This window comes from Saccostrea echinata, unplaced genomic scaffold (genome assembly GCF_033153115.1).
Source record: "Saccostrea echinata isolate AGI-Se365-2 ecotype Australia unplaced genomic scaffold, CSIRO_AGI_Sech_v1 ptg000029l, whole genome shotgun sequence".
Lineage (NCBI taxonomy): Eukaryota > Metazoa > Mollusca > Bivalvia > Ostreida > Ostreidae > Saccostrea > Saccostrea echinata.
The window spans coordinates 12,925,115-12,997,203 of record NW_026889778.1 but is presented as its reverse complement, the minus strand read 5'-3'; the positions used below and the strand labels follow the sequence as shown (position 1 = coordinate 12,997,203).

At 33.4% G+C, this 72,089-nt stretch overlaps 2 protein-coding genes and 1 pseudogene across 2 annotated transcripts in view; all 3 read left to right on the top strand.

Moving 5' to 3' along the window:
* The first annotated feature begins 19,981 nt into the window (after positions 1–19,981).
* On the top strand, positions 19,982–52,490 carry LOC133194993 (fibrinogen beta chain-like; annotated as a pseudogene).
* Positions 52,491–63,679: 11,189 nt separating this feature from the next.
* Positions 63,680–67,022, top strand: LOC133194518 (ficolin-1-like). Its single transcript, XM_061330459.1, has 4 exons — positions 63,680–63,733; positions 63,902–63,998; positions 64,391–64,552; positions 66,730–67,022. The coding sequence occupies exons 1-4, from the start codon at positions 63,707–63,709 to the stop codon at positions 66,984–66,986; spliced, it is 543 nt and encodes a 180-aa protein (XP_061186443.1). The 5' UTR covers positions 63,680–63,706; the 3' UTR covers positions 66,987–67,022.
* A 4,213-nt stretch (positions 67,023–71,235) lies between these two features.
* Positions 71,236–72,089, top strand: part of LOC133194992 (tenascin-R-like) — a 6,233-nt gene continuing 5,379 nt past the window's right edge. The window contains exon 1 of the mRNA XM_061330881.1: positions 71,236–71,544. Within this exon, the coding sequence (XP_061186865.1) occupies positions 71,236–71,544 (309 nt within the window). The remainder of the gene's footprint in view (positions 71,545–72,089) is intronic.

The window sequence follows — 72,089 nt, the reverse complement described above, 5'->3', positions numbered from 1 at the left end:
ACTTACCGCTTAAGTCAAAAACAAAAGGAAGCGGGTTTTATCAGGTTTCGATTCATGAAAATTCCAGACAGTATACGGCCTTCAGAACTCACATGGACTTGTTTCAATTCAAGCGTTTACCGATTGGTCTGGCCAATTCATCGGGTACTTTTCAGAGGGTTATGGAGGCTGCATTACGGGGTTTGTCTTGGAAATCATGTCGTGTACATCTAGATGCCATAATTGTGCTTTCAAAAACAATTGATGAGTATTTGGTGCATCTTGAAGAAGTATTTGAAAGGTTAGAGGCAACTGACCTACGACATAAGGCAGAAAAGTCCAATTTTGCACCCAATGAATTACGATACCTCGGTCATATTGTTAGCGAGTTCGATTTCAGTCCAACCCAGACAAGGTCAAGGCTGTACAAGAGTTTCCAACTCCTCGCAATCTGAGGAAACTGAGAGCCTTTTTAGGTCTGTCAGGTTACATTAGGAAATTTATTCCTATTTATAGTAAAATTGCTTCACTACTGTACGAACTTATGAAGAGAGATGTTAGTTTTCACATGAATGAAAAAGTAATGTCTGCATTTCAAACATTGAAACGAAAACTTATAGAGCCTCCAATATTAGGCTTCCCTGACCTCGATCAACCATTCCTCATATATACTGACTGTGACACTGATTATGTGAGCGCTGTCTTATCACAGGTGCAAGGCACGGTTGAAAAGGTCATTGCGTACACTGGACGCACATTGTTTCGATCAGAGTGCAATTAGGGAATTACAGAGCGCGAATGTATGGCTTTAGTAACTGAAGGGAAAAATTTTGATTGCTATTTACGCCATTCAAAATTTGAAGCAATTGTTGACCACTCCACTTTAAAATGGCTATTTAACCTCAAACAGCATGGTAGACTGGCAAGATGGATTGCCTTGTTACGATCCTACACCATGGAAGTTACAAATAGGTCAGGTAAACTACAAAGTAATGCAGACGCTCTCAGCAGAGGAGCTTACAGTGTTAGAGAAAATGATGTCGAAAAAAGTACGGAATATACACAAGCGGTCAAGGTGTTGGTCCTCAAAGACAATGACAAGAAAGGTAAACAAGCTACATGTAAGACCTGTGAAAAACTCAACCAAACATTGACTTCTTCTATCTCATTAAAAGAAATATCTAAGCATCAGAAATCTGACCCCAAAATACAGCCAGATATGAACACATTTGTCGTGGCAAATTACCTAAAGGTAAAGAACGGGAAATTCTTCCTAAGCAAAATCAGTACTTTGTTTACAAAGATGTACTTTACCACTTTTATACACAGAAAAAGGTCGATGCCTCAGGTGACCTCCCTGTCAAGTTGGTAATTCCACGTTCCTTTGTTCCTCTTTTTTTTTAAGGAAACACATGACTCACATCTGTCTGGGAGACACATGGGAATTGCACGAACAATAGCGAGAACCAAGGTCAACAATTTCTAGAAGGCATGTACAGAGATATTGTAAATTGGGTCAATTCATGTGAAATATGCTCTCAGCGATAGCGGCCTCAGACTTTAGTGTGAACGCATTTAAAACCTACAGTACCGACCAGACACAACCTAACAGAAAGCGAACCCCTAGTGCACCCCGGGTTCGCTCACTGGGTTCGCTTCGGGTTCGCTTGGGGATATTATATATATATATCCCCAAGCGTGACCATATATATATATATATATATATATATATATATATATATATATATATATATATATATATATATATATATATATATATAGGTGTACATGTTTATTAACCTATTACATGTACTACATGTAATTTTCGAAATACAGTACCGACCAGACACAACCTAACACCAGATCAAACCCAAAGCGCACCCCGGGTTCACTTCCTGGGTTCGCTCGGGGTCCGCTGCGGGTCCGCTTTCAGAAAATTTGGGACCGCTCTGGGTGCGCTTCGGGTTCGCTCTGCGTTCGCTGGGGTCAGCTCTGGGTCCGCTAGAGCGAACCCGGCGTTTGCTTTCCGGGTTCGCTTTACGCACTCATGCGTGAAGCGGACCCCGCTTTATTCAGCATTCAGGTGGCAGCAAATTACATGAACATGAACTCTTCATGCAATGCACCAAAGAACTATGATATTTCCAAATTCCAAAATAAAAAAAAGAAGAAAGAATAATAATTGGATTTCTCATTGATAACGTGCCCAGACGAGGTATATGTAACTTAAGGGGCATGGAGGATTTATGAAAGATTCGAATGTAGGGGGGGGGGGGGGGAGTATATACTCAGGTAAACCGTGACCATGGAGACAGTATACATCCAGCTAGCAAGTGTCAATAAAAAAACCCACCGCAATTGCTCTTAGCACCCGCTATATTTTCGAAACAGGTGGATGATTACCGACACGTGCTGACCCTAGCTTCACTTTGAAACTATAATTATTAAAGTGTTAAATTCAAATAATTATGACAATTACAAAAGTTCAAATACTGGTACCGATGTAATGAAAAAATATCTGAACGTTTTCGTATTAAGGTATCTTTGCAAGACAGTTCAATTTACTAATGTTGGAATTATGTGTGCATTTCATGCACAAGTACAAAACGTACACGTCTAGTATTTTTTTTTTTATATCTATATAAAGTATTTCGAAAATTACATGCAGTACATGTAATAGGTTCATAAACATGTACACCTGTATTCATATATATATATATATATATATATATATATATATATATATATATATATATATATATATATATATCGACGCGAAGGAAAGTGATAAGCATTTTTGCGGTTTTTTTTTTTTTTTATTTTTTTTATTTTTTGGACTGACTGACTTGCAAGTAGTTACAAAAATTCAAAAACATACAATGTAAGGTCTACATGTAGGAAAATTAGAATCGATAAAATAATCTTTCCCTATATACGTGTATTTTAATCAAGCTATTTATTAAATTTTGGTAAAAGATTGATTTTAAAAAAAATATCATAGTATTTTTAAAAAATGAGATTTTTTTCTTCAGTTTACGTATTGATATAATGCACATTTATACTGTACAATGTACATTTAATTTTTTTTCATGATCAATTTTTAAGATTGATAATTTCGATGTTGATCTGGATAAATTAAAACGTACATGTAAATTGAAATAATAGATAAAAAATAATAGAATTAAAGCACGTACATGTTCTTATACTATATCTTGAGATAATAAAATTCTATAATTTATCGAAGACTAGTTTTTTGTTATTCTTTTTTTTTTTTTTTTACTTACAATTGTTATAACCATTATTATCTTCTTTTTTTCTATGAAGAATTATGTTTTGATTGCAAATTTTCATGTTGACTGGTCGACGCTCTGATGGTCAACGCATTTTATCACTTATCCTGGTTGACAGACCTGTTCGGCATGTTGATTGGTCGACGCGTTGATGAGTTAATCGTTAATCTTGATTGACAGCTCTGTTACGCATCACCGAACGCGCATTCGCTTTCTGGGACCGCTACTGAATTTGGGGTTCGCTTTCAGCGTTCGCTCTGCGTCCGCTCTGGGTTCGCTTTGAGTCCGCTACGGGTGCGCTCCGGGATCGCTCGGGGTCAGCCCTAGCGGATCCCAAGCGAACCCGTAGCGAACCCAGAGAGCGAACCCGGGGTGCGCTTTCTGTTAGGTTGTGTCTAGTCGGTACTGTACTTTATATAGATATAAAAAAATACTAGGCGTGTACGTTTTGTACCTGTGCATGAAAAGTACACGTAATTCTAACGTTAGTAAATTGAACTTGCAAAGGTACCTTAATACGAAAATATACATATATTTTTTCATTACATAGGTAACTGTATTTGAACTTTTTAAATTGTCATAATTATTTAATTTTAAAACTTTAATAATTAAAGTTTCAACGTGAAGCGAGGGTCATCATGTGTCGGTAATCATCCACCTGTTTCGAAGATATTGCGGGTGCTAAGAGCAATTGCGTTTTTTTTTTTAAATTGACACTTGCTACATGTAGCTGGATGTATACTGACTCCATGGTCACGGTATACGTTACATGTACCTCGTCTAGGCATGTTATCAATGAGAAATCCAATTATTCTTTTTTTTTTTTTTTTTTTTTTTTTTTTTTGAATTTGGAAACGTCATAGTTCTTTGGTACTTTGCATGAGCAGTACATGTTCATGTAATTTGCTGCCACCTGAATGCTGAAAATCAGTAAAATAGCTTTAAGAGAGAGAAAGAGCACTGTATATTATTTGAAATTAGAATCGCTACAACCGGCCCACAGAAAACAATTCGAGTACGGAGAGGGGTGGGGGTGGATGGCTCATAGAAATTAAAAAAAAAAAAAAAAATAAATAAAAATCGTTCGTTATTATCTTAATTTCATCTACTTAATCATGCGAGTTTACAGTTACTGAATTCTTATTTTGTTTGTTTTTTCTTGTTTTTTTTTTTATTTTTAAACATTAAGAATTTTGTTTGTTAACATGCCGCTCCAGTACTTAAATATAATATATTCTTATCAGTGGACCAGTTATTATTTTTTTTTTCCCCGTTAAACTCACCTTATAAAACAATGATTTATAGCATGGAATTAAATTATAAATGATCTGTAAAACGAAACTCGTTACACTGTATGATAATTTTTAGTGATTATCACGACCTATACATGTACATGTAATGGACGACACCCTAGCTTAAATGTAAATTACTAAATATGAAAACTTAGCATTTTACGTGTACAGTATGCCTCAGCTATTTCATAGATAAGATCATAATTCAGTTGTTTGTATATCAAACATTTAAATTACGATTTAGCAATTGCAATTACAATTGGAAGTTTCAACTGATTTTAAAACTATTCATGCATGAATAATGTACACAAATGAATTTGTAAGCTTTTTTGTTAAGATATTCTTATCAATTTCACTCCATCCGATACATCGAAAATAAATTCAACACCTTTTCTTCTTTTTCTTTCGAGATATACTTGTTAGTTAAGAAAAATAGAAGTGATTATTCTACGTCGAATGTATGGTGAAATTCTTGAAAATTTATCAACGTTCTCCATATTGTCACTTACATGTCATGTTTCGATCGCCATAAAAAACAGCAATGATCGATTTCACTTCTGTATTTGGAAAATACAAGGGGCGGAGCTTACTGGCGGCAAGATTAAAGCGGGGTCCGCTTCACGCATGAGTGCGTAAAGCGAACCCGGAAAGCGAACGCCGGGTTCGCTCTAGCGGACCCGCAGGTGACCCCGAGCGAACCCAGGAAGCGAACCCGGGGTGCGTTTTGGGTTTGATCTGGTGTTAGGTTGTGTCCGGTCGGTACTGTATGCCAATCAGTGAGCCATTTGTGCAAATTATTACAGATATTTTGGGACCTCTGTCTGTTTGCAAGGGAAGTCATAACAAATATGTTCTTGTGTTTATTGACAATTTCACGAAGTTTGTAGAATTAATACAGATTTCAGATAGGTGGCTCGCGAGTTTGTCAATAAAATTATTTAAGTACATACCTCTAATTATTTTAAGAATCGTTAGGAGAAGAAAGTAGTGCAGGAAAAATTACAAGTTCCTTAATTTTCAGACCTGAATTAAAAAACTGTGATAATGTATTAAACTGAGCCTCCTACTTGTTGATAAGGAGTATGTTCCCTTGCAAAAAAGCTTAGCAGATGTAATTTATCAAGAAGATCAGCAGAATTATTTTATGTATTATAACACCTGTGAGAAGTCTTGAATTCCCCTACTTTCACTTTCATTTTCAGAGGTTAACGCAGACAGACGCATTTTACAGGAAAACGAATCTGATATGCCACCTCGAGATTTTAACCAAGGAAAGACAACTTGATGTGCTTTGATTTGAGGGGTCACTCAATGCTGAACGAAATTAGGGGCATTGCTATGTGAAGAAACGTTAACATTGCCGCCTATGGGAAAACAATTACTGGGCTGTACCCATTTGCATGGTGTACCAAGATTTCTACATTCATATCGGGGTAATCAATATTTATCAAATATTGCAAAAGAAACTTGCAAAATCCTCGGTGTATAAAAGACAGACCCCTTCTCTTCATCCACAATGTAAAGGACAACCAGAAAGAAAAATATCTGTTATTTCAAAATCTTTGTCCCTATACTTAGGAGATGAGATACACAATGAATGGGACTAATAAATATCGCTTGTACAGCAGGTGTACAACACATCTCCATGTTTAGACTCCACCGAGTTGAACCCCTTCTTCCTAGCATACGGAAGACACCTTAAATCCTTTCTTGAATTAGATCTTGATATGCCGACAGACGTAAAATATTGAATAAATAAATATTAAATATGGAATACATTTGTCCATTATATGGGAAACCCAAGAAGGCAAAAGGACTTGCCAAAGAAAAACTTAATGAAAGAAAAAAAAAACCCAAATTGTCAAAACATCTAAGAAAAAATCTAATCATCCACAATTCAGTCTAGGGGATACAGTTTACTTGTACAGTACAGTATTAACCCAAGGAAAATGCGCCAAATTCGAAAGATCATTGGTTGGTCCCTACCTTATATCCGAGAAAATTTCTCAGATTCATGTAAAATTGCGTAGGCTTTCAGATGGAAAGGCAATGAAGAACCGAATTCACATTAAGAGGTTAATGATTTGATTTGCGATGTGATGAACTAAACGAATCCCCTCCTGACAATATTGATGCCACTGAACCTGCCATTTTAGGGGATGATGAAATCCAAGATCAGAATGATCAAATTGACACTGTGAATCAAAATAAAAAAAGATGAAGACCAGATTTATGAATCTGAGAAAATTATTAAGATTGATTGATTGTATGTTGTTTTACGTCCCATTCGAGAATTTTTCACTCATATAGAGACGTCACCATATACCGGTGAAGGGCTTCAAATTTTGACCTTTACTCGGCACTCAGGCCATTGAGCAGTGAGGGATCTTTATCGTGCCAACGCCTGCCGCGACACGGGGCCTCGGTTTTTAAGGTCTCATCCGAAAGACCCGCAACTTTCACTTCAAAGTGCCGAGCGCATGGCGAAGGAACAGTTGCTACCCATTTTATCGACTTGGGTCTGTCGCGGCCGAGATTCGAACTCACGACCTCCCGATCACGGAGCGAGCGCTCTACCGACTGAGCTACCGTGAACGGTGAGAAAATTATTAAGAAAAGAAAAGTGAATGGAAAAGAACAATATAGAGTGAAATGGCTGTCGTTTGATAGAAATTACAATTCATTGGTAGATTTTGAGGATTTAACGCCAAATTGTGAAAACTTTGTCAAGAAAACAAAAATTCCTTTGTTTGAAAGGCGGCGTTAATTCATTATAGCATAGTAGCATAGCGTATTCCTAGTTGTAGTCTGTATTTTTCAAATATGCATATTCTTCATCTTTTACTTTTGAAGAAGACAATTTTTTTCAAATTGCATATTTAAAACCACGAGAAATTTTCATATTTTCTTGTTTTCAAGTTAACACAAAATCAGTTTTATGAGTTTGCACATAAATGTGGAATGAATAATGTTTGTTTTCACACTTTATATTTTTTTTGTAGTATCCATATGTCTTAACTATTTTTGAAAACTGATATACCGAGTAGATTTGTCAGTTAATTGTAAAATAACGGGTCTTTATTCATGTTCTTCTGTTTAAAAAATACATGTTCATTCCCAGTTTTATAACCAATTACAATTTCGAAGTCGGACTACAGTACCAACCAGACCCAACCTGACACCCAAGCAGTCCCAGAAAGTAGTCCCCGGGACTGCTGTGGGACTGCTCTGGGACCGCTGTGGGACTGCTCTGGGACTGCTGTGGGACTGCTCTGGGACCGCTGTGGGACTGCTGTGGGACTGCTCTAGAAAGCAGACCCAGCAGTCCCAGCAGTCCCTGGGACTGCTTTGTTCACCTATGCGTGAAAATGATTCTGAGTGACAAGAAAGCCCCGCCCCTTGTGTATTCTGAATTTGCAGGTTTCATATTGTACAGTAGTTTTGTTAACTTTCAGCAGAGAAGTTTTTAAAGGAAAATAAATCAACAAGAATTTTCTAAAAAATTAACAAATACTGTTAGCTACTGAAAGATATGTGTATACATGTACGTCAACCGCCGATTTCGCACCATTGCAGTGTAAAATCAATTAGAAAAGTCAATTAATTGTTGGTAATAATAAAAAGTTGTTTTGCCAGTTTAAAAAACAGAAGTCAGAAAAAGATTTTTTTTAATCCGTATTTTTAACGTAAATGCAGGTGTTTGAAACTAAATGATTTATATAATTTATAAAAGCTGTTAAATTATATACTTAAAGTTTACATTATTCTATGTCCTAAAGGAGGACACAATCAGCATTATTTATTTATTTATTTATTTATTTTTTTTTTTAAATTCAAAGCTATATACACATGTATATGCTGCACTGAAAAGTAACTATTTTTAGACTGTAAAAGTAGCTATCACGGAAAAAAAATCAATGCCGTTTCTTTTACCGCTTCAAATTAAAACCTAATAATTAATTCAAATAAGAAGTCTTTTCCTATGAAATAATCTCCCGTCATATAAACAACGTGAGCAATTATTTGTTGATTTTTCTCCCGGATCCCGGATTTATTTTTAACATAAAAAAGTTTTAATAAATACAATGTATATAAAATTATTTTTAAAATAAATATGGTTTAAAATATCGAAATCTGTGTTTTATTTCTTACATTTGAGGAAAAACAAGATGCACGTAACTACTGCAAAGTCTGGCCGATTAAAAGCCGTACACAGTGTATAAAATGTGTAAACACCGGCTAAGTTTTCAATCGCCTTTGGGCATGAATAGCAGACAGTTCCACGCGTGTTATTTGGGTATCAGTGTTACACATCACTGACCATACTGATCAACAATGACATTTATTTCGTTCTTCAAATTGCAAAACTCTTGTTTTAATAAACATGGTATAAATGTATTTCAGGACTATTTAATTTCTTAAATATCTGAGATATAGCCACTTGCCTGAATTACATGTACATGCACATTGATGTACGGGCTCAGGAAATATTTTAGTGAAATTGTTTTACGTTGCGTATAGATTCTTACAATAATTATATCGACAAGTCAATGAAAATGATAGCCAGAATATATTTGTAAGCAAAATTTGATAAAGAATTAACTGTCATCAAATTCATGTTACACATGTATTTTTTCTGAAGTTTCAACATCAATGAAAAACATAATACGGAGTGATATGGGAATCGGCCTTGATCTATAGTTGTAGGATCTACATGTATTTCAAAGTCATTGAATTCTAGTCTGAAAATAAGCCATTCATTTTATTAAGCACATAATTAATTTTCTGGAAAAAATATATGCAGTAACCATTGTAAATAAATAAAATTTGATAAACAATGTTTTAATTTGGTTTCAAATAAATATATATTACAGATGTAATTACAGTTTGAGTGTGAAAGTCTCTCTTTTTTTAATATAATTATTTTTTTTCTTATATATACTGCAGTTAATTATTCAAAAATAATTGTCACATAAGAATTGTAAATATGCTCTACATATAACATATCTAACACTTTTTTCTCCTAAAAAAAGAAGTACATCATTAAATTTCAACTGCCTACTGACATTGTTTGTGGTTACACTGTGCAATCTCAGTTATGATTAAGCTCCGCCCATTAAATTATAAACCCCGCCTACTGGGACAGCTGGGACTGCTTTCTGGGACCGCCGTGGGACTGCTCTGGGACTGCTTTAGCAGTCCCAGAAAGTAGTCCCCGGGACTGCTCTGGGACTGCTATCTGTCAGGTTGGGTCTTGTTGGTACTGTACATATTTCAATGTTTTCACATATTTCCTAATTACATGTTTTACTTATACTGCAGCTAAAAAATAGGGAAATGACATCGTTTTATATTTATTTTAATTACACAAATCTGTAATGCTGGTCGTTATTATGAATGGTATATGTGAATTCATTTCATTGTTACTGTATTATGGTACCCTTAGGTTTAATAATGTATAAAACGATGCCGTTCTTTTTTTATTTTTAACAGTTGTTTCTTTTACCATTGTATCAATTTACACAGTACAGGAAAATGTAGCGGAAACATTTTTACTTGAGTCTAGGGTAATGTCAAGGATAAAATTTATGCATTGTACTTTTACTTTGATGTTTCAGCATCTGTGTTATACACTAGACAAAATTGATAACGCACCACTTGTTATTCTTTTTAGTGAATTTGAACATTTGTCTAATTGGTACTAGTACATCTAATATGCTATGTTTTCCAATACAGTGGAATTGACAAATGTCTTGGTGTCATGGCAAGACCCTTAAATGATCTTACCCGAAAACCAATCTCCCGACGTGCACTGCGCACCGTTTTTGCCCAGATATGAAGTTGACAAGAAACATATTTCCCGATCATGACAAGGAGCACACGGCGGGTGTGACCGGTCGGCAGGGGATGCTCACTCCTCCATGGCACCTGATCCCACCTCTGATGTTTAGAGGGCCGCTCTGCTCCTATTTTGTATTGTTTAATGGACTTTTGAGCTTGAATACTAGTCGTTGTCTCCATATATTTCATTGACGCAAGCGTTTAAAATCGGTCGCAAACCAGTTGTTCCTTTTAAAAGGCAACAAACTGAAATGCGTGATCTGTTATTAATATATCTAATAGTAATCTGTTAATTTATCCCGGTAAAAAAAACAGTGCATGCGACATTGCAGCCCGGATTTTACTTTTCAACGATAACTTAGTTTTGAACACAAATATTTGGGACTCCTCTCTCTCTCTTTCTCTCCCTCTCTCTTAAGCAAATCCAAAGGAAGGCGTTGAAACCCCCACAACCCCCTCTAGATCCGCCACTGCAGTTTCTTTGTTTTGGTGTTACTTGTGGCGGGAAAATGCTTGGCACATTGTAAAACACGCTTTAACATCGTCTGCTGGAGCAAAAATCTCGTAATATTCGATTCGGTCTTTTAAGAAATTAAAATTTTATCATATTTTTTAAAAATTCCCATAGGAAATTTATATATATGCATGTTCGACATTTTAAAACAAACACAACAAATCCTGTTTAAATATAGAAAATAATATTGATTATATATATTAATATATCTCGATCTTTGCTTTAGATAATGCCAAAAACGTGTGCTAATATTTTCCGCATTATCGGAGTTCGTCAATCAGGATTCAATCAGATAAAATATTTTCCCAATTATTTATTCAATTTTTAATTTTATGATTATTGTGCGTTTTTTAAAACATTTAGACAGTCTTTATTAATATTCTCTATGAATATTAACTACTTTTATTTTTTTAACTCCGCAGAAAAACACACGACTACTTCAAACTTTCATATATATATATAAAAAACAAAACAAAAACCGACCGCCTCCTGGCGGACGGTAATGACTACCGATGGTGGTCCGGAAGGTTGCACCAGAAGCAGTATACCAGTAAGAAATCAATTAAAACACAGCGATTAACTATCACATCGCCTAGTATCTTACCAATGCCTTGGAGTCCAAACCCAGTCCACCCAACTTCCGGTTGCCCCGATTTCGTGGAACAATCTTGAAACTGTCGCCTGGTGCTTACTTAATGCCGTGGCTATCTATTATAAAGATATTTTGTGTTTGTTAAACTATTTGCAACATTTTTTTCACTAGAGGAATGCATAATGTCTTAATTGTTTTAATTTTTACAAAATTATCTGTAGAAATCCCATGCAGACACCATACTGATTGCTTTAGCACCCTTTTCAAGGGTCAAAGGCCGCATACAGTGGGTTGTTTTTTTCTTTCGAGTTCTTATTTAGTTCACACAAAAAGAACACAAACATAAAGAAAAAATATAAATTTAATCCTTCAAAAAAGGTATAGTCACGATTTTCATTTTTTCTATTAAATTGTTACGCTTCAGTTAACATTGAAGTTATTTATCAGTCAACACAATTAAATGCTTCATTTTGTACTCAAGTACCATTATTATATATCAAAAACATCATTAAAAAGTTTTAAAAAGTAAATTATTAATTTTCTTTGGTGGTGCGTTAGCAATTTTGTCTAGTGTATTTATCAATTTGACATTTCTCCCCCTCCTGTCCCACGGTATCAATGACAGTATTTTACGTTTTACATGCAGCCTAGAGATTACTGATTAAAGATTTCCTGTCTTGAGAATTCTGCCTAAATTATAATGTCTACCATCTTTCTTGTGATGTTACAATTTCAGTTTTATTCCATTCATTGGTTATCTTTAGAATGTGGGAGCAGTTTAGGGAAAGAGATGAAATATGTGTGTCTGTTAGTTTTGCGTCTTAGAATAGAGTTTAGGGAGTTGAATGTAACATTTTGAAATTCATGAATAAAGATGGAAAACATGTAGTGACGAGTGCTTTTTGGAGGACTACAACACATCGTCACAATATCATGACTTACATAATGCATAGCATTTCACAAGGAAATTATTGAAACTACGAATTTCGGGACCCGTTTGATTGAGACATCCTTGCACTTTCACAAAGTAAACTTTATCCTTCATACTTAAGAAAGGAGAAATTTTGTTGTTTATTGATGAAAATATTAAAACTATAATCCAGAAAATTCAGAGTAGAAATGCGAGAAAGCAAAACCAACTCACCAGTATTGTCAGTCCGTGCTCTGTGATGTGTGCAGAGTTTGACAAATTGAACACACCCGGTCAAACGTAAACAATAACAATAATAGAGCTAGTGCCCTGTTTACAAAAACGGATGTTTAACTTGATGTAAAGAAGAAAGTCGTTATCGTTGAATTCTAAGAATATTCATGTAAGTTCAATTCATTTAACTGATTTTAGTTTTTGAATAAGCATAGAAAATTAAAATGTAAAAAATGCAATGTAATACGTAGAGATAACAAACAGTCTTTGAGCTCAAAAATCCATTAACATTACGAAATAGGAGCAGAGCAAACACGGATCTCTAAGACATCAGAGGTGGGATCAGGTGCCATGGAGGAGTGAGCATCCTCTGCCGACCGCTCACACCCGCTGTGTGCTCCTTGTCATGATAGGGAGATAACGGAAAAATCCGTTGACAATTCAGTGTGTATGTAATGGCCTAAAAATTAGCATGAAAAACGTCAGTCAGTATTTGACTTAATGAAAGATTGTATTTGCTGACAAGGTCATTGTATCGACCATAGAACTAAAGAAATGATGAAATTAAACGAGACTGTTGATATTCTTGTTTCATCAACTTGTTTGTCAATAATTTACCTCGTTTTTGAAATTGTTCATAGTAGAGCATGCTCTGGCGTATCGAATCAACTGAGAGATATAAACTTCATCCAGGTCCCTTTAAATTAGCAGAGTTATGTTTTTGTGTATAAGAATATGTTTCTTTCAACAAAGGAGAATATTTTACATTAAATTATAATTATTCTTCAAAATGTTATGCTGACAATAATTTAAATTACATTATTCTGTACAATTTATAACTTATAATTAAACATTCTTCAATAAAACAATAATATTTCCTGTAGATTTCCATGGCAGCGGGATAATTTGTAACAATTTTGAAAATTAAAACGACAGTTGATGAAGACATTCCGTGTTCAATAATAAACGACAACAATATAGACATATCTAATAGTAGGCAGAACACAGCAAAGATATAAAAAGAAGTACACAGCTGGTTTAAAGTAGTTACAAAAGAATAAAATACTAAGGGCCTGTCATTAAGCATACCGGCGCTGACTTGAACACAATAAACAGAAAATACTAATATCTACTTTTCAATTATTCGAGAAAATTGACTTATATAAAACTGTTATAAGCAGATTTTGACTGAGGATATTTTCAAGATCAGAATTTCTAAGAATGTCCCCATAAACTTATTACGGGGATATTAACAGGAGTTTAAAGTCATTTTGTGTATTGCTATCAGAAATTTTACAATATGTTGGAGAATATATCGAACATTCTCAAACTCAGAGTTTTTTTCTTCGTCCAACTTGTGGGTCTTCCAATTCTGTTTACTGGACAAAAGAATTAAGTCATGATTACAATTTATAAAATTTATTACTGTTTACTGTATTGAACTTGCACAATTTCTTTAAATGAGTATCCGTATTTCTTGCTACCGTAGAACTTTACGAATGGAAATATGGTTTCTCCCCCAATGGGTAATGGAAATAAAACATTGAAAATCTTAAATCTAAACCATGTAAACAAATGGGAGAATAGTAAATAAGGGAATGATAAATGAGTTTATTAAAGTATAAAAATACACCCCCCCTCCAATTTGGAGTCCCTTGCAATATAATACCAAATTCAAATATAATTATTGGAAAGTTAGCTCATCTCCCACTAATTTTCTCCCAAAGAACAATTTATTATAATTATTAAAAATAAAATTCTCATGAAATAATTCATTAGCTCAAAGAAGTCAGTTAATTTTTAACCGAAAATACATATTCTTTTCTCTTATAACCGAAAGTTTTCTTTTTTGTTCTCGATGGGACTAACATATTAAGAAACTTAAGTTTAAGCGGAAAAAAAGAAAAGTTTAAATTTTTTTGTTTCTTTGATCACTTCCTTGGATGACTGAAAGAAACGCGTGATGCTCTTAAGCCAAATGATCGCGCATACTTCTCAAGGTTTATTACTCATATAAGTATGGAGTCTTAATCTTTTACCGTCTCACTCGAACAAATTATCATGTTGACGACCGGGAATCGGGCAACTGGAAGTGCATTTTACAAAGATGTTTTACATTACTCTAGACATTTCCAGTCTGAATAACATATTTAAACACCATTTCAAATATTTTATTTATAAGCGATATTTTTGGGAACGTTCAGCACTCATATTACTAAGTTTTCTCTTATAACCGAAAGTTCACGTTTTTGTTTCCAGTTGGATCAACATGTTTGGAAACTTCGAAACAGATGCATCTGTTTCATATTTGGATATTTTACTTGAAAAAGACGTTAATGGTAATCTAACAACCAAACTTTATGATAAACGTGATGACTTTAACTTTTCAATCGTCAACTTCCCTTACTTATGCAGCAATATACCTTCATCACCTGCATATGGGGTATATATCTCTCAGTTGATTCGATACGCAAGAGCATGCTCTACGTATGTACAATTTCTAAAACGAGGTTAATTATTGACAAACAAGTTGATGAAACAAGAATATCAACAGTCTCGTTTATAGTCATCATTTCGTAAGTTCTATGGTCGATACAATGATCTTGTCAGCAAATACAATTTATCATTGAGTCAAATGCTGACTGACGTTTTTCATACTAATTGTTAGGCCATTATTTACACACTGAATTGTTTTTTTTCCCGTTATTTCCCGATCATGACAAGGAGCACACGGCGGGTGTGACCGGTCGGCAGAGGATGCTCACTCCTCCATGGCACCTGATCCCACCTCTGATGTTTGGAGGTCCGTGTTTGCTCTGCTCCCATTTTGTATTGTTTAATGGACTTTTTAGCTTGAATACTGTTCGTTATCTCCATATATTTCATGCAATAATGCGATGCAAGCTTTAATTAGAAAAAGAAAAGTTGAAAGGATGACTGCACTTAACGCCTGTTTTTGGGTCTTTTTCGGTTGCTTCTGTTGCTTTTATATCTAAACCTTATTTCACTTTTGTACGTTTAGGAAAGAATCCTGTCAATTTGGAACCAAATTTAAATCTTAAAATGATTTTAGACTATGATACAATAAAATAATTCAATAATTTTTGTCCTTACTGCTTTCCAAATATAGAGAATTTACACTTACCTGCCCTTGATTGAACATTAAATGCGTATGCATGAGAGGAGGAGCTAACATTGTAAGAATGAGTCTAAATTTAGACTTGATAAATAACAATGAAATGTTTGAAAAAAGAACGTGATCACTCTTTCCAATCTCCCTCCATTCTGTATGGCACAAATACACTTCTGACAAAAGTTTCAATATGAGCAATTAACAATATGAGCACGTCAATGTACTTAAAGCAGATTTTATATCAATGCAAGATGACTTAACGTGTTCGAACACAATGTCCTAGTTAGCACAAGACATGCTACCTTACAAGTCACGTGACGGAATTTGGTATTTACAAAGTTACCTGAGGTAAGAAATCACGTGGTGAATTACAATATTCAATATGTCACAATCCTTGGTTACAACAAATAGAGCAAGTGTAAGAAGAAGAAGTGTTTTTTCACTTTTTAACCATGAGCGCATGTTTGTCTATTCATCTCCTTTTGACACATTATTATTTATGCAAATATACAACTATTGTTAAACGTAGAACAATAGACAAACATGCGCTGACTATGTATAAAGTCAGTAAAGAAGTAGGCGTTCTCATTATCGAACGGAGATTCAAGAAATTGTGATGACCCCGCCTTTGAAAACAGATTCGAACTTCGTAAATACACAATTTTATTAAATGTAATAACAGAAAGTTGTAGATTGGATGTTGACCATTCTTGCAATGAAAAGAAAAATGCTTGTTTTAAATGTTTATTTTGTCGCAAATTTCGCATGTCCTTAAGTGCAGTCATCCTTTTCGATGTTTTTAATCACTTCCTGTGACAACCGGAAGTGACGGCTGACGCGTTTAACCCGACTTTTCCTCAAGGACTATTACTTATATAAATTAGATATCAATCTTGTACCGTTTCTGAGATCTCACTCTGACAAAATATATATATATATATAAAAACGGAAATCGGACATACATGTATCTGACGACCGGAAGTGAATTAAAATAATGAAAATAAAAAGCCTCGGGCTATTTTCATCCTTATCATCCATGAAAATTTCAAGAAAATTCATCCAGCAATCTCTGGGAAATCGTGCCAACATAAAAGGGGAAAAATAATAAACATCACAATTATTTTCAAAACACAGTATTGGAAATGGAGCTGTATTTCAGTTGAGGATCATCAGATGACTTTGGCAGCTTAATCCCCTCGTTAGAGTTCAATTTCTTCCGCACGCGAGGATGTTACTTTTCGACATGACTGAGTTTTGACACTGACTTCGAATCGGCATTAAATGTATCTATCCTCTCTCGAAATCTTTTGTGCCAAAAAAAATAAATAAATAAATAAATAAAAAAAGGTGATTTGGACTAATTTTTACTCTCTCTCTCTCTCTCTCTGGTGGCCTGTTTAACATTTCTAGAGTTTGTGATTTTTTTTTAGAAGTGGAACTATAGATAAGAAAAGAAATGCACCCCTGTGACGGTACATATTGTCGTTTTGTACATATTGTCGTCGGCGACATGTACATACCCTCACTGCACACATTGTCGTCCATCGGTACATATTGTCGACGGCTGAAAAGTAACACGTGTACATATTTTCGCTGGCGACATTATGTGCCTTACCCTCACTGTACATATTGTCGCCCTACAAATATTGTTGCTTAAAGATTTCTTTTGTTGAGTTTTGGTAGTTTTGTGAATGTAACTGGTGTGTGAATCACACTGACGTGTCGCGTATGCTATTTCATGCAGCGTGATATGACGGTTCATTTTGTCGTCCTGTTCATTTTGTCGCCGGCTCACATTGTATATTGTCGTCCATCAGAACATGTCACATGACAATGCATGGCAATGCGATATATAAATATAGCCAGAGAAACCAAACACATCAAAATGGTCATATACAATTAATTTGATCGCCGAAATATGGCTGAAATATTGCCGACTCGGCGTTAAACAGTAACAATCAATCAATCCATATACATATGACTAATCATTGCTTTGCTGTTTTTGAGAAGGTAATTTCTAAAGAATTTCCCTATATATTCCTTTGTAAAACTTTAATCGCCATTGTGGACCCACCCTAGACCCGGTTTGATTTGAAGATACTTGAACCTGCGCTACCTGAGGATGCTTCAATATAAACATCACTAATCACGGGCCTACTGCTGTTCTCATTGGTGGATGCAGAATTTTTAGAACGGAAAAGGGGGTGGGGTGCGGGCGGCTTAGAAATTTTTTTGACAAGCAAAAAATTTGAAAAGTCATTTGTATGTAAAGTTGTTTTTCTGTATATGTTAAGTAAATTATTTAATTATGAAATTTTGAACAAACAGAAAATATTAAATCACCGGGCGGGGGAAGGGGTTCGGCGGTGCTATATCTTTTTGGTTTTTTGAGAAGATTTTAAAAGATTTTCTGTATATATTTCTATGTAAAACTTGGATCACCCATTGAGTCCCCACCCTACCCCTGGAGTCATGATTTGAACAAAATTGATTTTGTACGCTATGTTAACGAAGCTTTCACATAAGTATCATCTATTCTGACCCGGTACTTCTTGAAAAAAAAAATGAAAGATTTTTTGCTAAATATTCTTTGAAAAATTTTGATCACCTTTTGTATCCACGCCCTTCACCGAGGGACTCGATCTGAATAAAACTGAATCTTCACTTCATAATGAAGCTTTCACGTAAGTTTAAACTTTTCTGACACAGTGCTTCTTGAGAAGGTTTTTAAAAGATGTCAATAAATTTTCACTCATTCTTAAGTACTTCCCTTGAAAGAGGGCATGGTCCAAACTTGAATCCCCTTTATCCGAGAATGCTTTGTGGCAAGTTTGCTAGAAATTGTCCCATTAGTTCTTGAGAAGCTGAAATTGTGAAAAGTTTAAAGACAAAGGGACGGTCAGACAAAATGTGAACAGAAAAGCTCACTTCAACTTCCAGTTTGAGTGATCTAAAAATGTTAATCCCAACACCAATTATATCGGCACATGATTCTTTATAAGAATGACGCAAAAAATAATTTTCAAATAATCATAACTACTGAACAAAAAAACTAATATATGCATTCAATCTCAAAGTTTATATCACGAAAAAGAATAGGCTGATTTAACAGATTATCTAAAAAATTACGGTATCTTGACATTTAAAAGTGATGTGCATCAATACTGGACACAATTTTCTGACCGAAAAGTATTCTACCTACAACAATGCAGGCAATGCTCTCTGTCTCCCTTTGTGCGTGTGCGTATGCGTGTATCAATCTCTTTTTCCTTTCTCAATTAAATATTTGTCAAAACAATATATCGACGACAATGTATGCCGACCTTGACTTTACATATTGTCGCCGACGACAATATGTACTGGTGCTTGTATGTACATTTTGTCGTCCATTATGCAGGAGGAAAATAAGGCTCGTCTCGGTAAATATTGTCGCCGGCGACGATACGTACCGATGGACGACGACAATATGTGCAGTGAGGGTAGGTACATATTGTCGCCGACGACAATATGTACAAAACGACAACATGTACCGTCACAACCCCTCCACCTTTCAGGCGTCGTTGGTTTTGGTACCCTGTATTGAATTTACGATGAGATATAATAGACCTGACAAGATGAGGTAAAAAAAGCAAATTTTACGCCACAAGTACGTTAAATCATACAAGTTAATTAAATTGATTGCTCATATTAGAGGATTTATTTCCTTTAGACTTTTTAAAAAAATTTTTTTCCTGTAGAAAAACATCGTTTTTGGAGATTGCAGCGGGAGGTTAACAAACATTTATGATTTATTCAAACATAAACCGTATGTCTTATAGTTCATTCTGCTGACAGAAAACATGATACTGATTAAATGTGTAAAAAATCATTGATTTAACTTTATAGCGTCAGTCCACGAACTGTTTGATACCCCCTTGTAAATATAAGATTATACGTCTAAAATGCTGATATATATATATATATATATATATATATATATATATATATATATATATATATATATATATATATATATATATATATATATATATATATATATATATATATATATATATACACATATCGTGCATAGATAAACGTCTTATCTCTATGATACATATAGTATATGCAAGTGAACTTGTAGGCAGTTCCCCTTATTGTCCAGAAGAAAAATGAGATTATTCTGCTCACTATTTTGCGTTTTCATTATGTGGACAATGAACGCGTATGCTGACGAGGATTCTGTCTTACTGAATGTCATGATGGAACTCTCCGAATTGAAGTCAATGGTTCGACAGCAAAGTGTTGAGATTATTAAACTGAAGCAAACTGTGCAAAAACAGGACCGAAAAATACTGCTACTTAGGGCCACTTGTTCAAAAAATCGAGGACGGGACAGAGATCACCATGTTTTGGTTGATAAGGAATCCCACAGCCTGGGACGTACCGTGTCTCAGCAGGAAAGTACCTTTAGGTAAATGATGAACAATTATTGCTGTTTTTGAGGTCAATACGATGACTTAGCCAACTGAGGAAACTCGGTACTAGTTGTTCACCGAGCTCGAAGGGCAAGATGAATATCATACTTCGAAGGTGACAAAATGATTGCATTGACTGAAAAAACAGCAATAATTGTTTTTGTTATGTGACTCATTGATTAAATGATACAAACTCATTAGGCAGTTCATGCTATTTTACTTGTTTACATTTCTGAAGCCCAAGCCAAATGCAATGAGAGAAGCAGGGTTAAATAAAAATTACCAGTCGTATCAATTTGAATTTTTTTTAATTACACTTTAATTGCTATGAAAAAAAAAAAGAAATAGTATTAGGCTCTTTTAAAGGAACGATTTGGAAAGGGAGGGGGGCATTATCAGGGAAAAATGACAACTGAAATCTTTGATTAGTCCCCCACAAAAAGAGAATTCTCAAATCAAATTGTGTATTGGGTTTGGAGTTGGGGACTAAGGTCCATTAGTTGGGAACCAGCCTTTCAATGAATATTTTTAGTCTAACTTTTTAAAAATAAACTTTTAAACAACTTGAAAAGGCTTGATTAAAAAGGGTGAAAGAATTACTTGATGTTCTAACATCATTTATTAGGTTGATGATGGAATTGTTCAACAATGATATACATAGCATGATGATAATGTTTGCGATTTGACAACTTAGTCATTCAAAATTGTCATCATTAGCCTAATCCATTCGATAAGTCTTTTTTTCTTTTGTTAATCTGTGAAAATAAGGGCTACAGTGAGTTACACTCATTTTGTCCTTTATGCATGGATTCCATACCTGTTAATAGTATTTATTATAGGATTGCCTAATTCCTATCTTTCTGATTGGCTGAGATCCAACAATGTAGAAAAAAAATACTACATGAACATTATATTCACCTGTACTTGACCTTCCAAGTAGATATAAGGATTTATTTTCTTTACATTTTCTTTCCAAATTGATCCAAATAGTTTTCGAAAGCTATTTCGCTTGCTACCGACTTCTACTCAGGTAAACATAACATTAGGGAACATATAATTTGGGTGGGGTGGATTTTTTTTTATGAAGGAGGGGGGTAGCAGGGGCCCTTCCCCCAAACACTACTGAAAAGTAAATAGTATATCATATACTGCTTGTGTGCATAAATTTAATAAAAGTATTTTGTTAGAAGAGGGTAGGCACATAATACGTCGGTATGAGTTAGTGCCACCTTGCTTCATATACATGTGTAGGTAGCTCATTAACTGTTTTTTTTTTCTTTATCGCCATTCGATTTTGCGTATTTTTTAACAACCATTTACAAAATGGGAAGAACCATAATCAGTTTTATTTTTATTTTGTCATATCTTTTGAGGCAGTTTTAACTGACGTATGTTCATTTATAGAGAATCTATTTATAGAGAATCAAGTGACAAAGATTGGACCAGCGAGAATATTGCTTACGAGTCCGTAACACATCGCATAAGGAGGCAGATCGGTAGGCTCATATAAATGTCACAGCATAAAATATTTCCACCGATTACCCGTAAATAATGAACTAAAAATGTCGTAGACAAAGTGAATATATAGAGGATATTTAATAGTTGGATATGGAATTTATTTCAGGATAGGACAGAATTTTTATTATATTTTCACGAGTGTGAAGCCCGAGTGAAAATATCAAAACAATCCTGTCTCACTCATGAAATATAATTCAATTCAATTAAAAATATTGAATTTTCTGTTTATTACACTTCTGTTTATTTTCTTTGATTTTCTCTTTGCCTCTGTCTTTACGTTACATTGTGTCTTATGCTGACGACATAGTTGAACAGCTGAGAAGACATAGTTTTAATCTCTGTCAAGAAAGTTTGTTTACTCTATCTTATAACACATCAGAGAGGTTTTTTTTTTTCAACCTTCCTTTTGAAAAGAAGGAAAATTTAGTTTTGCTGCATTTCTTTTATTCTACACTATGACTTTTATTCAATAAATAAATTACAGGATTTCACAGGATTTACAGGATTTCATTATTGAAACTGTAATACATGTAAAAAAAAAATTCTCAATAATTTTAGCTCATCGAGTAGGATTTACAGCATACAGATATGCAGATGTTCCTATATTCAGCAAACAGACCATTATCTATGAAAAGGTATTCAGCAATGTTGGATCCAGATACAACCACTATACAGGCGTTTTCACTGCCGACATCTCTGGGCTCTATGTATTCTACTTTGGATTGGAATGTGGTCCTCATCAAAGTTTAAGTGTCGAAGTTGTGAAAAATGGTGACGTCATCGGTGTTACTTACTGCGATAGCAAATCTGACGCGTATTCCAACAGCGGCGAGATGGTAGTAACAGAAATGACGCCTGGTTCTTCTGTCTGGGTCCGTGCTGTCACTTCCAGTAACCCTGGTATAGATGTTCTTGGTCATAAAACCTTGTTTTCTGGGTTTTTTCTCAATTAAGATTTTGAAATAAAACATTAAAATCATCTAATTCAATGTCATTTTTCTTGAAAGAAAGACAGAGTGAGAAGGTCTTAGAAACTGGCATTATATATATCACGTCTTGGCTTGTGAGGGTGTGTGTGTGTGTTCCAGAATCGATAATGCAAATTATCTGTAAAGCTTACACTATATGGAAAGAATAGATGACCTTCATATTTACAAAAGTTATTTCCCTTTGCCGGTTCAATCTGTGGTCACCCGGCGTAAGACACTGTTTTCCCTCTATTCCATTACCAACTGTATTGAGCGATCGGGTTTTGATTTACAAGATCACGTGAGCCAATGAAATAGCGCCGATTGATATCCGAAGGCAGGAGGATAAAACGTACGCTCAACTAGGACCTCGGGCCACCCACAAATAGTTCGTCATTTTGCGTAGTAATAAAACATTATATGAACTCTTCAGCCTTTAAGGCACAAAAGTAAATTCGTCTGTATTAATATGGTGACATCAGGTCACCCTATATTTTGATTGAATTTCATTTTTAAAAAACAGATTTCTCTGTTTTATTCCAATACAATTACATTAATAACTTTAAATAGATCTTTCTGATAGATTAGCAGAGACGTGAAGGTAAAGTTTTAAACATTAAAACATGACAACAAGCTTACTGCTTTCACTGCTTAACTTTATCAAACAATACATGTATACTTATCAGCAGTTTGAGAACCAATGTATTTGTTACTGTGTTAAAAATTGAACACAGGGATATTGAGACTTTTTCTTCATTTGTTCAGTCATAGACCGAAAGTGTTCAATTTATGGTCTATGGTTCAGTAATATCATCCGTCATCTACGATTAAAACATTTAATCATGTGAAGAATTATTGATGTACAATATAAGGTGACTTCTGGTCTCCCTAATAATGTACAATATAAGCTGAGTACTGGTCTCCCTATTGATGTACAATATAAGGTGTCCTCTGGTCTCTCTATTGATGTACAATATAAGGAGTCCTTTGATCTCCGTACTGTATTGATGTACAATATAAGGTGACCTCTTGTTTTCTTATTGATGTACAATTTAAGGTGACCTCTTGTCTCCCTATCGACGTACAAAATAAGTGACCTTTGGTCTCCCTAATTATGTATGATATAAGGTGACCACTGGTCTCCCTGTTGATGTACAATATAAGGTGACCTTTAGTATCCGTTTTGACATGAAACATTAGTTTACCACTGGTCTCCACATTGGCGGTATCTGGTGACTGTTTTGCACACTCTTGTCTCCTTATTGATATACAATACCTGATGAACTCCGATCTCTGCATTGATATGACACATTATTTTATATTTCCATATGCAAGATATTGCTCAAAGCAGGCTTATGACAGTGAATTTGATGTGGCCAGGGATGATCCCTTCTATGCTTCTGATCATTTCTCTGGAATTTTGGGATCTGTGTTTTATAACTCTGTTTTCAAAATCCTTTGTTAATAGGATTTTTTAGATCAATCTCCGTTTGGTTTCTCAACCTTTTTATTTCAATTGTTCACTATATGTTTGTAGTTGAAAATCAGTTAATTTGAAAACAAATTCAGGATATTAAAACTAAATTTGGACTTAGTTTTATTCACATTTAAAGTTCTTAAAGTCTGTGGATTTTCCTTTTTCTATAGGAACAGAGGTAACTTTTATTCGTATTATATGAAACAGAATTTGTTCAAAATCTTTTACGTGAAAAGAAGAAAACACTTGCTGTGGCCTTCAACTTGACATTTAGATATATCGACGACGAATCGTCAATTACGGAGGCTCATTACACCCACAGTTTATTTTAGATTTCATTACAGCACCACTTATTATGATGATTTCAAATATCCAAATTGAGGTTATGATACGATAAATATTTTTTAAAGATTTTTTAATCTTTTTTTCTTATTTTGGTTAAATGATTTATTTCAAGTTTCTGATTGATAGTATTACAAAAATCTAAGTGTCAAGTGATGGATATCATCTTCAGATATATAAGCAATATAATAACACTTCATAATATTCAATATTATTTTAATTAGAAAAAATAATTTTCTCCCAAAAAAGAAATAGTGTGATTTTCTTCTTAATCTTTGCATGAATAATTTGGAAAAGCAGTTATAAATAGACAAGAAGTGTATATTAATGAATAACAAGTGACAAATTGAATGAAGAAAGATTTTAGGAAATGAAAATTCCAATTTAAAAAATAATTGGAATGAAAAGTCCACTTGCAAGAGTTATACTTCCTAAAACCCTTCTGACTCAAAACACTCAGTAACGGTTGTTTCTAGAATAAATATTACATTTTTCAAAAAAATAAAGACAAGCACACAAACCAGGAAGAGTACAGTACTCTAAAAGCGCAAGTCAATTATATTTTATTTCAACGAGGTTGTAGATTTCAACTCGAATTTCCTCTATACGTACATGTTGTCAGTGGTAGAACTTGCTGCTTTCGCTATGACATAGCACACTACTTGGGTAGCGAAGATTTGACTGTCATTCTCTTTGGTTTCTACTCAAAAAATAACCTATCTTTGTGATTTATAATAAATCCGTTACCTTGTTATCATTGTTTACAACTGTACAACATCGCATGTAATCTTTTTTAGAGCGTTTTAAAGATTTAGATCTTTAGCAAAGCGAACCTGTACAATTTGTCCCCAGGAAAAACGGACGCAACAATGGAGGTTTATATTTCTGTGTAGTACGTCATCAAAAAGTGGTGTAATGAACCTCCTTAACAATAGTTATTCCCATTCGTATGTCGACACGATATACTGTACGTGTACATAATTTGGCGTATTCAAAATCACTGGGTACAGAATTGTTGGCGTAATCATGAATTAGCGCTACACATGTCTGTGTCCTGTATTGTATTTGAATTGAAATTATTTCTTAGCGGCATTCATAAATTAGAGCATCGTTATCCGCACCAAAGCCCCTAAAATATGAAGCCCGCTTTTTTAAGTACACATACAGTTTCCCGGTGAGCTTGAAATAAAAGATACCACAGAGTCTGACACATCTGTTTTATATTTGGATCTTTTACTAGAAAAAAGACATTAATGGTTATCTAACAACAAAGCTTTATGATAAATGTGATGACTTTAACTTTCAATTGTCAAATTCCCTTACTATGCAGCAATATAACCTTTGTCACCATCTTCGCTAGCCAAGGGTTTCTGATAAGCTACTCTCCTCATAAACCCTTGGCATGCGGTGCTGACAAAAGACGGGATTGTTTTCGTCACGTGTTCACGAATTTTACCAGGTACGCACAGATTGCATCATCGACAGAAATAAAAAGCGTATTTAAGAAAATAATGTTTTTAAAGAATAATTAACAAGAAGGCATTGAGTTAAGTTAATTTGTTATTTAAACATGTTAAAATGCAAATCTACACCTTCAGTATAGATTCTTAATCACATATTTCGCACGTAGCTTAAGATATTGGATGACACCATATAACTATTCATAGAATGGCATGTTATCTTACGAATCGTTGTTTACTTGCGTTTTTCATTCCCGTGTTAAAGAGTCAAGATATATCCCGAACGTAAATATCGTCATTTACAAAAAACAATTGCTTATTGGTCAACCGATGTCGATCAAATCCAATCACAACTTGCGAAAAAAATCCCAACTTTTGTTAACACCGTATGCCAAGAGCTTATGAGGAGAGTAGCGTATCAGAAACCCTTGACTAGCGAAGATGCTTTGTCACCTGCATACGGAGTTTATATCTCTCAGTTGATTCGATACGGAAGAGATGCTCTACGTATTATCAATTTCTGAAACGAGTTAAGTAGTTGACAAACAAGTCGATGAAGCAAAAATATTAGCAGTCTCGTTTAAAATCATCATTTCGTAAGTTCTATGGTCAATACAATGACCTTTTCGGCAATTAAGTCAAATGCTGACTAACTTTTTTTCAAACTGATTGTTAGGCCATTAATCAGATACTGAGTTGTCTAAGGATTTATCCGTTTTTTTCCCCGAACATGACAGGTCGGCATGGTATACTCACTCCTCCATGGCACCTGATCCCACCTCTGATGTTTAGGAGGACCGTGTTTGCTCCGCTCCTATTTTGTAATGTTTAATGAACTTTTGAGCTCGAATACTGTTCGTTATCTCCACATATTTCATAATCTTTATTTTTGTTATGATATAACAGAACTGTTGCAATCTTTGTTTATGTAAGATATGAGAAATTATAGAGTAAAAAAAGTAATTTTTTCTTCACATGATTATATGTTCAGAAGCTTATTTTCATACTTATTGCCTTTATTTTGTTTTTTGAGTTGTCTTTTAGTTAAGCAGAGTCTAGTATCGTAAAAGTCTGATCTCTGCATTCATATAAACTTTTTGTGATATCTGGTCTCCCTATTACACTGTAATGTGCAATATATGGAGACCTCTGGTCTCCGTATTCATTCACAACTTTACGTGACCTCTGCCAGGTCTCCTTAATTATGTTTTATATAAGAGGACCTCTGGTCTTGGCATTTATATAAACTCTAAGTGACCTCTGGTCTCTCTAATGAACAACATAAGGTAACCTCTGGTCTCCACAATGAAGTACAACATAAGGTGACCGCTGGTCTGTCTACTGATGTACAACATAAGGTGACCTCTGGTCTCCCTATTGATGTACAATATTAGGTGATCCCTGGTCTTCCTATTGATGTACAATTTAAAGTGACCTCTGGAATCCCTTATGATGTACACTATAATTAAGTTGACCTCTGGTCTTCCTATTGATGTACAATATAAGTTGCCCCCTGGTCTACCTATTGATGTACAGTGTACAATATAGGTGACCTCTGGTTTCCCTATTAATTTAAAATATAAGGAGACCTCTGGTCTCCTAAGGATGTACAATATAAGGGGACTTCTGCTCACCCTAATGAAGTACAACATAAGGGGACCTCTGGTCTCCATATTCAAATTATACACAGACTTATGTGATCAGTGGTCTGCAAAGAATGAACAATATAAGATTTTCTCTGGTGTTCATATTCATACACAACTTTATGTGACCACTGGTCTCTTGAATAATGTACACCATAAGATGACCTCTGGCCTCCGTATTCATTAACACATATGTAAAATATGGTCTCCCCAATGATTAACAACATAAGGGGACCTCTGGTCTCCCTACTAATGTACAATATAAGGTGACCTCTGGTCTCCCTATTGATGTTAAATATAATCTGTCCTATGGTTTCCCTATTGATGTACAATATAAGGTGTCCTCTGGTCTCCCTACTGATGTAGGATATAAGGGACCAGGGATGGGCACGATTACTGAGAAATGTAATTGATTAATAATCGATTACTTGGAGGAATTTTGTGTAATCGATTATTAATCGATTACACCCATTTTTGTCCTGTAATCGATTTAATCGATTACTTTGGAAGATGTAATCGATTTCTTCCAAGTTTTTATCCCTTCACATATCAAAGCAATATTTAAATGGTAAATGTTGATGTTATCCACTGAAGTTTGAATGTGTTCCTGCAGTTTCAGTGCAGATTCTTTTGAGGTTTTATTCTGGCTAACATTCTTACTAAATGTATGTATTAATTCTCATTGTATGTATGTATTAATCGTGTTAATTTGTTTTATGTTATTATTGTTCATGACTGTATGCCGACATGGTAATTGTCAATAAATTGAATTGAATTGAAATGCCCAAATGAGGGATTCTCTACCAGTGGAGACATGATTCCTACAATAAAATATGCCAAGGAATTAATTATTCCTTTCAACTTTGGATCTGAACCTCCATATTTATTGACTTGTTGCCAAAACTATTTAATATTTTATTGTGAATTACTTCATTAGAAGTATCTGGGCTGCCTGTATGTTGACAGTACACATTAAACATTCCTGTACGTGTCTTTTTTTTTAAAAAAATAAGTAAATTAGAACGAACTCTTAGTAATAAACGTGTAAATTAAATATGTCTTAAAGTAATTAAACTAATAGCACAATTTCATTCTGTATTGAAATAAGTGTTTAGAGAGCTATTAATTCTTTTAATAATATTGTTTGTCTTCAATGGAACTATCAATTATTAAATATTGTTTGTCTTCAATAGAACTATCAGTTATAAAAGTTAAACACTAGGCAGTTCACAGTTAACACTTCATTATCTGCAAATCAGGGATGTCTCAGTCAATTAATTAGCCAATTAAGATAAGCAAAGACAGTGACACACTCCCTCTCTTACAGACACTTATAACCTCTCACTGATATAAAAGCAAGCTTACAATTTTGAATGAAAACATGAAAATGATTTTGCAACTTTTAAAGTTACTAAAACACAAGTTTGAAATTGTTTAACATTTTCAGATATGAATAAGTATTTCTACTTTTTTTTCAATGTAGTTTATTTCCCAATTTATTTATATTTAATTCAGCACTTAAATCTATTTTTGCCATGTATAATTTCTTATAACAAGACAAAGTTTTTCAACATCTGAAATATGAAAAAGGACATGCTGCAAGAGGACAGTGGATCAAATGTAAAATGTACACAACAAATCTGTATATTTTATTAATAAATAGTTGAAATACACTTCTGAATTATTTAATACTAGACCAGTAGGTCTATAATGCAATTTTTATTGAGAACATTATTAAACTTATGATAATAAAAGTTAGGAAATCCAAACATTACACTAGGTGGTTTATATTTGATATTTATATGTGACTGACTGGAAATAATTCTCCAAAATAACATTCATTTATGTATAAAATAATCGAAAGTAATCGAAAAAAGTAATTATAATGATATTGAAAATTTTAGCTGTAATCGATTAAATTACGATTACAAGTAATCGAAAATCTCTTCGATTACAGATTACTGTCGATTACTTGAAAAAAAGTAATCATTACAATCGATTACGATTACCCCATCCCTTTAAGGGACCCATTGGTCTCCCTGTTGATGTACAACATAAGTGATCTCTGGTCTCCCTATTGATGTACAATATAAGGTGTCCTCTGGTTTCCCTATAGATGTAGGATATAGGGGACCTGTTGTCCTTGTTTTGATGTACAATACAATGTGATCTCTGGTCAACCTAATGATGTACAATATAAGGGGACCTATGGTCTCTGTATTCATATAAACTTTATGTTACCTCTGCTCCCCACATAAAGAATATGTAAACATGAGGTTGTCTTATACTGTACATCAATAAGGATATCAGAGGTCAGAAGAAGTGGTATATGAATCAGTAGACCAGAGGTAATCTTATATTGTTCATTATTAGGAAAACATGATTTCACTTGAAGTTATAAGGAGACAATAATTAAAAAAATGTGACATGTGAAGAATTATTTTTCAAATCCACTCCAAACAAAAACTGAGACCCTGAATTTTTTTTACAAGCAAACAATCCCTAACAAAAAAATACTATAGTTAACAATAGTTTACTATAGTTAACTATAGTTTACTATAGTTAACTTTAGTAAATCAAAGTGTCATAGTGATCACTATGGTAAATCAAAGTTTTCAAAGTGATCACTATAGTGTCAAAGTTATCACTATAGTAAATCAAAGTTTTCACCATAGTAAATCAAAGTTTTCATAGTGATCACTATAATAAATCAAAGTTTTCATAGTTATCACTTTAGTAAACCAAAGTGTCAAAGTTATCACTATAGTAAATCAAAGTGTCAAAGTTTTCACTATAGTGAATTAAAGTTTTCATAGTGTCAAAGTTATCACTATAGTTAACTATAGTATTTTTTTGTTAGGGATTTCATAATTTCTCCAAATTAATTCTCTAAATTTATGTAATTGGATGGGGGATGATATTAGACAGCTTTTCCTTCATATACAGTATATGTATCCCAGAAGCAATTGACAATGGGTCCATGTTTTTTAAATTTATTATTTTGGAAAATATACCAGTAGTTTTGATCCGTTTATGAATTTGATAAGTGTAAATTCCATGGAAAGGGGGAGGAGAACTTCAGCTTCCATCCTCGCATGACAGGGCGTACATTTACTCTAAATGATTAATATTAATCAGAGGTTTACTAAAGTGTTAAACTGATAAGGTAGCCTATTGAGGAATGACCTCAAAAGGGAGACCAAAGGACACCTAATAAAATTTATTCCCAAAAATTATTCCATTATCTTTAAGGATCAGTGAAGTGTCCGAGCGGGGTGGGGGCTAGACCTACAGTATACCTCCTCCCCCTGCCTGTTAGATCTGCGAATGCAGAGACAGGAGGTCGACTACTCTGATATATGAATAAGGAAATCAGAGGTTAGATACTGTGTTAAATAGATACTGTTGCCTTACATGGAGTGATATCATTATGGAGACAATCGGTCACCCTGCATAAGACATTGCTGTATAACTTATATCTTATATTTTATAATATTGCAGTCAATGTTGCCCCCCCCCCCCCGTATCTTTTCTCATATCAGATGATTATTCCTTTGACAAAAATAGATTTTCTGTTTGTTGTTTTACACTGTAAAGGCTTCACAATAGTGCTATTTATTCTAATTTCACTTTACGGTTGAAATGCACTACATTTTTTTGCGGAGTAAACAGGTTTGATAGTTGTGAACTGAGCTGGTGACCTAAGGTCCTAGTTGAGCGTACGTTTTATCCTTCTGCTATCCGAAGACGCGCCGCCATTTTGCCCGACAACTTGTAAATATTGTTCAACTTCAAAGATTTCTCCGATTTTAACGAATCATGGTAAAACATAGTAGCTGTGGTAAATGTAACACGGACAGTAGGTACCCCGATCGACTTGTAGGAGGAATAAGATTTATTCCATTTCTTAAACCAGGACAGAACTTGGAAAACTGAGGAGGTGGATAAGACTGTTTGGCGGGCCCCACAACCAGTTAAACGAAAACATCTTAAACGAAAGGAGTAATGCTTAACATCTTTATGTTTGTTCAAAGGTAATTTTGAAATAAAAAAAATTACACATTTAATTCAGAATCAGAATCAGAAATTTTTATTTAAAGTCGGATTATCTCTATATTTATGTGTTCGTGCATATATATATATATATTCAAATATATAAAAACACAGAGAACGAGTAAAACATAAGTGCTTTCATTTCTTTCTTATGATGTTTTACAATATACTCATGGTAAAATAACAAAGAAATAAATGTGACTCAGTAAAATACTCTACATGTATAAAATACAATTCTTTTACATTAAACTATTTTATTTAGGTCCTTATAAAATGTTTTTCTTTATCTCTTCTTTCAATTGCATTAGAGTTGTACAATTTATAAAATGGAAAGACAGTGAAAGTTTTATTTCCGCATAAGTCCAGGTGTTCACTGACTTAAAGTTTACGGTATTCCGGCACGTTAATTTGTTGTTTATGGACTCGGATCCTTTCCCGCTAGGTACTTCCCGTCTCTCCGATATATAATTCACCGCAACTAAAACATTTTATAACGTATACGACGTTTCTAGTTTGGCATGACATGTTATTATTAACTGTAAACTGTTTTCCGCTAAAATTAAAATGTTGTCCTTGTTGTATGTATGGACAGGTACCACAACGCGGATCCTGGCATTTGGTCACATGAAATTCTGTCGTTTCTTTAAAAGAGGACTTAGTGAGAATTCGTCTAAGATTCTTCGGCTGCCTCCTACTGTTTATGAACTTTCGATTTTTAAATATTTTAGACATAGTTTCATCGGTTTTCAAAACGTCGTTTAGGTGATAAACAACTGGTGCAAGGTTTTTATTTTGGGGATTATGTGTCGTTATTAATGGTAGGATCTTGGAATTTGTTCTGTTTTGTTGCACAGGGTTGAGGAGGTCCTTTCTGTCTAATTCTGTGGCTTTTTTAATAGCATCATCAATAATTTTGTCTGGATAGCTTTGTTTCCTTAGATATTCTTTAAGTTCTTGTAGTCTTTGTATTCTGATTGATTCATTTTTAACGATGGTGCATATTCTCCTCGCTAAATTATGAGGTATAGTTCTTTTCGTATGTCGTGGATTGCACGAATTAAAATGAAGATACTGATGCATATCTGTAGGTTTGTAATAGATATCTGTCAAAATGATGTCGTTTTCCTTAATTAACAAAATATCCAAAAATGGAATTCTATCCGTACTTTCTTCCGCTGTAAATCTTATATCAGGATTAAGTTCGTTCAGTAATGTTTTAAAGGTAGACAATTAGTTGTCGCTGAATTTCCATACAATGAAACAATCTATCTATCTATCTATCTATCTATCTATCTACCTACCTATCTATCTATCTATCTAGCTAAAGCTCTAAAAATGACCATCGACACGAACAATAGAAATTGTCAAATTTTCAGGACGCCCTGTCCCTTCCTCGGGACAAAGGAAAAGTTAAGAAGTCATAAAAACAAAGGAAATACAATGCGGGCATTGTAGTCTCTCTTGCATAGGTGGGACTTGAGGAGACGGCTACTTCATTCTCTCTATATAGTGTAAACTTTACTGTTAATTCGCATTATCAATTCTGGAACAACCTACGCAAATATTTATAGCTTACATTTTTGTTTATTTCTTTTATCCGATTTCCAAATTTATAATATAACCAAATTGATATTTTAAAATTGCCCTTCCATATCACTTTTCTTTAGTTTCTTTTTATCATGTATAGTTACGCTATATTGAGAGAATAAGACAGTGTACGACTTACTACTTGGTCGTAATTAATTAGCGATAATTAATTCGTTCAATTATGTAAATCGCACTTCACCAGAGTACACCCAATAGACCGGACGCAATTCATAGCGCTCCGGGGTTCTTTCTTCACAACTGTTTATAAAATTCAAATTAAAAATGTAACACTGTAAATCTTCAGTGTTTGGTAGTTTAGTAGAAGTGGTAGTCGGTTTTGTTTCTCTGTTTCCTTTGTTTTTATGACTTCTTAACTTTTTTCCTTGTCCTGAGGAAGGGACAGGTCGTCCCGAAAATTTGACAATTTTTATTTTTCGAGTCATTGGTCATTTTAGTGCTTTATATAAATTGCCATCCGTGACCTTGTATCTACTTAGTAAATCCGACACCTAGGATATACAGTGTTGTTGGATTTTTAGTGCTTTATATATATATATATATATATATATATATATATATAGAAAGCACAAGGATATTCACTTTTATAAGGATACCCACTTCCGCCCCAACCCGGGGTTGAACTCTCGACCTACGGAATCTGTCTCCTAGCAGTACAGGAACAGCGCGCTAGACCGCTCGGCCATCTAGGCAAGTTAAAAAACTTGCTTTCGATGCCGATGGAATTCTCGCGGCGCTGTCCTACACTACACGGTCATTGAGAATGGAAGTGAGATACAGTTATTTGGACATTAGTTTTATTAGAGGATCGTTACCGATACACATTGTAACGAATTAATTTTATTTATACAGCACATTTTACAACAACTCTGAAACTAACATAACTGCCTTATATATATATATGATGACCGTCAAGCAAAAACCACCCTTAAGTCAAAAATTTTACATTAATTTTGAGGTGTTTAGTGATCCTGATGGAAAAAATTCTCCTCTTAAAAATGATATATAACAGGTCATTGTTCATAAACTAAAAACAAGTGAAAATTTAAAATAAAAAATACAAATTCTATGCCATGACGCTGTGTTTTATCGGAAAACGTCATTTATTTTGTTCTCACAAATCCATGGTTGCGTCGTAAAAACTGTACAAGAAAAATCACCTCGACTACAGATGACATTACATGTGTTTATTATTTAATTACTTTGTTATTGTGCTGTTTTATGATCGATAATTTTAACATTTCAGAAGAATTTCAGGTTTCTATAACCCCCCCCCCCCCCCTTAAAAAAGAAATCCCAGACAAGAGATATCATTTTGTTTTGTTTCTCTTTTTGATTTTTTTTTTTGTTTTTCTTCTTTTTAGGGGGGGGGGGCAATTTTATTGTGCCTTTATATTGCCTATAATTGTAAAGATCTCGGCGGAATACTCAGATTCATATAATACTAGAGGCTTTTATTCCCCCCCCCCCCCCCCCCTTGAAAAAAAGCTTACGCAGTTCAGATCAGATAAATTTTTTGTATGCCTTTTTTGTTTAAGAAGTTTTATTGCGCCCATTAAAATTTTATGATTGATAATTGAACATTTTCAGGATATATCGAGTCGACATATGCATGAAAGTAACTGTTGCTAATTGATAATACGTCGTCGATATATCTAAATGTATAAGACCACAGAAAGTTTTTTCTGCTTCTCATGTATAAGATTTTGAATAAATTCGACTTCGTATGAATACAAAAAATAAGGTCTGCTAATAACGGGGATTCTAATAACAAAAGGCCCCACCATTTTCCAGAGAGAGAGAAACGACCAATGAATACATAAGTTCACATACATGTGTGAATTAAATCAAGCCGCTATCAAGCCGATAAAATACTTTCTGTCTTTGTGGGTTTTTTTTTTGAATAATATTATTATGCTCGAGCTCCGGAATTTATTCTTATTTGGAGCAGTTTGGAGGAGAAGATTCGATTGCATCTTTCTATTATTTTCGCACAAATGGCCCTTAGAGCTTTATAAAGAAATCGTCCTCTCTAGCCGCCACTACATTTATCACAGGAAACAGATGAACAAGATTTGTGGAAGAAACACTGCATTAAAGACGCAAATAATACAGATCGCTGTAATATAATTTTTATCCAGTAAAACTTTCTGCACTGAACTTCGTTATGCCGTAAACGGAAGGAAGCCCCCTCCTTATTTGCTGAAAATGTGACTTTCTTAGACATGGCGCTTTTCCTTGTGGTGGAGAACAAGCTCACTAAGCAATCAACTTCTCACAGTCTTTATAGTTTCCTTACTAAAGCAATTCCAACATCCACCAACTTTTATCAAGGTACAGGACTTGCATACGAAGTAAAGTTTTTGACTGATAGCAAGTCATTATATTCTCCATGATAAATAAATACCTGTTTTTAGGAATAGAAGAATTAATTATTTGAAAATGATTGACAATGTGTTTAATACTGATTGATTATAGATGACAATTTTGCTAAAATTAAGACACAATTAAAACCTGACCTATATGTTTACATGTATTTGTTTCAGCTATGCAGATAAAAATGCATTACCAGAAGTGAAATCGGAATTTGCAGTGTGGTTGGGGTCCATTTTTTTTTTATGAATAAATAATTATCAGGATGAATATTTCCGCATAGGATTATGTGTTTAAACGTAAAATTTAGAGACCAGTCATGGAGTGTGTGATTTCTGCTACTTTCTCCATAAAGCACGGTACCATAAAGTACACATTTCGTGCACCCCTCCTCCTGGTGTGACATACATTTTTAATTTTTAAAGAAATGACATCTGAAGCATTGTCACAACTACACTTTTAAATAACACTCGATTTCGCCTAATCTAGGAAGTTTACCGTGAAATGCATCATCGGAAACAATGACCAAAATGTATGTTCCTCTCACATTGATTCTGGAGAGAGTTAAAATGCGGATCGACCGTGGCATGAGAGGATTCGTGCAAAAATGCAGTATTGAAACAATCCCTTTTTTTGAGAGAGAGAGAGAGAGAGAGAGAGAGAGAGAGAGAGAGAGAGAGAGAGAGAGAGAGAGAAGAATAGTCCAGTGCATAATGCACCTGTCGCAAATCTGTAGAGAGGGATGCAGCGGTTGTACAAGTTATATTTAGAGTACGAGTTTCCTACTGTATCGGAGATACAGGGTGGGGCTTAAGGCGAGAGCGATAGCTAGAGCCGGGCCCCGCCCTGTATCTCCGATACAGTAGGAAACGAGTATTCTAAATGACTTGTGACATGACCTTTCTTATGACCTCGCTAATTTACATGTGTATTTGGGTATATATCTCTCAACCAATCAGATGATTTTGCAGAAAGATGATTTAGTACCCCATTTTTATCAGTCGCAACTGAAATGCCGAGTGAGGTGGACGTGCAGGTATCTATCAATTTAAATAATTATAACTATGAGATGCATTATATAATATTTTCCCAAAATTTAATTTATTTTGATTGCGTAGGTTTTTTCCTTTCTATTTAGCTCTTGCTGACTTTTTTTAAAATCTAAGATACGAATTTAGTGCAAAACATTTTGATACATAAGAATCATATATGGGAATGTATTTGAAGCAAAAATGTTTCGGGGAGGTTGTATTCTGAGAGAAATGTCCGACAATGTCATTGACCTGTCGTCATACATGTGTATACAAAATTCTTGGCTCCAAATTGAAATAAACAGATGTAAGAAAGGGGGCATGTTATCTTCATGTTTGAAACAAAATGTAGAGGAACCAAGGCAGATCCAGCACTCACTCGCGCGCGTCGGTACCCCCCCCCCCCCCTTCGATTTTTTTTCTTTTTTGGCCTTCGAAAATTATGTTTGCTAAGCTTGTATACACTTTTAATTTATCAACACGAAACGATCATGCACATAAAGTGTCAGGCCTGATTATGAATCTACCCCCCCCCCCCCACACGAAACTCCCGATTTTCCAGTTTGGACAATTTTTTTTTCGATGAAAACCATTTGTGTATTGCCTTCACTCCCTCCTTTCTAAAATTTTTGAATCCGCCACTGGTAACTTTACGTTGTAAAATTCTATTCTTAATTCATCTCAAATTTTGAATAAATACTAACAGCGCTATCTTGCAATTTGATTGATTCTTATGTCTATATTATTTAAGATACGGATTCAGTTTTCCGTCATCGCTAAAAATAAACCGTACTGTATCGTTGATATTTTTCAGATACAGTACAGTTTCTGCTCATTTGCATAAGAAACGCCCACTAAAAGTGTTCTGTATCGCAGTTATTGTACGGCTGACTTCAAAGGAAAACTCGCCGGGTCATGTCACAACAGCCTTGAATGGTGTTAATCCCACTGCAAGTCTACTTCCTGCTGACTGAGCGAGACCATACTTTTCGGCATAATTCAGAATAAACTTCATTTTGCTGTGGTTGCAAGGTAGAAGGAGGAAAAATGGAAAATACCCCAAAAGCACGCCGACAAACTCCTAGAAATTCCTAATAAAATTGTACAATTGTGGTTTGATTGGTCGATTAAATGACACATTAAAATAGCTTAAATAGAGTTATTAGTAACATGCTAAATATTTACATCAGTTTCAAGTGTTATTTGAATTAAAGGCATTTAATTGATTTTATTTCTATGACCTCATCAAAGTTATAATTGCTTTTACCTACCCTAAGCCATGTACCGGTATTACTAGTATTATCTCAATAAATTAAGAATACAATACAATTTAGTGTATAAATGATTTCAATTTCATGATAATTTATTATCTTTTCCCAAATAGGCTGTGTTTGTCTTCGATTAACTGATCGAATGATTCATAATTCATAATGTTGCAATATTATTCCTTGAGTATGAACTGAGTAAAATCTTTTAAAAAATCATTTCGTTTTAAACTCTATTTTTTATTAATTATTTTATTGAATTAAATATCAACAGTTAATATTTTCCCCTCTCAATATCGATAAACATGGGAAAAAACACACAGATACCGAAAAATCTTTGGAGGAAGTGGTGAATACTGAACGCTTCCTGTTGCCAAGTACCATTATTTTCTCCCTCGTTTCACTCCTCCGAAAATAAATATTTTCTTGTCTAATTTATTGAAAAACAAAGAAAAAGAATATAAATATTGTAGGATTGTTGCGTTCGTTACAAATCGCTTTTTATTCAAAATAACACAAATCAATTATATAATTTTTACAAAATAAAAAATGAAAGGGCTCGGCGGGCAGGGAAAGCCAAAGACACAAAACGACCTGCGATTCTTTGTAACGAATGTCGCATTAATCGAACATTCCCCGGTAAAAGTATTTATAATAGTGAGCGCTAAAGCGCTCGTGCATTATTATAATGCAGGTTACTTCCCTTCAATAGCGGTATATGTTAACATCCATGTAGACTATTTCAGGCACTAGGAAGCAATTTCAGTTTTTAATTTGGGGGGGGGGGTCGTTCTTGACAAGTAAAACAGTAAACAGTACAAAACGGGGATTCTTGACAAGCAATAACAAAGCAAAACAAAACGAACTTTTATTTTTCATTTGCTATAGTATAAACTGGCAAAATTATACCGAGGGGATACAACTGTAAATTATAGCTTTGTTTTCCAAATTAAATTATATACTGATACATGTAACATGATTGTATTCCGGTGCCCCCCCCCCCCCCCCCCCCCGATTCTTTCAAGCTTGTTTTTGATTTTTGGTACATAATGCTGTTTAGTACGCAAATGAAATTCCACACTTTTGTATTTAAAATCCAACACCTTAGCTTACACTTTGATTAGGTTATCTATGCATTTTAACATGAATATAGAAGTATTAAGTAATATTTACACAAAATCATGTTGAATATGAGTATGTTCTTTTTGTTACAGCGAAAGCCTAAAAATAATGCCATATATATGTTTTAGAAGTAAAAAAAAAAGCTCCTTAAAAATGTAAACAAGGGCGAAGATCACGCATTTGCTAATTCGTAAGATTTTCACCTTCAGTTTGCTGTAAACTAATCGTTAAAAAAATTAACTATTTTTTTTTAAATACTAAACAGTCGGCTTTAAGAATTAAAGTCACTCATGACTACTCAGACAGTATGTTATCTAGTCTATGCATTTACTTTATAAAGAAAGACTTTAATTAATAATGCATCTTCACGCTGCACATTATTTGCAAAATACGGCAAACATTTATGACGTCAACTTTAGCGCTAGTTTTCTCGATAACGTCACATTGCACATAAGGGTGGTTTTCGCTTGACGGTCATGATATACCACATACATTTTTTCGCACTGTGTTAATCTTACATAAGTATTAATTCTAACTATAAAATAGAAAAAATTGTGAAAATAAAGTGGTCACCTTGTTTTTAGATAAAATCTTAAAATTTAAGACTCTATTTATTCGGGAGGGGAGATTGATTGATTGATTATTTATTGTTTAACGCTCACTCGGTAATATTTAAGTCATATTTAGGCGGGGGGGGGGGGGGGGATAGGCAAACGTACGACATGAGCCCTGAATCTCAGAAACAGATGCCAGGTCTGCTAACAATGGCAATATATCGTTTCCGAAAAGAGCAAACATTCTTTATGTGAAGGATTTAAAAAATTACAATAATTTATTCCTAATTAAACATATACATCAAATAATTGAAAATAATAATGATAAAATAAATTTAAAAAAGTATTTATTGTTTATAAGTTTCTGATGGTAGTTTATCTGTTTTCAGGAGACAAAATATGAACACATAAGTTCTGCAGGTGATCCATTTTCGACATTCGATGATAACAAAGGTCAATACCCATTGAAGATCTTTTTCTAACATTTTAACAGAACCATTATGTATATTTAGCTCCTTCTGCAATCCAATGAAGAAATGTTGATTATTATTTGATGCTAAAATCTCTTTCTGCAGCATTAAGAAATTATATAAATCGCAAAAATAAATAATAATCAAGCAATTTATTGTCTTCTTCTTTTATGGATACAATTGGACTGGTTAGGTTAAAGAAGGTCTAGAGATAAGAAAGCAAAAAATCCATTATCATATTAGTGAGTCTTATTTAAGGCACAATCTGCAGCACACATTGTTCATTTATTTTTACAGCGTCAAAAATAACTGCAAATTCAACTAGTGCTAATTGTAACGGGAACCGTTACAGATGTTCCCCAAACGGCTCCCCAATCCCTTGTGATGCCCCATTCCCTACAAGCTTCAATAAATTAGACAATACTTTTGTAATATAGATGGACACTTTATTTTTAAGGGTATTTCATTGGAAAACTACTCCGATATAGCCATAAGGGTATGAGCCAATCTAATAGCTACATTTTTCACATTAATTATCTTATAGTGTCTCACAATACATACATTTGTTTTAAATATTAAAGAATTTCATTGAAAAATAAGAGAGATGTAACCCTTTAAGTATTAGCCAATCAAAATTCAGCATACGCGCATGCATGGCCTTGCATTCAATTTTGATAGTATCATAATGTAGGAGCTCTATGTGCCTATCCATGTCGTAAATTTCATCCTGTTTTGTTAAAAACCAAGGGAGTTAAAGACATTTAAAGTTTCAACCAATCAGTTTGCAGCACACCTGCATGCGCGTGTTTTCAAGAAATTTCCTATATAACATGTTGTAGCACCTTATAATATATACTTATATTCTAAATTTCAAAGTATTTTGTCAAAAAAACAAGGAAATTATTGAGATTTTTGTATCAGCCAATCAGAGAAGAGCGCACATGCATGCGCGTGAGTTCACGCTAATTTGACCATGTTGTCTTGTCTAGACTACTAATATATCTATATTTTGAGATTCAAAGCAATTGATCAAGAAATATAAAAGTTACGGCTTCATCAAGTATATCAGTCATTTCACTCATTGCACGCGCGCGCACGTGCATGCATGTGCGCGCAAAATGACCTTCGTTCCACACACCTACACAACATGCCTATTAACCCTAAAAAGGGTTCATGTCAATCGGATGAGTGGTTCTATGAGAACACTCCCGGACAAAAAAGTACCGGAGAAGAAAGTAGAAAAAAAGAATAATAATAATAATAATAATAATAATAATAAGAAACAGAGTAAAAACAATATGTTCCCAAACTTCGTTTGGGGAACATAAATATTGAAGAGGGAAATTTATTATAATGAGCCTCAAGTATAGATCTTCCCCCGAAGACCCGCTCAAAGAGAATTTAGTAAAGTAAGGAAGTATGTCTTTTTCATAATGACGATCCTATGTTTTCTTCTTCAACCTGATTTCTGAGGTTAAAATTGTGCCTCAAATTATATAAAAAGAGAATTGATAAAGGTTCGCAGGACAAGGACAAAGCAACAGAGGTCTCCTTTCAACTAAAAACCTTCTGGGCATCTATGGTCTATCTACCGTAGTCTATAGTCATAACTGCTGATGAAAATATAATTGACAATGAGGACCTTAATTGACTTACTGTGAACAATGAATACATTACGATTTTCTTTTACGATTTCAAGGCCATATGTACAAGGAATTATAAAAAATAATCTAGTTGAGCCCCATTTGCTGGATCAATTGTTTTAGAAAGGCTATCAAATTACAGAAATATAAAGAAAGTTTCAATAGAAAAGACCTTTGTCTCTTTCTGGGCTCTACAGAATAAATTATTCATCAAGCCTCTTAAAATGAAATCATGCATTCGCTTTCCATCAGCATATTCATAAAATACGTTAAGCACATTATTTTTAAGTGAAATAGAAATATTTTATGAATTGGTCATGAAGAAGCACACATGGATAGCTACAGTACCAACCAGACCCAACCCGACACAAAGCAGTCCCAGAGCAGTCCCGGGGACTGCTTTCTGGGACTGCTAAAGCAGTCCCACAGCGGTCCCAGAGCAGTTCCACAGCGGTCCCAGAGCAGTCCCATAGCGGTCCCAGAGCAGTCCCACAGCGGTCCCACAGTGGTCCCAGCAGTCCCAGCGGTCCCAGAAAGCAGTTCCAGTGGGCGGGGTTAATTAATTTAATGGGCGGAGCTTACTCAGAATGAGATTACCAATAAACAATGTAACTATATAAAAGGCAGTTGAAATTGATGAGCAATTCTTTCTGAGTAGTATCAACAAAAATTTACAATTCTTACGCGACAGTCATTTATGAACTGTTAAGAAAATCACATTACGCGTATAGAAACAAATTATAATTATTGAATGAAGAAGACGTTCACACCTATTAATAACATGAATATTTAAACACAATTATGTGGTATATTAATTTTTTACCAAAATAAACCAATGTAACTATATAAAAGGCAGTTGAAATTGATGAGCAATTCTTTCTGAGTAGTATCAACAAAAATTTACAATTCTTATGCGACAGTCATTTATGAACAGTTGAGAAAATCACATTACGCGTATAGAAACAAATTATAATTATTGAATGAAGAAGACGTTCACACCTATTAATAACATGAATATTTAAACACAATTATGTGGTATATTAATTTTTTACCAAAATAAACCAATTTCTTCATTTTTTGTGATTGATATTGGTTTTCATATTTATTTTTTTTATATAGAAAATTAAACTTGAATTGTTTATTTTATACCAGAATTAGCTTTAAATAGATAATAATAATTATTGAGCAAGGCCGATTCCCATACTATACTCTGAATGCATTTTTCTTAAGTATTGGAGCTTTTGAAAAATTCTTTGTTAAACATTGCCGAGTATTATATTTCAGTGACATGATTATTTTCAATGACTTCCCAATTTAATTATCTGTCGATTCTCAGTTTTAAGTGTTTTATTATATAAATGTTCGAGTGTACATCTGTAAATCACGCAAATGGAACCCTCAGATTATGTTCAAAATTAATTTATCCCAAATTAAATTTATACACAATTATTAAAACTAAGATTTTTTGCATGATATAGATTGAAATTAGTGTCAGTGTTGACCAGTGTGTTCAGTGATTTCACTGCATTGACTTTCTGCTAATTATGCCCAAAGGCGATTGAAACCTCAGGTGTTGACACCATTTTATACAATCCCATTGTATTAACCGGCCAGGTAAACACAAACGAAAGAAATAAGAAACAAGTCACAATTCCCGATATTTTCAAATGTTTATTTTTTAAATAAATGTACTCTTTTAATGACTTGTTTATAAATTAAAAACTAATTCATAAATAAAACCCGGAATAATTGTTCACATTGTTTATGTGACAGAAGAATGGTAGAATAATTTTATTTCATGGTCATTAAATAAATTATTAGGTTTTATTTGAGGGTGGTAAAAAATAGCATGGAGTGCTCTTTTTTAAGCATGGTATTAGCTTTTTCAATTAAGAAAAAAATCCAGTACAGTACGTTCCTCTGAATACATGTATCTTACTGAAATGACAAGTTTGTTTGTTTTCTGTTTGTTTTTTTAAATAGTGCTAATGCAAACTTTGAGTACATATGTAATTTGACAGCATTAATTTATTAAATAGGCCTAGATAATTTTTTTTTTTTCAAACACCTGTATTGAAGTTTAATTTAATGGATAAAAATCATCCCCTGACTTCCCTTTTTGACTACTTTTATTTTCTTAAAATTAATTCTAGACCACAATTGTGTAAATTTACAGCCCTCTGAAGACATTTAGTAATTACATGTATAACTATCTCTATTTAATTTTTGTAAGAAATCAATACTTGTTTGTAAGAAATCAATACTTGTTTTTTTTATATTTGCTTTTATCTTAAACACCTCTCTGCAGAGAGTAAACAAAACAACAACAAGGAGCTGCAAATTCAGAATACACAAGGGGCGGAGCTATCATGCCACTCAGAACCTTTTTCACGCATGAGTGAACAAAGCAGTCACAGGAAGCAGTCCCAGGGACTGCTGGGTCTGCTTTCTAGAGCAGTCCCAGAGCAGTCCCAGAGCGGTCCCAAAGCAGTCCCGGGGACTGCTTTGGTGTCAGGTTGGGTCTGGTTGGTACTGTAGGAGTTTTGTAAAAAAAAAAAAAAAAAAAAAAAAAAAAAAAAAAAAAAAAAAAAAAATAGTAATAATAATAATAATAAAAATTACCGTTTCAACACAATTGAAGAAGTATTCCTGGTAACAACAACTGAATGGATTTAAAGTAAAATATCCATAGAAATCGTTATCATTGCAATGTATAACTTTACCAAAAAAGAGGTCTTATATGTATGGAATCACAAAATAAATGTATTTCTCTTTCTTCCTACTTTTCTATACTTATGTGTACCGTATTTGGAAGCTACTTCAGCTAGTGGTATCTTTTTATTTCAAGGAAACGTCTCTTTTTTCGACAAGTCTCTGTTGATATCAGAGGTAACACCGACAATTACCGAAATCTCATTACGTTATTGTGCTATAGAATGCTACAGGAACTTGGACTGCAATGCAATGGAAATTTGTTCGTCCGTGGAAGGTATCATTTTTCGACTTAGTACAAGCATTTCATCATCAATGGTTACTGGAAGTAATACGTGCTTTCGGTATGAATTGGTAAGTAATCAGTTTGAATTATTTATTCAGGCTGTAAAAATTATACCTACTTCCTATAAAGTTAAAAAATGTATTAACACTTCAATTAGAAAAAAAAAAAAAAAAAAATACAGAAATGCGTGTACAGTGCAACCAAAGTAATCTGCGATTATTTTCTTTGACTCCATCCAATAATTGTGTTAAAAAGACTTCGTATATTTTTGTAAATCTATCCCTTTTCCTCAACAACATATAAATAGGAAAGGAAATATTTGATCCCCATACCTAGAGAGTTGTATGAAAAATTTGCAGAATATGTCAATCTTTTTCAATTTATTTTTTAAAAAATAAGGTCAACCCCTTTTCATTTGTAAAAATAATAATTATGTTGATGCGTGACTGCATTCAGTGTTATCAAGTGGAAATCATGTCAAGTTTGTATTTTTTTATACCTCGAAACACTGCATTGTAACGTTAAAAACAATTCATACACAATTTTTGGTGCCATATCCACTCATAAAAAAGTTCTATATCTCTTGGCATTAAGTTTGTTTATAAGTACTCCAGCTATATAAGTTGTCATTTTTTTTAAATCCCCCTCCCCCCCCCGTAATTCTGTTTCCCGGGATCCACGACATTAAAGCACCCAGCATTCTTCATCACGTTTCATGCTCTAAAAACATCAGAGTGCAGCATTAAATTGTTTTGCTAGCTGTCCTACGATGTCATAATTTCTTTTAATTACCTATCATATAAAATTGATTTCTTTTCAATGAATAAGCATTTTTTGTTATTTTCAGCACCATTTCACAAGGATATTACTAAAGATAATAAAAATGTAGTGTTCATTTTGTAAATTAATAATTTTTTAGGTGCACTGTGAACCAAATTTCGAAGTTTATAATATAAAACCGTTTTAAAATATGAGATAAACAAAATTTAGTTAGAACTTAACATTCAATAAAAATAGTTATGATGAAAGTCCGCTTATTTCCCTCTCATAACATATGAAAAATGTTCGTTGTCGATAACTAATATTTTAAAAGTTCTTTGATTCTGGGCATTAAGTAATCATTATACACTGAATCAATGACATGCAAAACAATTCATTTCCATATCGTGATTTCCCAGAAATCTTAGGTGAAGAGAAAGAGTTTTGATGACTTAAGAATGTAAATATTTGCTGATATAAAATTACGTTCGCATATACACATATTACGTTAACATATACATCTATTCAGTATTGAAAGATCAAATATCATACGTTTGAAATAGCATACGTTTGAAAGTCGTTACATAAATATTTAAAGGAACTTGTTTTACAATTCATGTACATTTGCTTGTAAAGTATTTCCACATTGATTGTGCTTTCAAAGAATTGATGTATTTTTTTTTCATTAAATCTCGTAACATTGAATACAATAGAGAATAATTTTTTTAAAGCGTAGATTAGATCCTTTATAATACGCATCGCATGTTTTTGGTTTTTGTTTTTCACAAAATTGTATATGCATGAGTTGGTTGTATAAAACAATCAGTGACACTGATGCATGACTCAAGGCTGAGAAAGAAGACCTTTATTCCATTGTAATTTTTTTTTTCAATTTGAACAGGAGCACACTTGTGGAAGAGATTCTTACTATAACAGACGGAGAAGTCATTGCCAATGTGTTATAGGTGTGTATGAAAGAAACAGAAGACATGATTCACTATTATTTCATAGCAATGAAACATGGAGATAACGAACAGTATAATTAAGCTCAAAAGTAAAATAATACAGTTCAGGTGAAGAGCAAACACGGACTACTAAAAGCATCAGAGTTGCGATCAGGTGCCATTGAAGAGTTAGTATCCCCTGTCAACCGGTCATATTCGCCATGCTCTACTTGTCATGATCGGGCAAACGGAAATATACGTAGACAATTTAGTGCGTAAATAATGGCCTAACAATGAGTATGAAAAACGTCAATCAGCATTCGACTTACTGATAGATTGTATTTGCTGAAAAGGTTATTGTATTGACCATAGAACTTACGAAATGTTGACTTCAAACGAGACTGTTCATATTCTTGTTTCGTTTCATCAACTTGCTTGGCAATCTTAGAAATTGTTTATTCGTAAAACATGCTCTTGCGTATCGAACCACCAATAATGTTTATCATAAATTTTGATAAATTTTCACAAGTGAAATACTGTTATTTTTTTATTGAATAAAAGTGATATTTTATCGAACTGAGAAAAAATGTCAATGTAATATTTTGTCACAGTTTGAGAGAATATTAAAATCGGGGTTAAAAAAAACTAAATTTTCCGTCCATTCAGGAAAAATTTTCGACCTTTTATAAAGAGATGAATAAAACCATCCTGACAGAGAAAATTTCACCAAATATGTTATAGAAATCCATGTTTACAATGTTTTCTTTCTCCTTTCTCACAATTGCTTAGATATGGCGTTTCAACCTCAAGTGTGACGTCACTTTAGCCTATGACACGGTTACAGAAAGACTGAGGCAGAGGGAACATCGAAGAAAATGCAATAAACAGAAAATTCAATATTTGTTGGTTGGATATGGAATTTATTTCACGTGTTGGCCAGGATTTTTTTTTTATATTTCTTTGAGTGCGATATCCAACCTGAAAATATTGAATATCCTCTTTATATTTATGGACAGGATGACGTATTTAATCTAGTTTTAATAAGTTTAATATTATCTTACTGATTGATATAAAATCATTTAAATTCTGCGTAAATAAGGGTTTCGAGGGTGCTGTATTTTTTTTCTTTTTTTTGTAATAGAAGGATTAAAGTGATTTATTGATGGTGAGTAACAGACCACAAAACGTTTACTAGATAAGTATGTTTTGAGGGTTTATTGACACCAATCTAAGATATGATTTAACCGAAGTAAGACATACTACCAGAATATTTTGGATATTCACAGTAATCGATGAAGGCTTTTGAAGGAGAACATTTTTTATGAGTCATAAAGAGAAGGAATAAAGAAAAAAACAAACTGTCAGTAATTTTTTAGATGAACTAATTTCAAAATTTGTTTAGGTGACAATTGTAGAAGTAAAAATAAAAAAAAAATATATAGAAAAGATCATTAAGAACCCATTCAGGGAAACAAAGTCACGGGTTCATAATTATTTTAGATCTTCAAGTCTTCAAGCCCTTTCATATTTGATATGCTTTTTAAAGGACAAAAGAAATAATAGTACTCAGCCTCCTGTAACGGTAACTCACTCCATGAAAATAAGATGTAATGAAGATTAATGTTTGATCGTTTCCATTCACATTCACCCTTCGTTTTTAAAATTTTAAGAGGTATAAAGTCAATCGCCAAAACAAGTACTTATTTTTTAAAATTAGAAATAGTAAAATTATGCAAAAATACAGCTACTTGTAAATTTTCAATTGATGGATGACATAGTAATTTTTAATGTTTATGAAATACTTTACAATTTCTTGTTTTCATTTTGATACAGAAATGATCTGTCCGTTCAAGGTAACGACACTGCAAGTTTCAATATTGTTGAGTGAATAGTCTTTCAACATTAACATATATTTCACTATATGTTGGAGAGAGTATTGATTGATTTGTTTTTAACCGATTATTAGGCGATTATACTACGCTCTGTTTCCGATTTAAATTGTTTATATGGACTATGAGCTTGAATACTGTTCCTTATTACATTTTCAACAGTGAAATACTGTGATTTATTTATTGAATAAAAGTGATATTCTCTCACAGTGTGAAAGGATACCAAAATGATATTCTCTCACAGTGTGAAAGGATATCAAAGTAAGTAAAAAATAATTTCTGGCCTGTCATAAGATAGAGATAGTAACTAAGCATCTTGATAGAGCTAAAACTGCAAATTTCTTCCCAGATATGTTGCTAAAGTCCATGCTATGTAATGTTTTCAATCACACAACTGCTATGCTATGACGTCTCAACCGCTCAACTATGACGTCAACTGACAAGACTATGACACTGTGTTAAGAAAAGACAGAGGCAAAGGGAAAATCAAAGAAAATGTAATAAACAGAAAATTCAATGTTTTGTAGATGAATATGGAATTTATTTCACTCGTGAGACAGGATATCCAAAAAACCCTGTCCCACTCGTGAAATAAATTCCATATTCATCTACAAAACATAGAATATCCTCTATTTATCTTCATATTTCATTACAAAATAAATATTACAGATTACTCCGTTTACCCGAACAATATAGAGGGCTTAAGGCGGTGTAATCAGTAAAGAGGGGATGCTCACTCCTCCTACACATTTATCCCTTTTCCGGTATTTTAAAATCTTAACCATGTTCATGATTCGTGTTTTTTCAGGATTTTTGAGATCAACAAGATTTTATCATCTTTATTTTTTCATTACATCTAGGTTTAAGAAAAGATTAAAACATTAGTACAATATTATTCATTTTAAGCAATGAGAAATCAATAAAATTCATCTGCATTGATTGATTTGAAAGTTTTAAATTTAAGACTGTGACTGTGGAGCTGTCACGCCATCTATCGGAGGAGTGTTGACTCACAGAGTAAAGTTAGATGACCAACAATTTTCTGCAAATTGTATGAATACAGCTGGTCATATTTGGACAGTAAATTTTCAGACATTACATATTAATATATATTTGGGATTTAAAATGTCTTGAGAAAAAATACTTTGATAATTATGGCATCATATCGAGATATAAATGTGCAATATTCTTCACATAATACCTAAGTGCTAAATTTACTTACCCATTTCTTTTAAAACTTGTTTCTTTCAGATGATTCAAAGAAGAGTTGACGGTTCTGTGAACTTCTACAGAAGTTGGATGGAATATAAAAATGGATTTGGTGACCTTACATCTGAGTTCTGGATCGGTTGGTGTATTGCATCAAAAAATATATGCGATGTATAAAAAAGGGTTGAAAAATAATGGTTTGGCGAATGCTCAGGCATTTGTTTTTAAATATAGAAAAAATTGTTGTGATGACTTCAAAGAAGTCATTAATATAATTAGCTGATATTCTTTCGCATTTTCTTTTATTTTCAAAGAAAAATCATTCATCCAATTCGAAAAATATTGTGGATCAATTCCTTCTTTGAGATTTGTATTAATAAATTCATATATTCGGTTTGGATGCAATATTATCATGCAGAATTAGGGTTGAACATTATCTACTTGTCCTTGAAAATGTACATACAAAATAAATAACATTTGATCATCATCTTTGAGTAATGAAACGATTCATTAACATTCGTTTGTTTTGCATGTACATTTTAAGGGCTTGACAACATCCGTCTGCTGGTGATCAATGGTTTTAAAGTTCTACGTGTGGAATTAGAATACGGATCAGAATCAGTGTATGCAGAATAAAGTAGTTTCTTTATTGCAGGAGAGAATGACAACTATCGAATCCATGTTTCTGGATACAGCGGAACTGCAGGTAAGTGTGCGATTTGATTCTTATGCTTTCCAGTAATCAAGCTCAAAAGCCCATTGAAACAATAAAGAGCAAACACCGACCTCTAAAACATCAGAGATAAGATCAGGTGCCATGGAGTAGTAAGCATCCTCTTTCGACCGGTCACATCCCCATGTGCTCATTGTCATGATCGGGCAAACGGAAATATCCGTAGACAATGCAGTGTTTAAAAATGGCCTAACAATAAATATTAAGAGTCAGTTAGCATTCGAATCCAAAAAAAATTGCAGGAAGGGATGTCAATAGTTTATGCTACAAAAATGAATTGCATTTAAGTATAACTAGTCATTAAGAAATTCACTGAAGTTTTCTTAAAAGAGCAAGGGCCACTAAGGGCCTTTTTGGTCCTATGAATTTATGAACAATTAAAACTGCATAATGTTAGTCGTAAAGGCATTATATATCACATAAACCCTTGATGACTGAATTACTACCAATAATGACGTAATTTCCATGCTATTCAATGCATTATGACGTCACAAATTGCGTCATTATTCATATATCCTGAATATTTCTCCAAAAACAGCCAAAATATGATGCCCTTTTTCATTATTTCGTAAACAGCACAACCCCCGATCCAAAATGTGCAAATATATTAGTAAAGAACTGCTTATGAAGATTATGAAACATATTTTAATTTTTGGATCAAAAGATGTGCTCATATTTTAATTCTTTATAGAAGGTTCTCAAATACACATGTATTCTGCAAAATTCAACAACATTGCTATTTCACACCACTTTTTTTTCCATTATCTTGACTCTTTGGAGGAAACTTTGATATAGAACCTGAAAGCACTAAGTCTCTACTTTATAATGATGATGAGAATGGAACATAAAGTGTTCATGAATAAACTGGTCTATCTGCAAGGCCATTTTATGCATAAAGTGAACCTAGCTCTTTGATCGTAGATGATATTGTAAATATTTAGAGATGAACTCAGAAATTTATCTACGAAATAAAAATCTGAATAAAACATTTGATCAAGGTGGTGCAATTGCATAGAACTCTAAAAATATTGGTGAAAAAAAGTCATAAAGTGAACAATAAAAAAAAAAATCATGGAGAATTTTTTTCTTCCATTGAAATTGAGAAAAAAAATTTGCCCATATTAAACATTTTTTATTTAATTTTTTAATCACTTTTGAAAAGAATTTTAGAGAATTCTACGCTTGGCTTATTTAATTTGTTTGAAAATTGGTTACATGATTTTGCAATGTCATGACACAGATAATGAATTAAGTATTTAAAAGTTAGTTAAAAGGATATTTTGAAGTATGATATCCTTGGAGGGACGGCGAAGAAAACTGTGAACTGAGCACAAAAGACAGACCCCAATGCGCTAAAAAGTATTCAAAGCTTAATGTAATACCTTTACAGTATTTAAGATGTGCAATCTCGAGTTAGCTTGTTCATCATTTTTTTCCCATAAGTACATAATTTAACGCAATATTGACAAACAAAAACTGTTAATTTATTTCATGTTATTTTCTTATTTCTTATTTAATTTTGTACATGTAGGTCAATAGGTACCGATTTTGTGCAATATAATAGAAATATTATGCTATTTAATAGTTTCCTTTTTGGAATTACGGTAAAATTTAATGCTCTATCTATAAGACAGAGGAGAACATGGAATGCTTTTTTAGGGAACGATTTTTTTTATTCGTTGATAAATACACCACAGAGAAGCAAGCTTTTGAAAATCGTTTCAAAGGCGTGGTAGTGTCCCGAAAAGAACAAAAACTTCCAATTAAAAGGGGGAGGAAAACAGTTAAGCTTCTGCCATGTTGACGTAGATTCTCATGAGAATCTAAACAATTGGGAATGCCCAGTAGCGAAATTTACTTACTTTAACAGATTCATAAAAACACACTCTTCACATATGGTTGTACCTCAAAAAATATATTTCTTTCTGTTTCCAGGAGACGGAATTTCGTGTACAAATCAGTACTGCAACAATGATGCGCAGTTTTCCACATTCGATAATGATAATGACGCTCAACCGGCATATAATAATGCAGAACGGTGGCGAGGAGCCTGGTGGTATCACGACGGACATATGTCAAACCTCAATGGCGAATACGGTAACAACAATTATGGACAAGGAATAGGCTGGTATTTCTTCAAAGGAAGGATAAATTCTTTGTCTAAAACCCGGATGATGCTTCGACGAGCCTGACCATTACAGTGGCTGCAACGTTATTGTTGACAACTTACACGCACGATCACGTTACACGAACGATTCCGCACGATTAACGCACGATAAAATCTGTTACACGAACGATCCTTCACGCACACGATTCCACACGTTACACGATCTTACACGGTTGTTAACGCAAACGCACGATTCTTCACGCAAAATAGTTCAAATTCTTTAGGAATGGATATTTACAAAACGAAATAAGGCTTAATACTTATTTCAGATTTCAAATAACTATAATTGATATTATTTCATCGACTTTGAAAAATAAAAAAAAAGAAATGGATATTTCCGGAACTAAATATATACAGGTCTTCCAACAATCTATTGGAATTCCTATGGGTTCCAATTGCGCCCCGTTATTAGAAGACCTTTTTTTGTATTCATATGAAGCAGAATTTGTCCAAAATCTTGTGCGTGAAAAGAAGAAAACACTTGCTGTGGCGTTCAACTCGACATTTAGATATATCGACGACGTATTGTCAATTAACAATGGCTATTTTCATTCTTATGTTGATACGATATATCCCGGTGAACTTGAGATAAAAGATACCACAGAGTCTGACACATCTGTTTCATATTTGGATATTTTACTTGAAAAAGACGTTAATGGTAATCTAACAACCAAGCTTTATGATAAACGTGATGACTTTAACTTTTCAATCGTCAACTTCCCTTACTTATGTAGCAATATACCTTCATCACCTGCATACGGGGTATATACATGTATCTCTCAGTTGATTCGATACGCAAGAGCATGCTCTACGTGTTTACAATTTCTAAAACGAGGTAAATTATTGACAAATAAGTTGATGAAACAAGAATATCAGCTGTCTCGTTTAAAGTCATCATTTCGTAAGTTCTATGGTCGATACAATGACCTTGTAAGCAAATACAATTTATCTTTGAGTCAAATGCTGACTGACGTTTTTCATACTAATTGTTAGGCCATTATTTACACACTGAATTGTCGGCGGATTTTTCCGTTATTTCCCGATCATGACAAGGAGCACACGGCGGGTGTGACCGGTCGGCAGAGGATGCTCACTCCTCCATGGCACCTGATCCCACCTCTGATGTTTGGAGGTCCGTGTTTGCTCTGCTCCTATTTTGTATTGTTTAATGGACTTTTGAGCTTGAATACTGATCGTTATCTCCATATATTTCATACATGTAAGACTTATTAATTATTTTAGATTACAAATAATTATTTACGTAATTCTCCGACTTATGAAACCTTTTTTTTCGTTCTGTCAGAAGATGTACATGTACATGTAGGTGGACCGTGAATTTTGATTGAATTGGATTTCATAATATGCAGAAAGGGATAAGTTTGGGAAAAAAAATGGCCAGCATGAAAATGAATTAAATTATAAGTTATGTTCATGTTTCCATTTGTGAATCTCTAAAATCCACAATTATTTTACAAATCATTTATTTGCGTAAATAAAAAAAATAATAAAAGTAAGCTTCAGAGATAAACACTGATAAACGAAACCCGACAATTATGTCGTGTACATGTACACTCGCCGACTAAATATTTAAGTAAGCATTGAGAACTATTTATTTGTAAAAATATCTAATTTTGATCTATTGATTTTAAAAATATCTTGACCATAATTAACAGTAAACATAATTAACATCAGAGAAAAAAATCCTTAAACATCTTAGTACGGTTTATCACAAAAAAATTACTATTTGACGAGAACACAATATTGTACGACTTACTTTGTTGCTTATTTCCAAGCGATAATTAGTTCGTTCTGCTTTCAATAATGAAATCGGGCGTAATTTATTTTATTTGGATTGAAAAAAAAAAAAAAAAAAAAAAAAAAAAACAGACAAGCGAAATGCTTGAATAACAAATAATATTCCGATAAAAACTTACAAAACGAAATTTACACGTTTCCTAACGCAGGATCACGCACCATTTAAACCGCAAACGATTGAGTCTGATACACGCACGATCTCGCACGTTACACGAACGATAACGCACGTTACACGAAAGATTCTACACGATTGGTTTGTCAACAATAACGTTGCAGCCACTGTATTTACACTTTTATACGGTGTTTACCATCTGAGATGGTATGAAGTTTAGGAAAAATTATGATTTTTTTTCATTTTGATTTTGATTTCGAGAGCTAAGTTCTTTTGAAAACATCATTTTGCTCATTTTTTTTTCAATTTTACAAAGCATACTTGCAAACGAACATAATCTTTCATAAATTTGTTTCTTTTCATCAATATTAGACTGGTAACTGGTAAGAAAGTAAAATTTTTCAGGTTAAGTTGATTTGTGTAAAGAATTGTATTTAACAGGAAATATCGAAATATGAGGTCCCAATTCTAACAAAAGTGTCAAAAATACCTTTCTCTGGTATATGTGAGTAAAAGCATTATTTAAGCCTAATTAATGGTGTTATGTTTGCGTTATGCTTAAATAAGATATTGTCTTATTGTAACATTCTAGTTGCAATGAATTATATGTTTTGTTTATAAAAGTTATATTCAATCATGTAAGAGAAAAACTTGCTTGTTTTCGTTTTATGCTTCATTGTATCCGTTTTTGCAAATGAAATAAGCTGTCATTATGTTTTCTTTCAACTCCCTTTTTGGAAAGAGGTGCATGTATGAAGGACTGTTTTTTATTCAGTGACACCCACTTATATAAAAAAAAAACTTGTATACCAATAAAATATGTTTGTGTAGGTAAAAGAATATCTAGAAATTAGAACACAGGAAATCATGAATTTCAAAACTTACGACTTTTCAACTCTATATATGACCATTCCCCACGAGAAATTAATGTCCAGAATTTTTGACATCATTGACAGTTATTTTTTTCAATAAATTTGGAACTCGTAAACTTACTTACCTTCTCATTGGTCACTTGCAAAATTATTTTGTTGGAAAACACAATTGTCATTGTACACACAAGTAATCTGAAGTTGATATTAAGGAGAAGAAGGACGTTGAGCTGAAAAAAAAATTGTCATTTAATTTTTTTCATATTTTGTATATCACTAACGTGGTATGTTGCACATGTTTAAAAGCAATTATATCTATAGGTTTCTTCCTACTTTAGAGATGTTGATTAACAAATACCATGCCCTATGTCTAAGTAGAGTTTTGCTTCTCCATGGTTACAAACCCATGATTCTGTCCATAATCGGAATTTTTTTAACGTAGATAAAAATATGTAAGTGGACATATCACTTAAAATATTTCAGAATATGGATACATTCCAAATTCAAATAAGCATTTTTTTTTAATGACACCGCATCTGGAGAGGGAAAATTTGCGCATTTTTACAGATAACTAAAACATAACAAAAACTTAATTTTCAAAACAATCTATCATTCAATGGAGCTGACCCCTAGCGACGCACAGCGAACAGAGCGACCCAAAGAGCTCCTAATTTTATAAATAGCGTACCCCAAGAGAACGCAAACGAACTCGGTATTTGCTTTGGGGGGTTCGCTCTGGTGTTACATGTAGGTTGTGTCCGTTCGGTACTGTACGTAGTCTTTTGAGACCAGGTTTTCGGGACCTTTGGGATTTTGATAGCTCAAATTATGCACCTTCATTTGCCGACCTATTCTTATATTCCTATGAAGCAGAATTTTTTCACAGAAATGTATACATGAGAAGAAGAGAACACTTACTGACGCTATCAACCAAACATTCAGATAATTTATATCAGTCGCCCGCGTGGTGCAGTGGTAGAGCGTTTGCTCTAGAGTCGCGAAGGAAGGAGTTGATCCTTACGTCGTGGATTCGAATCAACTGCGTGACGTGGAGACCGGTCCTTCGGATGAAACCTTATAAACCGAGGTTCCGTGTCGCAGTAGGCACCGGCAGGAGAAAGATCACTCACAATTTAAATGCCATAAGTATCGTGTGCAGGTCTAAATTTGCAGCCCTTCGCAGGCAAGTGGTGCCGTCTCAATTTGAGTAAAAAATTCTCGAAGGGACGTTTAACAAACGAAGGACGTTTTGTTTTATCAATTAACAATTGTTTCTTCGGAATCCATTCATATGTCGACTCGATATATCCCAGTCAGCTTCAAATAAATGACACCACAGAGTCTGCAACATCTCTTTCATATTTTGATTCCCAGTTGTACCGGTTACGGCAGTCTAATAGAAGTTTGTTCGGTTCGTGATCGGGATTCGATTCTCGAACAAACAAAAATCTATCTACAATTTTTTCAGTGTTAATCACCAGTGATTTGTGACTTTTAAAAATAATATATACATACTTATGCATTTGAAAATCTATTTCTATAGCTCTTAAATCTGGTTTTGTACGATAGTTAATCGTTCAGTTTAAAGATCATATCATTTAAAATCGGAAAACAGTTAAATTTTGAAATAGAAAATGCTTCCTTTTACAAGTAGCTTCTTAAAAAAAATTGATAAATATATTTATAAACAGAAAATTATCTACGAAATGTCGACACGAACAGTATCAAATCATTCTTAACTACCATAAACATACAAATGTCATGAAATGTTTTCTAAAAGGAGATCATGAAAAAAAAAACAAGATAATTTAATCATTGAGCAGCCATATTGTTTATGTTACATAATAATCCTCTACGCTAACATTTTAATTGAACCAGTATATATATTTAGCTTCTTCTGTAATCCAGTGATGTATACGAAATGTCGATTATTATTTATTGCTTATATCTCTTTCTGTAGCATTAAGAAATACAATCGCAAAAATAAATTATTATAAAATAATTTATTGTCTTCTTCTTTTATGGGTACAACTTTACTGTTTTATTCCTCTGTCTAGGTTAAGGTAGGTCTAGAGATAAGAAAGCAAAAATCCATTATCACATTCATGATATAAGTGAGTCTTATTTCAGGTACAATTGGCAACACACGTTGTTCATTTATTTCTTTAGCACCAGGAATAACTGCAAATTTAGAAATTGTTCACGTGAAATTTATAATAATGAGCCAAACTTAAAAATTCCCCTCCGAAGACCCGCTCAATGAGAATTAAGAAAAATAAAGAAATATGCCTCTTTCATACTGGCATTCCTATGTTTTCTTTTTCAACCTGATTTCTGAAGCTAAGACTGGGCATCAAAATTTTTGCTGGATCAATTGTTTTAGAAAGGCTATCAAATTACAGAAATATAAAGAAAGTTTCAATAGAAAATACATAAGGATTTTTTTCTACTATGATTGCGATGAAAGAATGTTTTGCCAAAAAAAAAAAAAAAAAAAAAAAAAAAAAAAAAAAAAATAATAATAATAATAAAATAAAAAAAAAAGCCATCGTGTATATACTGGGCATAAAAATATAGCATTCATATATGAAATATATCAAGTACCGCTACCGAAAAAGCTTGTTTTTCATGTTTCGTTCAGTAAGGATTGAAACTGGAAACCATTATGAAACATGGGGTTTATTAGGAGGCCTTATGCATGTAGTTAGTGTCTGGATATGTTTTTATAATTTAATTTTGTTTGTATTCTAGCCTCTGATTGGTTAATATCCAAAAAGGAACACAAATTATTTCTGTATAACCTGGTTTGGTATGGGACCCCCCCCCCCCCCTGACAACCATCTGAATCATCTGTATCCATACAATCATCTCATTTCCAGCCCTCGGGATTCATGGAAAATTCCAGATTTAATAAATGTACCTTTAACTTAACAATAATTCGTTCTTACCACATGTAAACAAATAACAAGGCTGCCGCTAGGCCTATGCATCAGTTTTTACCTCCCCTTGCTTCCCATCACTTCCGTTACTTCCGTTACTACGGTTGTATTATTGAGCGGCAAATCTGAACTAATAAAAAGCAGCGAAATTTCACACCCTTAGTTATTTAATGATTTTAAAATTAAACTATAAGGAATGACTCTAATTCTTGGCCAAATTATTCGAGTATAACCTGGTTTGGGTCAGTTTACGCTGTTTTATAATCCGCTTCGCTTCGCTTCGCGGATTATAAAGCGTAAACTGACCCAAACCAGGTTATACTCGAATAATTTGGCCAAGAATTAGAGTCATTCCTAAAATAAATGATTTGTCATAACTTTCATGGTTTTAATAGTCTTCAAAGTTTGGACATTTTAGAAGGAGAAATCAATGATCGGAAAGCATCCTGAAATGTATCAGCCCAGAAAGAGTGAAAATTACCGTAAACAATTTGAATAAAAGATTTTTCTTATTTTAAACTGGCTAAAATTTTATGGAATTGTGACCTTTTATTTGCTGAGGAAATTTTTTATAAGTAAATATATTTCAAATTCTTTCGATGATTATTTTAGATTGTCATATCAGATTGAAATTTTTTTAGACTTTGTGAGATTGCATAAAATTTAAGCTTGGATAATGAATGTTGAGTGATATAATGTAGCATTGGAAATCCAATTTTGATATACATTCCATCAATTCACTAATAATTTCAGGCCGGATGTACAAGGAATCTTAAGAAATAATCTAGTTGAGCTTCATGAGCTGGATCAATTGTTTTAGAAAGGCTATCAAATTACAGAACTTTAAAGAAAATTTTAATAGCAAAGACCATTGTCCTATTCTAGGCTCAACAGAATAAATTATTCATCAAACCTCTTAAAATGAAATCATGTGTTCGATTTCCATCAGCATATTCATAAAATACGTTAAACACATTATTCTTAAGTGAAGTGGAAATGTTTTATGAATTGGCCCTGAAGAAGAACACATGGATAGCTATAATTAAAAGAAAAAATTACCGTTCCGACAAAATTGAGGAATTATTCCTGGTAACAACAATTTAATGGATTTAAAGTAAAATGTCAACAGAAATCGTTATTATTTCAATGCATACCTTTACCAAGAAAGAGGTCCTATATGTATGGAATTGCAAAATGAATACATTTGTCTTCCTTCCTACTTTTCTATACTTATTTGTACCGCATTTGGAAGCTACTGCAGTGAGTGGTAACTTTTTATATCAAGGGAACGTCTCTCTTGTCGACAAGTCTCTGTTGATATCCGAGGTAACACCGACAATTACCGAAATCTCATTACGTTATTGTGCTATAGAATGCTACAGAAACCTGGACTGTAACGCAGTGGAAATTTGTTCGTCCGTGGAAGGTAGTATTGTTCGGCTTAGTACAAGCATTTCCACGCCAATGGTTACTGGAACTAATACATGCTTCCGGTATGAATTGGTAAGAAATTAGTTAAATTATTTATGCAGGCTATAGAGTTATACCTACTTGATATAAAATTCAAAAATGTATTCACACTCAAATAAATTATACAGAAATGCGTTACAGTGTAACCGAACTTATCTGCATTTTTCTCTTTGACTCCATCTAATAATTGTGTTAATAATACTCAGTATGTTTTTATTGTAAATCTGCCCCTTTTCCTCAACAACATACAAATAGGAGAGGAAATATTTGATCCCTATACCTAGAGAGTTGTATGAAAAATTTGCAGAAAATGTCAATCTTTGTCAATTTATGTTAAAAAAGAAATCAGATTAATCCCTCATCATTTGTAAAAATAATAATTATGTTGATGTGTGCCTGCATTCAATGATATCAATTCGAAATCATGTCAAGTTTGAATTTTTTTTATACTTCGGAGCATTGTATTTTAACGACAAAAACAATTCACACACAATTTCCGGTGTTATATCCACTCTTAAAAAGGTTCTATATTCTCTTGGCGTTAAGTTTTCCCTCTCATAACATATGAAAAAAGTTCGTTGTCGATAACTAATGTTTTTTAAATTTCTTTAATTCTGGGCATTAAGTAATCATTTCACCCTGGATCAATGAAATGCAAAACATTTCATTTCCATATTGTGATTTCCCAGAAATCTGTAGGTGTGTAATTATTTGCTGATGTACAATTACGTTTGCACGTTTTAACGTATACATCTATTCAATATTGAAAGATCAATTATCAATGCGAATACGTTTGAAAGTCGTTAAATAAATATTTAAAGGTACTTGTTCTTACAATTCATGTATGTTTGCTTGTAAAGTTTTCGACATTGATTGTGCTTTCAAAGAGTAAAATTTTCATTAAATCCCGTAACATTGAATACAACAGAGAATAAGTTTTGTAAAGCGTAGTTTAGATCCTTTATAAAGCACATCACTTGTTTCTAGTTTTTTCCCCCACAATATTGTATATGCATGAATTGGTTGTATAAAATCATTGACGATGATGCATGTCTCATGGTTGATAAAGAAGACTTTCATTACATTTTAGTTTATTTTTATTTTGAACAGGAGCACACATGTGGAAGGGATTCTTACTATAACAGACGGAAAGGTCATTGCCAATGTGTTATAGGTGTGTATAAAAGAAATAGAAAACATAGTAATGAAATATGGAGACAACGAACAGTATAATTAAGCTCAAAAGTCAAATAATACAATTCAGGTGGAGAGCAAACGCGGACCACTAAAAACAATAGAGGTTTAATCAGGTGCCATTGAGGAGTAAATATCCCCTGTCAACCGGTCACATCCGCCGTACTCTATTGCCATGATCGGACAAACGGAAAAATACGGCGGTAATTTAGTGCTTAAATAATTACCAAACAATGAGTATAATAAAAATAAGTCAGCATTCAACTTAATGATAGACTGTATTTGATGATAATAAGGTCATTTAATCGACCATAGAACCGGTCACGGTAGCCTAGTGGTAGGGCATTCACTTCGTGATCGGGAGGCCCGGGCTTGATTCTCGTTCGCCGCACCGCGTCAGACCTAAGACGTTAACCTACATGTAGGTAGTCAATGTTCCTTCGTCAAGCGCCCGGCATTAAAAGTGAAAGTCACGGGACTTTCGGATATGACCTTATATGGATATGGTCTCGTGTCACGGTAGGCATTGGCATGATAAAGAACCCTCACTGCTCAATGGTTTTGAGTGCCGAGTATAGGTCTTAATTTGAAGCCCTTCACCGGCATTCGGTGACGTTTCTATATGAGTGAAAAATTCTCCAAAGGGAAATTAAAAACAAAATACAATCAATCAATCAATCGACCATAGTACTTGCGAAATGTTGACTTCAAACGAGACTGGTGATATTCTTGTTTCTTTCCATTGACTTGCTTGTCAATAGCTCGCTATAGTAGGACATGCGTAGAACATGCTCTTGCGTATCGAATCACAAATAATATTTATCATAAATTTTGATAAATTTTCAACAGTGAAACACTGTTATTTATTTATTGAATAAAAGTGATATTTTGTCACACTGAAAAGATATCAAAGTGATAATTTGTCACAGTTTAAAAGAATGTAAGAATCGGGCTAAAAAAGCCCGCTTGGCACAGTGGTTAGAGCGTTCGCTCTAGAGTCGCGAAGTAAGGAGTTGATTCTTACGTCGCAGGTTCGAATCCCACTGTAGGACTTCGGATGAGACCGTATAAACCGAGGTTCCGTGTCGCAGTAGGTGTTGGCACGAAAAAGATCCCTCACTGCTCAATGGCCCTGAGTGCCGAGTATAGGTCAAAATTTGCAGCTCTCCACCGGCAAGTAGTGGCGTCTCCATATTAGTGAACATTCTCGAGAGGGACGTTAAACAATAAATAAACAAAAAAAAAATCTCACAATTGCTAAGCTATGACGTCACTTCAGCCATGACACGGTTACAAAAAGACAGAGGCAAAGGAAAAATCGAAGAAAATGCATTAAAAAGAAAATTCAATATTTTGTGGTTGAATATGGAATTTATTTCACGTGTTGGTCAGGATTGTTGACATTTCTTTGAGTGCGATATCTAACCACAAAATATTTAATATCCTCATTGTATTTACATACAAGATGACGTGTTAAATCTGGTTTTGATAAGAAGTTAATATTATCTTACTGATGGATGGATTACATATGATTTGAACATATTTTATTGTTTAACACAAAAGGATTAGAAACAAGTTCTTACAACTTACAAGTTCTTCTCCTGATTACATATCGTTTAAATTCTGAGTAAATAAGCGTTTCGAGGGTGCTGTAAGTTTTTATGATAGAAGGATTGCATTGTTTAATTTTTAATGAAAATGAGTCATAAAAGAGAAGGAATTAATAAAAAAAAAACAAAAACAAAACAAACTCTCATTAATTTTTTAGAAGGACTAAAATTTCATGTTTTCTTTAGGTGACAACTGAAGAAGTAAAAATAAAATATATGTAGAAAAGGTAATTAAGAACCCATTCAGGGAAACAAAGTCACGGGTTCATAATTATTTTTAGGCCTTCATCTACTCTTTTCCTATTTGATATGCTTTTTAAAGGACGAAAGAAATAATAGTACTCAGCCTCCTGTAACGGAAACTCACTCCATGAAAATAAGATAAAAAGATTAATGTTTCATCGTTTCCATTCACATTCACTCGTCGTTTTTAAAATTTTGAGAGGTCTAAAGTCAATCGCCAAAAACAAGTATTTATTTTTTAATTAAAAACTGGTAAAATTTTGCAAAAATAAAGCTACTATTAAATTTTCAATTGATGGATGACAAAGTCATTTTCAATGTTTAAGAAATACTTTACAATTTCTTGTTTTCCTTTTGATATAGAAATGATCTGTCCGTTCAAAGCAACGAGACCGCAAGTTTCAATATTGTTGAGTGAATAGTCAATTAACATAAGCACAAATTTCTTAGGTTGGATTAAGTTTTGATTGACTTGTTTTAACCGATCATTAGGCGATTATACTTCGCTCTGCTCCCTATTTGTATTGTTTAATATATGGACTATGAGCTTGAATACTGTTCGTTATGTCCATATTCCATTAAAAGAAATAAATAGTACAGATTACTCCGTTTACCCGAACAATAAAGAGGGCTTAAGGTGATGTAACCGGTAAAGAGGGGATGATTACTCCTCCTAGACACTTATCCCTTTTCCGGTATTTCCAAGCTGGAATCTTTGCTATGTTCTTGATTTGTATTGTTTACAGGACTTATGAGATCAATAAGGTTTTGTCATCTTTACCTTTTTTCATTACTTTAAATTTTAAGAAAAGTTTAAAACATTAGTAGAATCTTATTTTAAGCAATGACAAATCAATAATATTCACTTGCATTTATTGATTTGAAAGTTTTAAATTTAAGACTGTGACTGTGGAGCTGTCACGCCATCTATCGGCGGAGTGTTGACTCACGGAGTAAAGTTAGATGGCCAACAATTCTCTGCAAATTGTATGAATACAGCTGGTCATATTTGGACGGTAAATTTTCAAATATTACATACTAATATCTATTTCAATTTAAAATTTCTTGAAAGAAACATTTTGACATCAATGGCATGATATCGAGAGATAAATGTGCGATATTCTTAACATAATATCTAAGTGCTAAATTTTCTTAACCATTTCTGTTAAAATTTGTTCCTTTAGATGATTCAAAGAAGAGTTGACGGTTCTGTGAACTTCTACAGGGGATGGATGGAATATAAAAAAGGATTTGGTGACCTAAATTCTGAGTTCTGGATTGGTTGGTGCATTGCATAAAAATATATGCGATGTATAAAAAAGGGTTGGAAAATGATAGTTTGGCGAATGCTGTGGCCATTTTTTTTTTTAGAAAAGAAAATAAATATTGTGAAGACTTAAAAGAAGTCATTAATCTAATTAGCTGATATTTTTTTGCATTTACTTTCATTTTCAAAGAAAAATTATTCATCTATTTCCAAAAACTTCTTTGAGATTGGTTTTAATAAATTCATATAATTATTCTGTTAGGATGCAGTAATCATACAGAATTAGGGTTGAACATTATCTATTTGTCCTTAAAAATGTATATACAAAATTAATTACATTCTAACATCATCTTTGAGTAATGATACGGTTCATTAATATTCGTTTGTTTTTCATGTACATTTCAAGGGCTTGACAACATCCGCCTGCTGGTGAACAATGGCTTTACAGTCCTACGTGTGGAATTAGAATACGGTACAGAATCAGTGTATGCAGAATACAATAGTTTCTCTATTGCAGGAGAGAATGACAACTATCGAACCCATGTCTCTGGATACAGCGGAACGGCGGGTATGTGAGGATTAGATTCTTATGCTTTCGAGTAATCAAGCTTAAAAGTCCATTGAAACAATAAAGAGCAAACGCCAACCTCTAAAAACATCAGAGGTAGGATCAGGTACCATGGAGTAGTAAGCGACCCTTGTTGACCGGTCACACCCGCCGTGTGCTTATTGTCATGATTGGGCAAACGGAAATATCCGTTGACAATTCAGTGTTTGAACAATGGCCTAACAATAAATATGAAAAGCGTCACGGATTCAAAGAAGGGATTGCAATGGTTTATGCTACAAAAATGAACTGCATTTAAGTATAACCAGTCATAAACAAATTCCCCGAAGTTTTCTTTCAAATTTGATGATATTGTTAATATTTAGACATGAACCCAGATATTTTTTTACGAAATAAAATTCTGAATAAAACATTTGATCAAGGACGTTAAATTGCAATGTACTCCAAAACTGTTGGTGGAAAAAAAAAATCAGCAACAAGAAGAAAAACAACACTGGATATTTTTTTTTTCTTCAAATCATCAGTTAAATAGATTCTTTCCAAAAATTTAATTGATAATCCCTACTGCGGTGAAATAAACTTTAATAACTTTAATATTAAACTAGAGAAACATTCTGTGCCCAACAATATGTCTCCACCTAGTCTTAGTCCGATACAAGCGTAAGGGTAAATGAACAAGAGATATATTCAACTCTAGAGTTCCTTCCTGAGAGAGTTAATTGGTGCATTGAAATTGAGAGAAATTTGCCCATTTAAAAAAGATTTGTTAGTTTGATTTTTTTTAAAAAAAATATTTTTTGAAAAGAATTTTAGAGAATTCTACACTTGGCTCATCTGACATAGCAGTAACTATTTTCCGCAAATGCGCTAAAAGGTATTCAAAGCTAATGTAATATCTTTACAGTATTTTAGATGTACAGTCTCGAGCTTACTTGTTCATATTTTTTCCCTATACATGTAGTACATGATTTAACCCAATACTGACAAACGAGAACTGGTCATTTATTTTAGGAATTTAATTTTAAAATCATTAAATAACTATGGGTGTAAAATTTCGTTGCTTTTTATTGGTTCAAATTTTCCGCTCAATAATACAACCGTAGTAACGGAAGTGATGGGAAGCGAGGGGAGGTAAAAACTGATACATAAGCCTAGCAGCCCTGTTGTTTGTTAGCATGCGGTAAGATCGAATTATTGTTTGAAGTTAAAGGTACATTTATTAAAACTGGAATTTTCCATGAATCCCGAGGACTGGAAATGAGAGGATTGTATGGATACAGATGATTCAGCTGGTTGTCGGAAGGGGGGGGGGGGGTGTCCCCATACCAAACCAGGTTATACAGAAATAATTTGTGTTCCTTTTTGGATATTAACCAATCAGAGGCTAGAATACAAACAAAATTAAATTATTTCATGTTAGTTTCTTCTTATTTGATTTTGTACATGTAGTTCAATAGCTACCAGTCGCCCGCGTGTCACAGTGGTTAGAGCGTCTGCTCTAGAGTCGCGGAGTAAGGAGTTGATCCTTACGTCGCGGGTTCGAATCCCACTGTGGGACGTGGAGACCGGTCCTTCGGATGAGACCGTATAAACCGAGGTCTCGTGTCGCAGTAGGTGCTGGAACGATAAAGAACCCTCACTGCTCAATGGCCGTAAGTGCCGAGTATAGGACAAAATTTTCAGCTCTCCACCGGCAAGTGGTGGCCTCTCCATATGAGTGAAAAATTCTCGAGAGGGACGTTAAACAACAAACAAACAAACAAAAACAATAGCTACCAATTTTGTGCTATGTAATAGAAATTTTATGTAATTTTGAAAATAGTTTACTTTTGGGAATTACGATAAAATTTAATTCTCTATCTATTAGACAGAGGAGAAAAATTATTACTTATTTAGGGAACGAGTTTTTTGATACGTTGATAAATACACCACAGAGAAGCTTCCTTTTGAAAAGCGTTTAAAAGGCGTGGTAGTGTCCCGAAAAGAACAAAAACTTCCAATTAAAAGGGGAGGAAAACAGTTACATGTAACCTTCTGCAATGTTGACGTAGATTCTCATGAGAATCTTAACAATTGGGAATGCCCAGTATTGAAATTTATATACTTTAACAGATTCATGAAAACACTCTTCACATATGGTTGTACCTCAAAATATATATATTTTTTTCTGTTTCCAGGAGACGGAATTTCGTGTACAAATCTGTATTGCAACAATGATGCGCAGTTTTCCACATTCGATAATGATAATGACGCTCAACCGACACAAAATAATGCATTTAACTGGCGAGGAGCATGGTGGTATCACGGGGGACATATGTCAAACCTAAATGGTGAATATGGCAATAACAATCATGGACAAGGAATAAGCTGGTATTATTTCAAAGGATGGACAGTTTCTTTGTCTAAAACCCGGATGATGCTTCGACGACCTTGAACATTATTAGCAACCTCTACAGTTTAATACCTGAGATAGTATGACTTTCACAAAGAATATGAGTTTTTTTCATTTCTAATTTCATTTCAAAAGCTTTTAAGTTTTTGGAAATCATTGTTTTATTTCATTTTCAATTTTACAAACCATACTGACAATCCAATAGCAATTTCAAATAAATTTGTTTCTTTTGATAAATTTTAGAATTGTTACTGATTAGAAAGTAAAATGTATCATACTAAATGGATTTGCGTAAGGAATTGCTGCATGAAAAAAGATATATCAAATATTATGTCCCATTTCAAAGAATTATATTTTCTCATATTGAACCAGTCTTGTGACAAACAGCTGAGGTATGCCGATCTCGGTAGAGACACGCTGTATACAAATGAATTTAGTAGAATTCCCATTTATAAAAAAAAAATAATGTTTAACAAATACATCATTTACTGAGTTTTTTACCTGTTCATTCTCTTACGTCATACCACTCCCGAGATCATATGAGATGCGTGTTGCGCATCCAAATCAGTACTTCAAAGCTAATCAGTGTTTAAGCATCCAATCAAAGTAAAATAAGTATGAAGTCAACACCAGTGAAAAAGAATCGGGAGGGGGGTATGGTACTAGTAGCTCTGACCCAAGCGGTGGCATGGGCTTTTGACTCACAGAATCCCTACCAAAGTTCGCCTTTAACCGAGGTAGGACTCTATTAGTTGGGGGTCTCTGCTAATAACTAATTTCGAATTTTCTATGGACATCCTTAACCTAATTGCAACTGAGCAGAAACAATTTTGCTGAAAACAAAAGGAACGACTGTAATATAAATATTATAATCTAAACAACCAAATATCTAGACAAAAAATCTGTTTTGGGCATTTTTTTATGGTAGTATAGCGTGAATTAATCCAACCATCATTTGAAGGATTTGTTTGTACCCTTACTCGATCACGTTTCTTTGACGGAAGGATGGAAATATTACTTCTGCTGTTAAAATCGTTTATATCCCCTGCAAAAGCGTCAGTTTTTTCCTGCACCAGACGACTGTTTGGCAACACGTGAATGGAGAAAATCTGAGCATAATCTGGCGACTGATCTTTAAAAAATTCCGGATTCCGAATCATTCTTTTCCCCAGTGTTGACATTTGTTTACATGAATATTTTTCCTTTTCTGTCAATCTTATTATCGCTTTGCAATCGACACTAAATGCTTCTCTTTTCTTGATGAAGGAAAATGAAAATAAAATTAGAAATAATGTAAATCTTTTAAATAAAATGTACTCTTAGATTCCGAAATCTTTATCTACATTAGACGGATGGGAACAAATACATCGATCCACTATAAATATTTCCGTCTAAGTCATGATACACAACTGACCATATCAACATTCAAGCTACTGCAGCTGTACTGTTCAAATATTGCCATGCATTAGCTTTTAGTATAAGTACGATTTTCGATATTATGATTATAAGAAAATCATGCAGGGTAAAATATCTCCCAAAAGGATACATGATGTAACCACTTTGTATATGTAAAAAAGAAATAGATATGTGCTGTCAGTAATTAGAGTTTGAACTTGGAAAATATAAAAGTAGAAACATGGTGGATTGTTGGGGTTTTCTTTTTAGATATTTTGAAATTAACTTACAGTAGTAAACAATGGTCACTTGAAAGCAACTTTTAGAATTTAATTAATCTATTCACGGCTACAGCAAACAAAAGCACAATCAAACAATACTTTGCAGGTTTTACTTGACATGATGCAAGGAATATACTTTAACGTTTTGCAAAGATTGGCTGGGCAGTGCTTACAAAAATGAAATTGAAAAATTCGCATATTTTGGCTGTTTCCATGGCAACAGGTTTTCTTTCAACAATTAATAACGTTTTTGGCACAACTAGAGATTGTGATTGTCATGTTTTTGAAGTATAATGAAGATCGTCCGAGCCATCTACCAGATCATTTGCGGGAAAAATTTGTGAAAAGTTAACTGTTTTGCTTATAATGTTATGGTGACAGTCAACTGATTGCTTTCCCTGAGTTGTTCTTTAGTTGAATGCTATCTTTATGAAAATTTCATGTGGAAAAAAAACTTTCTTAAACAATGTCGCATGGCGACTGCTTGACGGTCAACTAGACATTTTGGTACGGGAAGTTGACGATCACATCTGTGTAGACGATTATTTGTCCTATTCTCTCATCTTATCTTCTTCCCCTACAGTGGCAGTAAGTGCTACTGTATTTGTGATAACTGAAAAATAAATAAAATTGGCACATGTAATGTAAATTTTTGTAATGAAATGCACTCTACCGTTTTGCCACCTCTATCTGACTTGGAGCCCAAGATGTATCAATAAATAAATTGATCCACTATAAATATTGACCAAAGCTGTTTTAAGGAGGCTGGGGGGTCAACAAATTAACCATCAGATATAACTTATTTTTTTTAGATATGATATCTTACGCTGTCAACTATCATTTGGCAAAGAAAAAATTCATACATTTTAGTTTTAAAATTTGATCATTTTTGTATATCTTTATATGGAGGTCTTCTTCTAAAGGAGATCAATATAGTCTAAAAATGGCCACGACCACCCAGCCCTCTTAAATCCATGATTCATTTGTAATATTCACTTAAACATTTCAAGCAACTACCGCTGTACTCTTCAAAATATTGGCATACAATGGCTTTTGAGATACAGGTATACATACATTTAAAATGTCAATAATATATCCCTATAAGGTTAATGAGTAACATAATATTATGCAACTCTAGTTTATGTTGTTCTTCCTTACTATATGCTGTCAGAAATAGACATTTGATGTCAGAAATAGACATTTGAAGTCGTAAAATATAAATCATAGCATCAAATTTGATTATTCATATTAACATGTTTTAAAATTTATTCAGGAGTAAATAACTGTCAATTTTTTGTAATACCAAAAAATGTATCAATATAGTTTCCTTTAAACAATCAAAGTCGATTTCAATGAATAAAAATTGTTGTCCAAACATGATTTTTCATTGTAAATTGTTAAGGACTGGATTTAAATTTTCAAGCAGTTGCTCCATTCAGAGCTGATATACAAGTCATTGTGATGATCGGGTTTAAATTTTTGAAGGCGTCATAAAATTAAATAAAATACAATAAAAATTTTATATAAGCTGATGAAATAAGCTGATAAAATAATGAGTTGTCTATGAAAAGTCTAAAAGTTTAGTTCATTTTAAGGTGCTTTGATTTCTACTGTTAATTAAGGGTAGAATAGCTAATTATCTTCGATTGTTTGCAATATGAGGACTTAAATTAATTTCAAAGAAAAGAAAATTGATTTAAATGTTCAACTTTCGTTTAATCAAGAACGAATGGCAATATACATGTATCTTTTAAAACGCAATACAGAAAATTTATAAATTGAATCTTAATTGTTGATGATGGTGTTATATATAATTAACTAGATAACTTGTTTTCCTTTCATGAAGAGGAAAACCAATAGCTGTGATAATGTCTCGCCGTTTCAACATTTCGCTGACGTCAATTTATTTTTCAAATCATGGTGTTTTTATAAATTGGTCACTGATTTTTATATTTCTATACGGTTTAACAAAAATTAGGAAGTAGACGTGTACGTTTTATAAATTTTGTAGTCGTTTTGATTGATGTTTATCAAATATGGCCTAGGTAACAGAAAAAGAATATAACCAACTCAGTACAGACCAATATTTGCTTCAATTAATGTATTTGTGTAATTATGCAAACACTCTCAATTTATTTTCCTTACTACTCAATTCATTACATAAAAAAATATGATTTCGCTTGTAGATCAAAACACAAATACACATATACAAATATCTAAAAATTAAACCAAATTTCTTCAATAATGTTTAGAATCATCCAAAATTTCAGGTAAAGGAAGTTTCTTTGATTTTTAATTACTGAATCAAGTATACATCAACAAATCAATAAGAATGATGTCCTAATTTCGATTTTCATTAACATGGAGTACTTAACTCGTGAACGTACTGTAAACACTTTATTATTCTTAGGCTAAATGGAAACAATTTTCTGAGTGGATCGTGAAAGGTCACATGAATATTGCTTTGTGCTTTTGTACGTTTACCATTTTGAAAAAAAGTGCTCAGATTAAGAAACCTTTTATGCGCATGAAACGTATCTAAATGAAAATATCATCGAAAACATTTTCGGGTTCTTATATTCCTTTACAGATTTACTCATTGGCAGAATTAAAAGATGAATTTCTTAATATTTTTTCATACATTTGCATTCTTGTGTGTACCACATTTGGAAGCCACAATTGTACATGGGAACTTTGTATATCAAGGAAATGTCTCTTATTTTGACAAATCTTTATTGATATCAGAATTAACTCCGACAATCACGGAAGTCTCATTACGTTATGGCGCTGTAGAGTGTTACAAGAACTTAGACTGCAATGCAGTGGAAATTTGTTCATCCGTGACAGGAAAAATTTTCCGACTTAGTTCAAGCATTTCCACAGCAATGGTAACCGGAAATAATACCTGTTTTCGATATGAATTGGTAAGAAATCAGATTGAATCTTTTAATTTAAGGTAAGAAATTAAAAAAAAAAACCGCTTGAATAGCTTAGTATGTAAGATGTTTTCAATTATTAAAATAAGCATTGATAACAACTGTCGGAATTTGATAGTAACCTATCACATTATTTTATCAAAAAATAAATTTACCTGTTTCCCTAACCTAAACATCTTATACCTGTTTACAAGAGAGCAAAACATTTTATTAGTATACATGCATACTGTAAAAAGGAAGCTTCCATAACTTACTTATAATTAACTGAGATGAATTTCTAAATTATTCAGGATTTATAATGAAAGGTCTGTTACGATATTTCTAAAATAAATGCTAGGATGTTTATGCATTTAAAAAAAAATAATCATATGCTATGTTTTTTTAATGAGTTTAACTCTATTTTTATGTATAAAAAATATTTGTTTATAGAACTTTATTTTGTTGTCCAATGTATTAATAAAAATTCAAGGAAAATGCATAAACTTTATAACAATTGTAGATCTACGCATTTTCTAGCTTTTTACAAAATATCA

Coding starts and splice junctions, on each gene's coding strand:
- LOC133194518 (XM_061330459.1), top strand. CDS start 63,707: ATGAATACAGCTGGTCATATTTGGACG. Junction 63,734..63,901: donor CAGCTGGTCATATTTGGACG/GTAAATTTTCAA, acceptor TTGTTCCTTTAG/ATGATTCAAAGAAGAGTTGA. Junction 63,999..64,390: donor AAATTCTGAGTTCTGGATTG/GTTGGTGCATTG, acceptor GTACATTTCAAG/GGCTTGACAACATCCGCCTG.